Source organism: Ricinus communis, chromosome 2 (genome assembly GCF_019578655.1).
Source record: "Ricinus communis isolate WT05 ecotype wild-type chromosome 2, ASM1957865v1, whole genome shotgun sequence".
Taxonomy (NCBI): domain Eukaryota; kingdom Viridiplantae; phylum Streptophyta; class Magnoliopsida; order Malpighiales; family Euphorbiaceae; genus Ricinus; species Ricinus communis.
The window spans coordinates 8,622,758-8,683,705 of NC_063257.1; the positions used below are offsets into that span (position 1 = coordinate 8,622,758).

Consider the following 60,948-nt stretch of genomic DNA (forward strand, 5'->3'; position numbering starts at 1 on the left):
AACTTAAATAATTAATTAAGTAATTAATATGGGATTATAAAATTTTAAAGCAGCTTCCTTTTTATGCAATAGTTCGTGAAGTGGATTTAATCAAGTTTGAAGTCCGTGTGTGCATAAGCTCTCCTCTATTCTAGAGAGAGAAACCAACCCCCCCCCCCCAAAAAAAAAAAAAAGAAAAGAAAAAGAAAATAAACTAGAGAGAGAAACAAAGACAAGAGAAAAAGTCAGAAAGAAACCGTGTGGTAAAGCTAAGGATCTGACACAGAGAAAGATGGTCTTGTTCACGGTGAGCTATGCTTAAACGCCCTTCCCATCTTTGTTTCTAAGATCTATTTCTTTCGATTTGGTGGGTTTTCTGTTTGTTTCTCTAGAAAATTTCTCTTAAAAATTCTTTACTTTTTTGGTGGGTTGTGTTTAGCAGCACCTGTTAAAGTGTATTTTTTTTTTAAGTTAACCTTTTCTTTGTGTTGGATGTTTTGAACTGGGTTGTTTTTTTTAGGTGGCTTAGTGAACATTTGGGATTTTAGTGCATTTTTTTGGCTAAAGTTTGTGTCTTGATGCAGAATTTCTGGATAAAGAAGTGATCTTTGTTTTCATTTTCCTGATCAGTGGAAATCAGGATTGAAGAACAGTGTTCTCTACACTTTTTTTTTTGAATAAAGGTTAGTTTTTCTGGGTACTTATTTTTTAATTTTTTCAAAAAAAAAAACATTTTATCTTGTTCTAGTTCTGACATGTTCAAGGTATAAACTCTATAATTTGGTGCAGAAATGCTTGAGGGGGTTTGATTAACTCAACGTTCGACAAAAAATTAGGGGCCAAAATGTAAATTAGGGACAGAAAGGAAAAGTCAAGTATGGTTAGTTACTTTAGACGTGACAAACTTTGTTTGCCATCTTCATATTTTCTTGTCTGGGCTTAATGGAAAAAGAAAAAAAAAAAGAAAAGAAAAAGAAAAGTTGTAGTCCAAAATTTTATTTAGAGGAGGCTTTTATTTAAACCAAGTTTGACCCAGCTGAAGTTTGGGATTTTGTATGTGGGTTTAGATAAATATGTTATTTCTTATAGCTTTATTGCAAGATTCTTTATTTGAATACGTTTCTTACAATAGCTGAAGTTGGATGTCTCATCCATTTGGCTTGGGTTTTGTCCCCCTTCCTCCTCTAAAGTATAGTGTATAAGGTATTTGTAGTTGTTTCTTTTCCCTTTTGTTGAGATTCCTTATTTGAATAAGAGTGCACTAAGTAGGAAGATAGATTTGAATTAATAGCAAATTGGGTTAGATCAGGTTTAAGATCTGCCAAAAGATGTCTCTGATAAAAGTCTGGTATTTTAAGTGCTTTTGGTCCATGTGAGTCTTTTCTTTTATGAGAATCTTCTTTTCTTGCTTTCTGCTTTTCCCCATCTGTCTTCTTTATCTTTTTCTTCTTGCTTACTAAGCATTGCAACTAAAATTTTAAACATTTTTTTTCTGATTTGCAGTCGTGCACACTGGATATGATTTGTGGTTGTCCATCGACCCAAGTGTAAATATTTTTTATGCAACAATTGAAGGATTTATTCAAATAAGGATACAAGTGTTTTGGAGCAAATGTCATTCCGTAGTATAGTACGTGACATGAGAGATGGGTTTGGGAGTCTATCAAGGCGGAGTTTTGATCTGAGATTGCCAGGTCATCACAGAGGGAAATCACATAGCTCAGTTTGTGAGTTGAATGACCAACCCGTGGTCATCCAGAACAGTCGTTGGGCTGGCCTCCCCCCTGAGTTACTTCGGGATGTGATAAAGAGATTGGAGGCAAGTGAGAGTACTTGGCCTGCTCGGAAGCATGTTGTTGCATGTGCTGCTGTGTGCCGGTCATGGAGGGAAATGTGTAAAGAAATTGTCACAAGTCCTGAGTTCTCTGGGAAGATTACTTTTCCAGTTTCATTGAAGCAGGTAAGATTATTGTGCTCCCATAATATTATGAAATGAGGCAATCACTTTGTTTTGAACATGCAAGTTTGAAGGAATTAGATTGGGTTCTATGTCTTTAAGATTACCCATTTGAATATGAACACATGGGCGTGCTGATTCAATTTTAGAGAATAGGGTTTATACAATATTGATGGTTGAGACAGCTTTGTTTTGTTTGTTACTTACAGCCAGGGCCTAGGGATGGAACTATTCAGTGCTTTATTAAGAGGGACAAATCGAACTTAACTTACCACCTTTTCCTTTGCCTTAGCCCTGGTGAGTTTTCTCTCAACTCCACATTTGGGATGATCTCCATGACTTTCATATTGGCTTCCGTGACATTATTAGAATCTTATGTCAACTACTGGTTTACTTGCTTGGCACCAGCTTTTCCTTCTCTAATTATGTGATTCTGAATCATAGAAGTTATATAGACTTTATGATCCGAACTAATGAAGAGAGGAATGAAAGTTTTATTTTCATCCTGCACTAAGAGTTGCTCTTGTTCTTCATCTGACCTGCTATATATGTTTGATATTTGCTTACCAAGGTTGATTAATTTTCTATATCATGGAAAGATTAGCATGGCTGATCCAAGCAAACTATGGTAATCCAAATGTAATATTATCATGTCATGGAACATTGTCTTTGTCATCCACACGGGTGCACACGTAGAGAGTGCCTCTCTCTATAGTTGAAATATTAACACATTAAGCGCTACCTGTCTTTTGCATTACTAGAGGAAATTTTATTTTTAATTTCTTAATGCGTACTGTGGCTAAACTAACATTTTTTATAATAAGCTTCTTGTCTGACTTGTAATGTTCTATTATTGAAAATGAAAGCTTGGTCCCAGTGAAAGTGGCAATTGAGTGCTTTTAGGAAGTGGAAGTGTTTCACCTAAATAGATTTGACTGAAAAATGGTTCCTTTAGTATCTGCTTGGCACGCTTTTTCATTCTATTGAGCTATCTCAAATTGAACCCCTGCTTGTAAGCAGTTTGATCAGATGTTGAACCAGTCATCTCTGGCAACATTTCCAAATTTAAGTAAATAATTTGTTCTATTTGTCTCATTTCGAATTTAAGTGCATCACTTAAAGTGATTCTCTAATGAATAGGAGTTTTGGAAACTCTATGTCTAATTGTGCTGCTGAGATGTTCGTGCATAATTGGTCTTTCGCTTCTTTTTTGCTTTACTGCTGCACTGTGTGAAATAATCCATGCTTTTGCAGCTTTGCTTGTTGAAAATGGAAAGTTCCTGCTGTCTGCCAAACGGACCCGGAGAACTACTTGCACTGAATATGTAATCTCCATGGATGCGGACAACATATCAAGATCAAGTAATACTTATATTGGAAAACTGAGGTAGGAATATTTTACTTACTATACTCAGCTGCTCATTCAATGATCTTGATTCTTGTCCAAAGTATTGGCAATTTCTTATTAGCGATGTGGAAAGAGAAGTTATGCATAAGCAAACAGGTTATTGTGGTTTCGAAGTTGGCTTCTTTGATGCATAGCTGTTGCCTCTAGTGCTAATGTAATTTGTAGCATGGCCGTGCCAATATAACCTGTGAATACCCTCATTTTCCCTATTGGAGGATGAAAACAAGGGATCTAATAACACGTCTTCCTTCTTTTCCCTATTGCTTGGGTTTTTGTGGGGGTTGCATGAATTTTGCATTTCACATATTAATTTGTTGAACCCAACCATTGAATTCATTATTAAATTTTAAATGGTTGGATACATGGTTTTCTTCTCTAAAGAACACCTCTAATATCAAAATTGTTTTGATATACTTAATGTTATGCATGGGTTGTTTCAATTATACTTTATCAGTTGCCTTGACCTTTGATATGGACTTGCAAGAATGTGATATTTATGTTTACAGAGAAAGACAAGTGGATATGAAGGATTAAAAATGCACTTTTACAAAAAACTCAGAAGTGTCTATTTCTGGAATGGTGATTCATAAACATTGATACTGCATAGATGATCATTAACAATTTTATTTATATATCAAACTGAGTGTTGCTTGTCTAAGGATTTAAATAGGGTTTGTGCTAGCCTTTTTCCTTTTGTTGATAATAACTGTTAGAATTGATTGTTGATCAGTTTTGAGTTTAAGCATGTGAGGGTGTTTTCACTCCTTTTCTTTTTATGAATATATCGTTATAGTGAGGAAAACAATTAGTGCGAACATGGAATATTGATTTCTAGGTCTTGATTCTCACCAATAACTTCATTCATTTGAGCCTCTCAAAATGCAGAGACTTGTGTTAAGATGTATATTTGCCTTTTTCAGGTCAAATTTTCTAGGCACCAAGTTCATAATTTATGATACACAGCCACCTTATAACAATGCTCAACTTTCCCCACCTGGTCGAAGTCGAAGGTTCTACTCTAAAAAGGTTTCTCCAAAGGTCCCCACTGGAAGCTACAACATTGCTCAGGTTACATATGAGCTCAATGTCCTGGGCACCAGGGGTCCACGCAGGATGCACTGCACAATGCACTCAATACCTGCCTCATCCCTTGACCCAGGTGGTTTTGTCCCAGGCCAGCCTGAGCTCCTGCCTCGCTCTCTTGAGGATTCATTTAGGAGCATTTCCTTCTCAAAGTCAATCGATAATTCAACCGAGTTTAGCAGCGCTCGATTCTCAGACATTGTTGGACCCCGAGATGAAGAAGATGAGGGAAAAGAAAGGCCACTGGTTCTCAGGAATAAAGCACCAAGATGGCACGAGCAGTTGCAATGTTGGTGCCTCAATTTTCGTGGAAGAGTGACAGTTGCGTCGGTGAAGAATTTCCAACTGATTGCTGCTACACAGCCTGCGGCTGGTGCACCGACACCATCGCAGCCTGCCCAATCTGATCATGACAAAATAATTCTGCAGTTTGGCAAGGTTGGAAAGGATATGTTTACCATGGATTACCGATATCCTTTGTCTGCATTCCAGGCATTTGCTATCTGCTTGAGCAGCTTTGACACTAAATTGGCATGTGAATAGAAGGGGAAAAGAAACTATGGTAAGAGATAGAACATTTTAGTTGCTAAGCCATTTTCTTTTTCTAGGGTTTTATAGGATGGAATTGGTGTATGCAGTCACACTGTACAACTCATTGTCAACTGGAAAGTGCAGAACAGTTAATATGCACATTGGAGAGGACTCTTCCATTCTCACCCTTTCTTTCTTTGTTCTTCTTGTATTAGTTTGAAATGGTTCGTTGTGTTATCTACTGGTGTTTAACTTTGTTCCTCTTACAAGGAAAGAAAAGAGAGGAAAGGAAAAAAAAAAGATTAAGACTTGGAAAGTGTGTTTCACAGCATCTTTAAGCAAATTTGACTCTGAAGGCCAAGTCTCTTGGGGACGAGACCATGTACTTGTATCTTTGTTGCCTTTTATTTTAGGTTAGTTGTATACTTCAACTACGGATTGATTTAATTTTAACTATAATTTTTCTTCTTCTTCTTCTTCTTATTCTTCCTTGTCTTTCTCTCTAAAGCACTTTCATCTGTAATAACATTCAGAGGTTCTCTTCATTTTATTTCTTTTTCTAATTATTTCCTGTACCTAACCTTGAGTCTTGGCTGCTATTGTAGCAACATAAGAAGAAACCTTAGGGCGACAAGACACCCATTTTGAAGTTTGTATGCAATGAATAAGATTTGGCTATTTGCTTTATTCCAAACTAATATCAATTGCACAACTACCTGTCCACTTAACTGCCTCAAAAAAAAAGAAAAAGAAAGAAAGAAAGGACAGACAGTCCAATGGGAAATAATTCTGTGTATGCACTTTTATCCAAATAAGAAATGATAGTTATATTTTGGTGTATGTATTTTTTTGTAAATCAAATTGATAAATAAATAATTTATATTTATTAGTTTTAAATAAAAAAATATATGTTAATTATTAAATATAAAATATTCGTATATATAAATTTAATTAGTTGTAGTATATATATATACCAATTCTAAATAATTTTTTTTTCATATTTTTAAATAAATTGAAAAGAGAAAAACCTATTTTACACATAAGATTTAGTCCAATCTTTTTTAAAATACTAACATTTAGTTAAAGAAATTTTAAACTCGAGATATCATTAAATAATAAAATAATAATTTTTTAAGATTATTGACACTTGGTTAAAAAGTTTTGGATTGAAGATATCAATCCGGACAGTAAATGAGTAACTAGTTTTAAATTAAATTAGTGAACAACATTAATTAAATATCTCATAAATTGGCAAGTATGTGAGATCTTAACCATAATAATCGTACTAAAAGGAGAAAAAGGAAGTTGCCTACCTTTGCCTAACTCCTTTTAATTCGAGTTTGAAGTATCTCTTCTATTATTCGGAGGAAAGCCTTATCTCCAAATAATCCATTTTTGTTTCCATTTAATCTGAAAATGACACAAGGCTACTGTTCCTTGTCTAGATTATTTTCTACAAATAATCTTACCTTATCACACTCTTAATACTTGTCTTTTGATGTTAATACTCTAACAATGTGGTTCAGATTATTGTTTGATTGTTCAAAAAGGAAAAATATAATAAAATGTAAGGTTTTAAATCTTTTTATGATTTGACGTTTTTATACTTAAATGACATTTTTTTTTTGTATCGAATCAGTAATACATATTTAAAATTTTTATATTAAAAATACTAAAAAATATATAATTTTTGATCAAATAAATATTTTTAAGTAATTTAATATTCGACTAATAAATTATTAATATGTATATTTTTTATTTTTAATCAAATTTAAAAATTTATATAAAATTTTAATTTAGTTATAAGTTTTATAATGCATTATTAGTTAGTATATTACTTATAAAATCACGATTTAATGATGGTTCAAATTAAATATATATAAAATTATTTAATATAAAAAATAAAATATGTAATTCTCTTTGGTATAAAAAGGAACTTTGTCCTTCAAATGTAAAATCCCAAACCACATGGTAGTTTTTTAAATTTTATCCTATAAAAATTTAATTTCTTTAAATTTTTTTTATCATTTTATCTGATTTTCTCTAAAAGTAATTGACAGTTAAATTGTTATGAATGATATTGTCAGACGAAACTAATAAAAATGATTTAAATAATACATGTAAATATTCTATTTATTTATATGGTGGCTTTTACTGTTTATTTATTTAAAACAAAAACAAAAATCTACTGTTTTTTAAAGACTACTTATTTATAAAAGTTTAATTTCATCTATATTATAAAATTTATATAAAAAAAACGACCTGTAACTTGTTGAGCCCTTCCAGAAAAATTGAAAACAATCAATAACAGTGAAAAGAAAGAAAGTCCATTTGATGGGAAGTAGGAAAATGTATTGAAGTTGAAGACGAAGACAAAAAGGTGTTATCAGTAATGGAATGGATAAAGAAACAATCATTTATTATCTTCTCAATAATATTCACCAAAATGGATTCCATCAGAAACAGTTGCATTCAATTTGTTCAAACACTAATTTATTTTATGAGTTGCCTGAAAAGGAGGAATTAAAAGATTGATTAAATTGAGCTTCACATTAGGACAATTTTTAGCCAAAACTGGCAGTTAATTATATATATATAGAGAGCATTCTAGCAATTATTTTATTAAATTATAAGTTTATTATTTTTTAATTTATTTTATAATACGTATATGCTCTAACAACCCTTTTTATTGAGTTTTTTTTTATTACCAATAAAAATAAAAGTATATAAAAGGAAGGATGAATTAGAAAAAGAATTAATTTTAATTGTATTTGACTATTAAAAGTTTTAGGAGAGAAAAGAATATAAAAAGAATAGTTTTCTTTCATTTTTCTTATATATAGAATTTAAAATTGATTACACTATAGGGTAGAGTGTCAAAAATCTCAACTAATGAAAACAAATTAAAATTTAATTAGTTACTCTTTTATAATTGTAGTACAAAAATTCATACTTGAATTTAATTCATTTAAATGAATTTTAGTTTTTTTATTTATGTATTGAAATTTTTATGTTCTAATTTATAGTCTGAATAATTTCGATTTTACAAGAGAAATTCATTTCTTTCCATTCATTTTTCGTTTAAAATTTTTAAATATTCAAATATGATTAAAATCAATGTTTCTTCTATTCCTTCTCTTTTAGATTGCCTTCCATTGATTATAATTTTATATTTAAAATATTATGAGAAAAGATAATGATTTAGAAGATCTATTGGAATCCTAATTGGATATATTTCCTGTAATAAAAAAAATGATTTAAGAGTTTATTAAAAATACTCTTAATGATGTGTTTTCTTAAGAAAAGAAAAATAGATGAATTTACAAATGATAAAATATGAATTCAAATCTCTGGAACAAAATCCAAGAAAAGAGAAAGTATGTTATCTGAATTTTAATACCTCATTCGTCCTACGAAGATAGTCATTTTCTTTTTCTTTTTTAATTTATAGTTCATTTTTATTTTTAAATTATTAGTTTAGTATGTAATTATTAAATATATGCTTTGTTAGTTAACATATATATTATCATATTTAATAAATTTTGATATCTAAACTTTAAATTGTAGCTCCCATAAAAGGTTTAATAAGAGTATTTTAGAGAAATAATAATAAAAATTAATGATATCAATTAAAAAATACTTACATTTCTTAATTTATGTGTAAATTAAGTGAATTATTTTTTTCCAAACTGATAATGTAAAGTAAATATCGTTATAGTCATATATTTAAAATTAAATAAAATTTATTAATTATAAATTATAATTTAATAGAGATTTGAATACTAAATTTTTCTTTTAACTTAATAATTAATCTTCTCAGTGAGATCATAGCAATTAGAACTAAGATATATAAATATCTTGCTATATTATATAAATAAAATTGAAGAGAAAAAACAGTAATACAATAAAATAAAATATATTACGACACATATTTTTAAAAAATATATATACAAAAATGTCACTATATATAGAAGAGTAATTCAAAAAAAAATTAAAATATTTATAATTATATAAAAATTATTCCTATATAAATTATCACTTACCGCTCAAAACCTTACCAATTTGGTCTTCTAGTAATACGAAGAATGAATAAATTCTGATAGATAAGTTGGTTGGCGATTTCATTAATTTTACCCAAAAGAAACTATGTGATGCATTAAATTGCTTACCTAAATTAAATTTTCTCTTTCCTCATTCAATATTTGTAGGTCTTCGATTGAAGGGTCTTTCCGTTTTCCTTTTTTTTTTTTTTTTTTTAAATATATATATTTGAGGATGCCTCTTTTATTGATTTCTTATTTAGAAATAAAAAGATAATTTAAGTTTAAGATTTTATACAAATTAAAATATATATTTTCGAACTAGACCTTGTTTATTGATTTTTCTTGACTTCTGGAGTAAAAATTAAAGTGAACGATTTATAAATATAAGAAAATAAAAATTTGTGACATGAAAATGTCACACATTAAAGTGGATTCATTATATATATTATTGATTGATAAATAAATTAATATTTATGAAAAAAAAGTGAGTTAAAAAATGGAAGAAGTGAAAAATACTTATTTTGTTTGAGCCCAATGAACTTTTCTATAAAATGAAGCCTTTACCTCTCTAAACTTCACAATACCCAAATAGTTAGGATAATCGTTTAATTTGTATCTATGACTGCACAATAAAATTGCATCTTATCATTTAACATTGATTAAAAATTATGTAGTTTGTAATTTTTTATTAGAATTAGCGTTAGTTTTTTATTTTTTTTAATTTTAATATTAATTTTAATTAGTTAAATTTACTGAATTTCAGTAACAATAAAAAAAACAGGACTAATATTAGGGTTGTTAAAATATTTTATTATTAAAATATTATCATTTGAGCGAAAAATTAATTTTTTTCTCAATAAAAAGTTTTTATTAATTCTGTGTGTTTAAATGATAATATTTTAGTAATGAGAGTACCGACTTAATTTTTTTTATTTTTTGTTATAGCCGGTGTTAACACCATATCAATAAATTTCATTGATAATCTTGCTAAAAATTTAAAATTAAAAGACAAAATTGCCATAGAATGTTCCTTGGGATGCCAAGCTGTCTTAATGATAAGATTTGTAATAATAACAACTATATCTTTCGGGAGATTGAGTGAGAATCAAAGTTTAGAGCTTCTCTTTTTATTATAGAAAAGAGCATTTAGTTTTAGGACTTAGTTTTGGACCAAAACCTCATTAGGGAAGGTTTAAGATTACAATTGACATTAAATAAATATAAATTTAAAGAAAAAGTTATTAATTAATAAAAAGAAGATAACTACAAAAAGAAAAAAAAAAAATAGATTATACAAAGAAGTGGTCCTAACTCATCCTGTCCTACACAATTTGTACACAAATAGGCAGCTATCTCATTATTATTATATCAATTACCAAAAGAAAATGAATGAAGAAAATGACCAAAGAGAAGAATCTAATTAACAAAAAGTGAACAAGAAAATGGTTAAGATAATATTCATATAAACAAAACAAAAATGTTGAAAAAGAAGTAACTCTCTCTGTACATAAACAGGGTTTTTTTTTTTCTTTTTTATATAAAGTTTACAAGGCAGTACTTCCCAATCATTTTCACATTTTACAGAAGGAAATGTCTACTGTTAGAACAGTGCTGTGAGGTTATGAATTTTCCAACTCCGATAGAATCCTAATTACTAAACAAAGAAGAACATAAGAGATTCTAAACACTAGATAAAGAAGTACAGTACATGTATGTATATGAACATTTGCAGTTGAATCATGCAAGCTAGCTAGATCTCACCTGATTTTGATGTTTTTTCTTGAAAGCCAGCAGAAAGCATGCAAATTACCAAGAGTTGTAACCCAGAAGAACAAGCAAGTAAAAGACACCCAAAAAAGTGTGATTTCAGCCATGGAATTGGTGAGCTAAAACAGTACAAGTATCTGATAATCATTGACAGATTCTGAGAAGTGAGCACTTGTTTGTTGTAGTACTAGTTTGTTGCCATCCTCATCTAAGTGCCAGTCTGCACTATATGTAGCTGCTGCTTGAACTATATGGATAAAGGTCTTGAAGGAGGCACAAACGTACTAAATACAGAAAAACTTGACAGACTTAAGCCATCATCACTGGCTACTGCTGAGAGCTCAGACATAGGGATAAGGATATGGATCTCTTCCTCCTCCTTCTTCTTCTTCTTCTTCTTCTTCTTCTGTTTCTCTCTCTATAGCAGCAAAGACAAGGGCTGCAACAGAAGTTATAAATGCCCATGCCAGGCATATGCTGTATCTATGTAGTTATAAAAAGTACAAGACATTAATTATTTCAACCAAGACAAGTCAAATATGGACTTAAAGAAATAAGTTTCTGGTTAGGTTTTTCTCTTATATATATATTAATGTAAGCCTTGCATAATATAACTTACTAACTGGTGTGAATGAGAACTTATGATTGGCAGAGAAAGAAAACTATTTCATTCTTTATATAATTCACAAACTCAAGACTTGTTTTACCTTTCAGTGAACCAATATACAGAGTGGACGGGACAGGTAAAACAGGATGGTGGGTGGGATCATTTTCTAGCTACAGCATTCATGGGGGTGAGGGAGGATATGATCTTCAGAAGATACTCTGGCTGAATATGTTAACAGAGTTCTTGCAAGGCTTTTTGTTGGGAGCCTCTGCCAAATCTTTGAATTTTTTTAGTATTCATGCTTTGGACTATTTTATCAACTTGTATGATTTTGTAAAATCTTTTGCTGGACTAATACTGGAAAAATAAAACAATGGATTTCTTTACTCGTTTATTTTATTGAATAAAATTCAAAGTTTTATATTGAATTATCAACTATAGGGTATTTTTTATATGATTCTTATTATTATTATTTTATGTTGATCACTAATACTTGCAGAAAGTACTTATTGTGGGTTATTCATTCTAAACTAAATTTCAAAGATTGAAAAGACTGAATTTGAAAGGCAGGTATGTTTTCTCTGCCTTCTATCATCCACCTTTTGATTTCCACAGCTAACATTTCTAAATAATGCACATTCCTGAATACATCAAATCAATGTGGGCAAATGCATTTTAAAATTGTTAAAAGTATAAACTGTATCTGTATAACTCTTATTATTAGAAACTTTTTTTTTAAAAATAAATAATTGATTTCAAATAGAGAAAATCAATATTGTTGATAATCATGGTTTTGATTTCGAACCAGAAACCCTTTTTCGCAAAAAATGAATCAACTAATAATTTGATTCGGTTTAATTTGTGTTTAGGAAGTTATGATTATAAATGAATCAAGTAAAACATTCATAAATATTTAAAACATTTTTTAAATATAAAACAAATTTACTTAATTTTATTATATTTTTTACTTGTATATTTAAATATTCTTTTACACTACGCACAAATAAAAGTTAATCTAAAAAAAGATAATAAATCAGTTTTAATCGTGTTTAACAAATAAAATTGCTTAGAAACGAAAGACAATTGAAAAATGAATAATTTTTATTTATTTACTTTATAAAAATTAATATTAATAATGTTTATTTATATTATTATAATAATAAAGTTAGAATGAATTAATAATCCTCTCTTTCCTTTAAAATACTTTCCGTAGCCGTCTCCTAAAACACTGCCATAAATAAAAACAAAAGAGTTAGGAGGCACAAATGAATAAAGAAAGAAAAACATGAGGGGTTGGCATTCTAATATATAAATAGTGGTCTGGGGCGTGATCTTCAACTCAATTCTTATTTATTCCTTCATTTATTTATATAAAAAGTGAACCCATCTTTTGTTCCAAAAGCCATCTTCCGCTCTCCTCAAAAATGAAAAGCCATTTTCTGTTCACGAATTGATTTTTTCTTTTCTTTTCTTTCTTCATTCATTCATTTATTTTAAACTAAAAACAATATGTTTAAAATTATATGTCATAGGAATTGAATTTAGCTAATACAAGCAAAGGAATTTATATAATAAGGACATTAGCTATTTATTTGTACATTATAAAATTATTATTATTATTATTATAAAAATAATTAATAAAATGCTCACTATTTTATAATTATTTTTTATATTCTACAAATAATAATAATAATTTAAAATATAAATAGTGTCTTTCTTAATGAACTTTTAATATTTTAAGTTTTTGTTAATGCAATAAATATAAATATTTTAAAATATCTGTTAATTGATTTAATAATTATATATAAAATTAATGTTTTAAATATTATTAATATGATATTTTTTAAATTAGAAATTATTGTATAATTAGAAGTTAATTTATTGGTCAAAATAATAGTAAAAATATAATTAAAATATTATTTTTCAGAATTAGGATTATTGTGTAATTAGAAGAATAACCTATTAAGTAATATATTAATTGTGATAAACATAAAAATTATACATCCATATGATATTAATATATAAAAAATAAATAAACATATAAAAAACTTATGCATAATAAATAAATTTAAAAATATATTATATCTTAATTATTAATTATATATATGATATATATATGCTACTTATTAGAATTAAAAATTATTATATAATCAAAAGACTAATTTATTAATTAATATGATATTTAAAATACAATTAAAATGCTAGTATTAGAGCAATTGTTTAATTAAAAAAATAATTTATTAAATAATAAATCAAATAATATAAAAAAATTATAAAATTTCACATCAGGCTATATCATATATAAAAAAAGTTTTTGTATGTTAAAATAATAGTACATATAAAAAAATTATATCTCAGAATATATATATATATATATATAAGTTGTTAGAAGTAAATAATCTAAATTAAGATTCTTTCAACTTAATTAGCAATTATTTTCTAGCTCCTCTAAAGGATTTCATTCTCCAGAATTGTGGAAATCTGTTTGGAAAGCTAAAGCTCCTCCAAAGATGGAGGTTTTCATTTGGAGTGCAGAACATGTGCTTCTCTTTCGCCACTTTGCTAGACAGGCCCCTGGTTTGCTTCCCCTATGACTTATGTTCCTGAAATTGAAACGATCAGACCATCTTTTTGGATTGGTGGGAATTTATGTGCAGAACCTGGGAAGAAGCAAATTCCACTAAACTGAGAATCAAGTTCCATGGAAATCCATTAGAGTTGCTGTAACAAGCCTGCAGCTAGATGAGTTGGCTTCAGCACTCATGAATGGAAGTCTCCCCTTTGCTTGGGTTGCTTGGCCTCCCCTCCAACTTTCTACACCTCTATCAATTAATTTGTTTTTTACCCTCTTAGTGAGTTTATTCTGAACCAATAATAATAATAATTTATGTTACAAAAGATTAGCAACTAGTTTGTGTAGTAATCTAATGAGTATATGAGATAGAGTAAGGAATTTAGGATTAGGTGGAGCATTAGAGGTTCCAAGTTTGATTCAAAATCTTTAGTTTTCTTTTGACAAAAGGCAGTTAGTTGCCCATAGTATAAGGGAATGCAATTGGACTCTCATAGTGGTCACTAGTGCAACTTTTTGGAAGATGATATTGGCACTATGAATTGTTTTTAACCAAGTTGAAACCAATAACAATATTTATTTTAGTTGGAAGTGTCAAATTCACAACCTGTGCTTTCTTTTTTATTCTGCAAGTGTGAGGCATATGATAGCCACCACTTTGGCCAAAACTCAATGATAAGTTAGTTTATATTTTTTTTTTCTTTTTTTTTTTGTCATAAAAAAAGAAAATAGAGGTTGGAACTTGAAATCTCCATCCGAGCTTCACAGAGCTCTCCTACTGATCTAAAAATTTAGTGGTAAATTTATAATGTGTTCAATACTTATTTTTTTTTAAAATAAAAATATATTTAAAAATTCTAAATGATATATGAGTTGACAATTTTTTTGAGAAAGTGATTCTTTTTATAGGTATTTTTATTTAGTACTTCTCGATGATAGAAGCATATCTATTGATATGTCTAAGTTAGTATTTACAAGTGCATGAACCGTTCCTATAGTAAGAATAAGTTCACCACGGGGTTGATTTCTCAAGAAATTATAAGGCCAGTTATTATAAAGACTAATTATCAACACAAAACAATAAAAGTAAATCTAAGCACTCTAAATCAGTATTTTTGAGAGAATAATATTTATAAAATAAAGTAAATAAACAATAAATAAATATGCAATGCAAATGTAAATGCTTATAATTTAAAACTATATGCTAAAGACAGTATTTAGTCTAGCCATTTACTTCGTAATTTCCTTGTTTTAGCTTAAGCCTAGATCTAATGAATGAGATGATGACATGTCTTTTCCTTTAGTCACTCAAGCTAACGATGCAACTAAAGTTTCTTATACCTACATAGATTGAAGCAAAGTTGGTGTCTAATACATTCAACCTAAATATGTTCATAATAATTACTATTACTAAATTAGTATGATGGTTAACTAACAATAATAATTGAAACTAATAAAAGATATGGACGTAAAGAAATTATTCATTAAATAAATAAATAACAAGATCTATATAAAATTAAAAAGGCTAAACTAAATATTTATGAAAACTTGCCTAATATATCTGACCCAATAATTATAGTATTAAATAAAAAGACATAAAATAATAAAGTAAAAGTTCCATCTAGATCCATAATTTCTTCAAATAGGAAGATGATTGGTTATCACTCTTTACTTCTTAAAAAACTCCTTAGATCTTAAAAAGAGTAATAAAAACTAAACCAAAATGTTTATGGAAGAACTATAGAGAAATAATGGTGGACAGATGTAGAGGACAGATAGGAGAGAGCTCTCCTCTTTCCTCTAGAATTAAATAAATTATTCATTAAATAAATAAATAACAAGATCCATATACAATTTAAAAGGCTAAACTAAATATTTATGAAAACTAGTCTAATATATCTAATCCAATAATCATAGTATTAAATAAAAAGACATAAAACAATAAAGTAAAAGTTACATCTAGATCCATAATTTCTTCAAAATAGGAAGATGATTGGTCCTCACTCTATACTTCTTGAAAAGCTCCTTAGATCTTAAAAAGAGTAATAAAAACTAAACCAAAGTGTTTATGGAAGAACTATAGAGAAATAATGGTGGACAGATGTATAGGGTAGATAGGAGAGAACTCTCCTCTTTCTTCTAGAATTAGGTTTATAGATATATATATATATAGGGAGTAGTCGTCTTCTAAATAAGTCTCCTTAGAGATGTATACCTAATATAAGTCTATCTAATAGATAAGACTTTAAATATCTTTATCTCCACCAAATATTATCACATAAATAACTCTTAATATAAATCTTAATAATTGTACAAAATGACTATAATGTCCCTCGGGCCTTGTAATTCTTGTCCAGGCCTTGCAAATAGTAGTCTATGCGTCTTAATCTTGGAATTTGACACGAATATGTCCAATTAAGCTTCTTTTTGAATATTTAATTCTATATTTTTCCTCTTTTGGCTAATATTACTTGAAAATAGACAATTAAACTTAAGTGAGGTAAAAACACATATTTTAATCATATTATATATAGAAATATATAATTAAAACTCTAAAATATCCTTAAATATCTATATATAATTTGAACCTATCACTTATTAAGAGAGTTTTATTATTTAGGGTTCCGGTCCTAATAGAAATAGCCTAGATGAAAACTAGAAAAAAGAAGAAGTTAGGTTTAATATGCTTTAGGCCTCAGGGTTTTGTTTGTAAATGCTTCTTATAGATAAGGAAACGGGTCTCTATGCAATAACACTTCTTTGGTTGGGGAACACCTATCACAATTTGATTACTAATAATAGAATTAAGTGTATTCTTATTGTCGTTCAGAAGCTCTATTCGACTTTTAATTAGTTTAGATTTTGTAATTTTTTTATTTTATAATTTAATTTTTTAGTTTTTTTATTAATATTTATTAATTTATTTTAGTATTTAATTATTATAAACGAATTCGATAAATTAATATTCATTTAATTATCTAAATATTCATATAAATATATATTTAATAGGTAGGGTACTCATTATCTATTTAAATATTTATAAAATTTATCTAAAAAATAAATTTAATGAGTTTAGATAAATTTAAGTAATATATAAATATTTTAAATTTGAAATGAATTTAAATAATAAAAATAATTTTTAAATAAATCTTAAATGAATTTAAATATATATATTTTAATTAAATTTGAGCTTGGATAATTTTAAATGGACAAATACCGTTGCTGCCATGCCACGTGGAATATTAGCAAAATATGAAGGTTGTTAGCAAGAGGATTTTGAATGCGATGCTTGATTTTAAACCAGAAAATAACATTAATTAATTTATTTATTTTAAAACTCAAACATAATGTGAGATCGTTACCATACCCATAAAAAGAAGAAGATGGTTTGAACTTTCTCCTATTAAAAGTCTAAGTGAATGTATAATAATACTCCCCACTCGTTTCAGCTCAGCTCGGAAAAAAACCCAAAACAAAACAAAAAACAAAAGAGCTTCTGGGTTTTATTCGACTCGGACTGATTCGAGCTCAAACTTGAGTTTAATATGAATCATGCCATTCTATTATTAATACTATTATTATTATTATTATTATTATTATATAAGTTAAATTTTAGATTTTTTAATGTATTTTATATATATTTAATATAATTTTAACACGTATTTAGCTTAATTTATTGCTATATAACAACTATGATGGTGTGCCATAAAATTAACCTATGTTCAGATATAAGAAAACTCCTAAGTAATAACTTATTTATCATATTTTTAATGTTAGTCTATATAAATTGTAATTTAAACAATTATTTTAATATTATATATTATCATATTATTATATTTTTGAATTTATAAATGTAATTAATATAAACGAATATTCAAAATAAATATTAAAAATTCAGTACAAAATTATAACATATTTTATTTGATATTAATATTATTAACTACAACATTTATTAAATTATTATATACATTTATGTTTAATCTACTATTAATTAAATTTCTCATGCATAAGTTATTTTAAATTAATAATAATAATAAAAAATTATAATTCAAATTTTCTAGATAAAAAATATTATAATTAAAGTACTAGCGACATCTCAAGAAATTAGTAAAGAGATGATTAGTACTGAATTATTATATTTATAAAATATTATATCAAATATATACTAACCGAGCTCTTATTTCAACACATGAATTTTAGTCTGAGATTAATAAAGTTTATTCAAATATCTTCAAAAAATAAAAGTTTATCAAATATAATAATAGTAGTTCAGTCCAATTAAATTGAGTTCGAATATCTTGGACATATAATTAAATCAAATTCATCAGGAAAAAAAATGAAAGAAAGAAAGCAAGAACGAGAGGGAGCTCATCGATTCGAGATGTGGGTGAACCTGGTTTGAACTTTAAAGGCTCTCTAGCCGCTGAAAATGGTGGACATTCCATTTAATAATTACTAATAGTAAAACCCTTAATCCTCTTTTTTTTTTTTTCTTTTCCTTTTTCCCGCCACCAAGAAAGAAGATGTTGGAGGCAAGAAGCTTGAGAAAAGCAGTGATCCCATCAACTCTAATTGATAATCCTTCTCCTGGAAATATCCAGCCCACACGTCTTGCCATCCATGTATATCTCCATTTCATTTGGTGATTCTAAATTTAAAAGCTTCTTTCTTTCATTTGTCCAATTTCATTTATTGAATTCTTCTTTGTTCTTTCAGGTCAATGAGGATGTCTCCTCTTCTTGGGTTTACATGGCTTCTGGCTCCAATGTCTACAAGCTCCAGGTTTCACGTTAACCCAACGCCCTAAACTTGTATTCACGCTAATTGATTGTCACACTTCTGTTGCTTTTTCTTAGTTTAATAATTGATAAGAAGACAAGACTGAAGGGCTCAGCTGTCATTTTCAATTTTTTTTTTAGTTAAAGCCCAAGAAAGAATTTGAATTGCTAACTTGTGTTCATGCTAACCCATTGTGACCATTTTGTTATTTTTCTCTTTCTATTTTGTGTGTGTGTGATTACTAATCCAACTGCAAGATCGAGGTTTTCATTTTTTTATATGTTATTACTTTTAGTTAAAGCCCAAGAAAGAATTGGAACTGGTAACTTGTATGTTGCTAGTCTTTGTGTTAGATGCTTTTTGTGGCATGATAGCTACTGAGCTGACTTTTTGTAGTGGATACAAATGAGTTTGAAGCATAAACAGGTTAAATTATATGAATGCGGAGATGGTTTTTTATTTTTTATTGAGTAGTTAATTGAATTGAGTAAAAGAAAATGAAATGAAGCTGTTTGCAATCTGATAAAGTGAAGTTTGTACATTGCAAGTGCTATGGCTGTATCTTGAGGGTTTTTCTCATCACATCATAGAGCAGGTGTTTTTTGATTTGATTTGTGGAGACCTGCACCCAATGATGAAGTGACAAAGTTCAGTATGACTAATGAGAGTTAGATTTTTTAATGAAATACAAGAAAGTCAAAAAGAGCTTCTACAGGTAGAAATTATTGAAAATAGCTTGGAATGAATAAGAATGTTATATGTGGTGTGTGATTTGACATGATTAATACAGTAATGGACGAGGTTGGTGAATATTTGAACTTGATTTTAGGTTAGGAATTCTGCATATGATATGAATTGGTGAAAGAGTATGGAAATTACCCCAGGGGCATTTGCGGGATTCTTTAGCTTTTAATATTCGTTGGTGGATTGTCTCCCTAATCTCAGAGATTTTATGGTAAAAAGTTTGATAGTTCGTAATTACAATAAAGTTGCAATCCATGAAAGATGTTTATATTTTTCCCTCGTCTTTCTTTGTTATGTAACTTTTTTCATGCCAATGGTACTATGCTGCCAGAATTAGCAGGGCTTTTATTATTAATATTTGTTTTTGACCGTTCTTTTATATTTCCAACATTCTGTTACGAATCAATCTTTTAATATGTGACGATACAGCTGGTAAGCTCAGTTTGGTTTGTTCTCCTTTTCATAGATCCCAATGCAAGATTCTTCTCCTGTCAGTAAAGGAAAAGAAAGCCTCCTTATCCCTGTACAAACACAGGTATCCCTTTTATAGTTTTAAGTAGTTGACCATTGTCAATTTGCCAGGAGGAAATATAAACTGGCTTATTAGCCTATTGAGTCATTTTTTGACAGTGTGTTATTATCTTTTTACTGTCCAAAAGGTCCTGAACTCTTCAGTGGTTAACCGCTGTCCTCATCGTTCAGAAATTCAGAGTATAGTGCTCTGTGAAACTGAAAGTAAGTCATTTTGTGCTTAAATTGACATAGCAGCATATGATATATTGGCCCTACAAACCTTATTCTAAGATCTTAAGTGTTTTATTTCTAGAGGGTATACCCTCTTTAATGAAGATTATGGTTTGACCAAATTATTTGCAGGCCCTGGTTACTTAGTTTTGGGAAGTGTAGATTGTTATGGCCATCTTATCGTCTCTAAACTTGATAGCAGTGGTAAAGGTACTAATCTATTTTGGTTTTCCTGATGGTAGCATAACCTGTACTGAAGTTTTGAATCTTGATGGTGAACTTTGCAGCACTTCTGTATCTGTATTAGAATGTTTAGTCATCTATTCCTTCCATGTTAATTTTTCAAGGGGATAATCTAAGCAGGTCTTTACCTATCTTTTCCTTCATTTCTATTTACAAGTTGGACTCTAGCACAAAGGTGTTGCCTAATTTAAATTGACAGAAAGTTGTAGTTTTGTATCCTGGCAACTTAAGTTGATAGATTACTGGTGATGCATGCTGGCTGGTGGAACTATATTCTAGTGGCACTAAATACTTTCAAGACAAAAAGAAAAGACATCTAGAGCAACCATGAACTATTTAATTTATGAACTTTTGTTCTTGTGGAGTTGTGCCCAGTCTTCAATCTTATTTTCCATCTGAATAAACTATTAATTCTGTTGAGTTTATACCCTCCTCATCCCTTTTTCTCACTCCATCCTATGTCTCTATGCTTAGGGGGTGCAATCTAGCTGAGCTGAGCCGAGCTTTTGAATGTTCAGGCTTGGCTCGCTTGAACTGAACTCGAGCTTGATAAATTTTGTAATTTCAAGCTTGAGCTTAGTTTGTGTCAATTATTTTAAACTTGAGCTCGGTTTGTTACCAGCTCATAATTAGTTTGGTGGTAAGTTTGGATTTGAGCTCGAATTCAAACTTGAACTTAGCTTAAATTTAGGCTCAAACCCAGCTTGATTTCAAGCTCAAACTTATCAAATATATAGTTGTAAATTTTTATTTAATAATAAATTATTATGCAAAAGTAAAATATGTATTTAAATCTAATTGTAAAAGACTAACAATCGCATATGAGAACACAACAAATTCCATAGTTTGTGATATTTCATTCTTATGTGAGCAGTATATTAAGATTTAAATATCTATAACAAAAAAATTAAAAATTGTACCAATTTATTTATTATATATTTACTTGCACTATTTTGAAGCCCATCAGAATTATACCTTCTTTAGTTTTAAGGCCTCAGAAGATGTGATAAATTCTTTTCCATTTACTATCTCTATGTTGTAGATATTATTGCTGGTTCAAGGGATCATCTATGTTGTGTGCATTTTGAAGATATTTCCTGAGAGCTAAACCATTTCTGTGCTGCTCATTTTCTATTACTCTTCTCTGTTTAAGCCGTTTCAGTTGTTCTTTCCAATAATGGAAGTGTAATAACTTCTGTCTTATCAAATTTTCAGACATTGACAGGCTCACATATTCAGTATTGCCACGGGATTCAGGTGTTGGAGAAGGTAGTTGGGCAGGGCTCTGTTTCAGTCCAAGTCAATGGTCAATGGTACCTAGTTTTTCTATTGAATTTATTTGGATTTGTACATGTCTTTCAGATCTATATCAATAAATCAGAATGGCATGGTAACCATTGAAGAAAAATTACTGAACCATAAAATTTTAATTTGTATCATTTCCCAGATGATAGATGAACTTGATTATAAGATGTTTCAGCTATACGAATTTTCTTAATTGAACCTTGTGTAAATTTCTTCAGCTCTTGCTTTAAGCTTGTGGTCCATTGTTAATGTTGATGTCAATCAAAGCTAATATCACACTGTTAATGGCATAATTCTCCTCTTCTCTTCATCATGCCATTTTTGGTGTTTGATGCACTTATACCAAATGTTTGAGGATTTAAGTAGATTATGCGAGAATTGTAGAGATAGCTGTTGAAATTCCTCACAAATTATGACCGACTTAAATTTCATTTTAATAGTTTTTTCTTTTTACCATAAAAAGTCATAATATATGGCATATCAAATTCTCAAGATTGGGCTCCTTTGTACTTGAATTTAAATTTTTTCCTCTTTGTAACGTGTTTTTCTGGGTTAAACTTTCTCTTGTCCAGGCAGCTGTAGCACGTAGCTTTTGCAAAAGCATTGATGTTTATGACCAAGATATTCACCTGAGAACCTTACGGACGTAAGTATTGTGTATGCTTGTTGACTTTGTTTCTCTAGCCCCTGGTGACTTTGAGTACAAATCTGTAATCAGCATACAGTAATAACTGGCTGTGGACTGGTAGGCAGGTGGTGTTATTGTGGACAATGGTTTTGCATTTCTGTGCAAGGGCATCTCTATGTTGATTTTGCATTTCTCCATATAAGCACATATATGCATATGCAACTTTGTCTTTGTCTGCATTTTGGGGCGAGTATTTGGTATGCTTTAATGATTAAAGACGTGTTGCGTGGTCTCAAATCCAATCAAACTGCCTCAATTCAACTTTAGCAAAAATCTTAGTCCAGCCTCCATTATTTCCAATTAGAGCTAGTCACTGAAAATCTACCTAATAATCATTTTCTTGAATCTTTTGGCTACTGCATTTGCATCTTAATTGTTATGCCTTTCTCCCATTTTTCATGATTATTATGAGCCTATTGCTACAGAAAGATGTGCACAAAACTCTCCTCAAAGTGTTCCTTTGCAATTGCCAGTGTTATGATAAATACCGATGCGAAGATCTGTAATGCTGAAAGGACAAAGTTCATTAAGTTTGGATTAATCATTACTTATCTGTTATTTACACGGCTGTTTTGCAGACTCTGGTATCCATCCTCATTGAATTTTATGAAGAATTTAAGTAATAGAGATGACAGTTCAATTTTAGCCATTGCTGAGGGCTGCCAGGTACTATTTACTGTTTTCAAAAGAAAAGAAGCCTTTCTTATTTATTACATGAAAATGTATATTCCACTTCATTAATGAAATTGTTGCAGCTGACAATATGGGACTTGAGAATGAAAGAAAATGGGGGTTGTCTACATCGAATATGTGGTTCTCTTGGTGATATTTTCTATGCTGTCTGCAGTTCCTCAACTGGTAATATAGCAGTAGGTGGAGCTGATCGCAGTGTGACCATTTATGATCCTCGCAGGTTGGTCACTCTTGATTCATTGTAAATGATGTATGGCATATTGCAACTAACAATAGACTGGAAGTTATATTTTGGATTAGTGTTGCTCTTCTTGTCTCTCAAGTCAGGATGATTTAGGTTAAAATGTATAGAATATGCATGGCTAAACATATCTATTCTGCTAGCACTAACTTACGCTATTCCCCTATTCTTGCTCGAATTTCACTGAAAATGAATGTAAAGCACAGGGATGAAAATGCTCGCCTTCATGAATAGAATGAGACCTAATTAGTATTTTTATATTAACTGTAGGTGGTCACCACTTTCAAGATGGATAAATTGTTCAAAATATGAGGTCAGTTTTATTTTAATGATTTTCTGCTTCCTAAGTTCTTTTACTGTGGAGTCTTTTCTAATCAAAACTATTTTGAACATTCAAGAATAATTTTAATTGCTACTATATTAGTATTAGTATCAGAAGATGAAGTGTTACTTTTATTTGTTTATGTTTTTAACAGATGCCTCTTTAAGAAATTTCTGTAACTATCTTCACCACAGATACTTATAATATTTGTTTAAAGTACATGGCCAAAAGTTGTAATGCGTCCTAGGCTGTGTTCAGAACATTTTCATTTTAGATATCTTGTGAAAAGCAGTGGATTCTATGAAATTGCAATGTTATGATTCTTGCATTGCGGCAATGAAATACTAAATTTTCATCCTTTTTTATTTTTTAGATAAGGTCCTCTACAGCTGCTGCTATCCTTATGGCAGCCCCATCCAATGCATGATTGACACATGCCTATGAGTGACCCAATTATTTATGGTCAACACTCACCGGAGATCATGAGGCTCATTATGACCGCATGCTGTAGAAAATTATATGAACAAAGGAGGATAGCTTGATTCTAAACTGCATTTGCGCCTTTCCTTGACATCAGGAATTCATTGTAATACTGGGTTCTTTTGAATGATTGGTTTAGAATTTCTTATAACTAACATTTTGCATTTGCTAACATGCAACGTATTATATGATGATCGTGTTCCATATCTATATGGTCAAAGAGTATAGAGTCTATTGGTCAAACTTGATTTAGAGAGGAACTAGGAATAACTCTTTTCTTGGCAAAAGAGGAAGCTACGGAATTGCTTATCTATTGTAAGTTTGTTTCTTGTGATCCTCTTTCCTTGCTTCAAATCACTTCAACATATCTCTTAGGTTCTACATGGCTTATAATTTTTGTTGATATACAAGAGAACCTAATGGAAATGCTTAAGAATAAAGAGGAGGGTCTTTGGCTACATAATGTGCTTATGTTAATATACAATGAACAAAACTAACCATAAGAGTTTAAGATAGACCTTAAGTGCTTAGCAATTCAGTGCTCCTACCAAGGTTCTTGCATTTGTGTCTCTTCGGGTTTAGTATTGTAGCTTAATTAAATTACTCATCTGTTGCTGTTCTTGCAGATAACTGGACTTGCATTTTCCTCAGTGGACTCCGATTACATCTATATCCAAGGGGTTGACTATGAGGTGATTACTTTGAGGCTTTAATGCAAATCTGACTTTTATCATGAGTGGTAGTTTGCTAATAATTGAAGTCTCAGATTTTCTTACACTTGTTTGTTGTACGTATGAGTTAAACTTGTTGAACGAAAGTCTTCTTTCTTGATGGTGAAGTAAGGCCAAACTCATAATCTTATTATCCTAGGTCAGAACAAGTTGATAGGATCTTTTTTTTCGTCCCATGCCCCTCCCGCGTGGCAACATGAGGGCGAAAAAGGATAAGGGAGGATGGGGTTTCTCTTGCTTTTGGCATAGCAGGCCCCAGGTGGGAGGCCTATACAATGGGCTATTAGCTCAATGGTAGAGTACACTCCTGATAATTGCGTTGTTGTACTTGGGTTGTGAGGGCTCTCAGCCACAGATAGTTCAATATGCTCATCAGCGCCTGACCTTGAGATGTGGATCATCCAAGGCAGATTAGCCTAGCGTACTTAAAACTTCAGTCCTAGATTAGCTCATCCCAGCAAAACCAGGCTTGGTAAGGGTTAGTAGAGTTATCAATTAATGATTTCGAGGTTAGAATTGTTAGTTACTCTTTTCGACTTTCATCACCTAACTTAATTCTTTAATGGGAATGTACAAAGAATATACTCATAATACTTTATATGCTCATCTTTAATCATACAAGGAGATTATAATCAGAAGCTTTGAAAGATTTACCAAAAATAAGTTAAATGGCATGTAGATATGACATGCTAACATAAAGTGGTGTAGCAGAGATGGTGTATATTATGGTGTAATTTTGTGATATATTCCTAGTTGTCGAATCACGAAGAATACTTTTGCAGTTTCAAGTGTAAAGAAAATTAACTTTATCGGACATACTAACTCTTTTATTTGTTAGACGTTGCATAATGTGGAGGATCTTTTGGAGTTCTTTTGCCTTGTATAATCTCTGTGTGATAATGTTTTCTACTATGAATTAACGAATGCATAGTTGCAGGTCTTTTGTGGACAATGGAAAAGGAATGATAAGGTTTTTTCATTTAGAGGAGACTCAAACTGGCTTGGGTTTAGTAAGGTACGACTATATTTCTCTAGGAACACATGTGGACATGTGCATTAGTAGTGCTCACATATATAGTTGTCAGTTTGATTTTTTGATTAAGGCAAAATACATCTTAATACCCTTGAATTTTCATGTTTTATTAAATTGAGCGTTTGAATTTCAATTATGTTGCATTATGCCTATAGACTTTGGATGCGTTGGATCGAGCCTTTGTATTTTTGTTTTTTTGTTTAATAAGGACGTATTTCACTAGTCTAAGAAATCTGACTAACACTGTTAAGTAAAAAGTTGATAAACCCATTTCCAAACTCTTTGAAACCCTAAAATATTACTTATTTCACAAAAATATATCTTTTACTTTCCTAATCAGCATCATTTTCATATTAAAAAAGTACGTTAGCATAAAAAAAGATCCTGACTAGAAAAAAAACATAATTCTTTTGAACTAAGTAAAATTTATGGTTCACGAGAGCCTAAAGATGGTTTTATTGACCTTTCTTTTAATAGTGTTAGTCAAATGTTTTAGACTCATTAATAAATCCTTAGTACTGAATGCAAATGAAAGTATAAAGATTTGATGCAACAATTAGAAGTACAAGTCCTTAATAAAACGCAATTGAAGTTTGGGGCTTAATAAGGGCTTGAAATTGTATTTTGCCTTCTATTAATCCATGTTTGTCCTTATTCTCGGTGTCAAAGGTTGAATAAGTTTATTTGAGCAATCAAACCAAATAACTAGATGCTGTTTGCACAATGGAGAAATGATGTATTAAACATGATTCATCTTTTTATGTCCTTGGCATTGAAATTTGGTTTCTTTCACAAAAGAAGAGAAATTATACGGTAAGGAGAAATGGAAGTGTTTATACTAGAAGTCCATTACCTAATTATATTTCTGGTAAGGCAGTGTCCTGGAGAAAAAATTGTAACAGTCCTAAGCTTCTAAAATATTTCTTATATTAAATTATATAGAATTACAAGTTCTGCTGGTTTCATGGTTGGGTTCACATGGAATAAGTAACCCTATCAGTTGATATGATGTCAGATTGACGCTGTATTATTTTAGGAGAATGTGCCATCTGACAGGTTTGCATGTTAATCCATCGCTGCAGTGCTCAAACAGGGATGTACTGGGTGGGTGGTGTGATTCTGGTAGTGTCTTTGTGGCTGATGTTGTTGGAGCAAACGGGACCAAAATAAACAACCTGCAAGACTTTTCAAATGGTTCCCTTGGTGGAAGTTCAGCTGCCTTCTCATCTACTCTTTAAATGTCAAAAGAATTTTCCTGAAATCAGCAACCTTTCATCATCATATCTTCAAGCGGTTATTTCAAGTAGCCATTGCTTCCCAGTCAAGCCGTCACATTAATGATCCATAACCTGTTCTAACGGAAGAAGTCAAAGTGTATAATCCACTAAAATACTTGTTTCCTGGAAAACAACATCCACTTCAGTTTTGGGTTTGACCATCCGGGTATGCGCACTACGGGACAGGAACCTGATCTGTCATATACTATACGCAACTATTAGATCTTTGCAGTTAACTCCCTGAATCCTGACAGGACGGGTATGTTGGAGTTACAGCTGACTGATACCTGCTGATTTGTGAGCGACTCTAGTCCGAATGATCCTGTGCTGTTTATTCATGTGAGGTGTTAATTATCACTATAGAATTTCTTCTAATTTGTTGAGCGTCCTGGATTGATTTAGATGTTTTTTTCTTAGAAAAATCTATGGCCTTCATTTCAGAAAATGATTTAGTAAACTCGTGCACATATCATCTGATAGAGTCAATATTCTCATCCAGTGGCTATTGGTTATAAACTTTGTGAACACATGATTTTACTTATTTGACACTTTTTATTTGAAGCTTTTTACAACAACTGCAGATCCTCATAGCCATTCTTTTGAACCTTTCTTTTCTAGATCTTCTGTATGCCTTAGAAAACACAGGCTCATAATATAGAATTGCAAATTGATGCAACTATTTGGAGTTGAAAACTTGAAAGAGTGGTCACATGTATTCCAAGTTTTTTTAAAAAATTATTTTAAGCAATTGACCATGGATAAGGAAGTAAGATGGTGGTGACTGCTTCTTGGCTTGGCTTTGTGGACCTCTCTACTCCTTTTCACTGCTAAACATTTTGATGAATTTCTCAAAGTCAAGGTCAAGATCAAGATGCCTGGCATTGGGTTGATGGTGGGTATAGACTCTGCTATTTTGGTGGAGGCCTGATGATGGGTTTTTTGTTGGTTTTGTTAGGGAACCAGAAAAAAATAAAAAAATAAATATAAGGGTCCCATGTTTTATGATATCATCAGTTCAATAACAGCTCACCAACTGCTATTTTATATATATATATAATATGTGCACCTCTTATTTTATAACCTAACACTGCCCACCTCCCAATTTGAGTATATCATTGTGCAGGCTAAGGATATTTTAGGACATTCTACAGTTTTGGAAACTGAAAAGGTCATATTGACCATAAAGCCTAAAGTTGAATGATTCTATGAATCCAAATCCAACAGAAATTTATATGTTAAAGTGATTATATTTTCCTGAAAAAAATTGATATGGATTTTTCAAGTCATTTCTATGATTTCAGCAAGAAAAATTATGCCCTGAAAACATCTGTTTTCTTCTTTTTTTCTTTCCTCATTGTAATGAAAAAAAAGAAAAAAAAGAAAAGAAATGATACCTAATATTTAGGGCAATACTATCATAACATCAAGTTAAATTTTTTTAATAGTAGATATGGTTGGTATATTAGTGTGCTAGATTAGAAGGAACAAAAACCATATTTGAAAAAGAAATTCTCGAATTCAAAATTTTAATTTCAACAAATTTTCAAACTCGAAATCTCAATTCCGACACTAAATATTTGGCCACCAAATAAAGTATCATAGTTCACACCATTTAATTTTAGAGAGGTGCCCATAGGCCTCACAAATGATCTAATAATTCTGACTTGATTGATGCATACAAAGCCCCAACTCGCCCTTCAACCATTGCCTCAAATAATACCAAAAAACAAAGTTACTTTTGAAGAAGCTACCTCATTTTGTTCTAGTCTTTGAGGCAAGAAAATGACATCCAAGGAAGGTGAAAATCAATCTTCAGCCTCAAGACTCAACACACTAGAATAAAATAAATTGACAAACACATACAATAAATAAAATAAATAGTTTCCCTAATTAGCATGTGCTAGAAATTGATGTCAACATTTCTGCAACAGAAAATGCATATTTTAATAAAAGTGAATGATGGTTTCTTGCTTCTTAGGCTAAAGACATATCCCTAATCTTAATGTATATTAAAAAGAAAAAGGAGAAAAATAGAAAAAGTGTGACTTGTAAAAAGAGCCAAATCTGTACATTTCACATTGTGTCAGCCATGTATGGAGGTAGGTCCAAAATATAATTATACTTTTTTGGGATTAAAGGCTGCAACTTGAGCCAGAAGCAACATAAAATAATTAATATTTCAAAGATTAATAAAAAAAGAAAAGGAGGAGATGAGGCTACATTTAAATTTGTAGGTCCACAAGTGTGCATGAAATTATTCTTTATATAAGGTGATGATGTTGATAGTTTTATATTTTGGTACAATATTCTTTTCACAAGTTTCATATGTACACTTTTGGCCTTATCTTTATCCACTGTGAAATACCAACTAGGCATTTGAGCAACAAAATCTTTTCTTGTTTACCTCTTGGAAGTTGAGACCTTGGACCATGCATTTAGTGGCCTTGTAAATATTCTCTTCATGTCATGCAAAAGTTTCTCACTTTCTTGGACACATTTTTAATTTTATCTTTTAGCATTCTAAACACTTTTAATTGTCTTTTAAATATTTTTAATTTTTAATTTGGTTTAATGAATATATAAATTGTAATTTTTGATAATATTAAAACAATATATATGAATGTGTTCAATGAAATTATTTATAAAAAATATTTAAAAGTCACAAGAAAATATAAGTTTAACATATTAATTAAATTATATACAAAATTAAAATTCTAAAATAGCTAAATAGCAAATTTCTTGATAGAAAAGTGTTTCATTGTCAAAAGATTTTAATTTATAAGAATTTATTAATTAATATTATCATTTTATTTATATTTGATAATTTAAATTTAAAATTTAATAATTTTTAATTTATTATTTAATTATCAAATCATAATTTAATAAGTTATTAATTCAATAATTTAGTAATAATATATTAAAAATTGTTAAATAATATCTTATATATATAGTTCATCCTATCATCTGCAATAAATAGAAACCAATTTGATCCCTCAAGCATTTTTACATTATTATTTTTATAACCGAATAAGAATTGGTTATGGAATAGCTGCCTGTATTAATTTGTCTGCATATTTATTAATTGGGAGGGTGAAATATGAAAAACAAAGATGTTAGCATGCATGCACGACGGTGCCCATTTTATTGGTTTGTCTTTTTGTTTTCTTGTTTAATTACTATTTTTGTTGAATATGGGAGTTGAAGTGTCCCTCTCAAATCTCTAATAATATTATCAATTTCATTGCAAAAAGTAGTGGATTTAATATTTCTCTTTATCTACTTATATATATATTTTTATAAAATTTTGAAATGTACACATAATAATCTTAATAGGATTTACATTCTCCTCTAGTCAATGATTCCAGATCATTAACAAAATATTATTGATAATAGACTAAGGGTTTTTCTTGTTTGAATTATGTTCTTCTAGTTGTCCATTACTTTTTTGAATTAAACATGTTTTTTTGATAATTTTTATATATCAAATTTCAAATAGTTTTTAATATTTGTTTATTCTTAATTATAGCCTTTTAAATTTTAGCGGATTGGGAAAAAATTAGAAAAAAAAATAATATTAAAAGTTTTATTTCGAAATATTTAGAGGTTTAGGAGAATGAATATATTAAGAGAAAGCTTCTTTAAAAATAAAAGCGTTTGCTTTGGACAATAAGAAATTTCAGTTTTTAACTTCTTTCCTCTTTATTAGATAAAAGTTTACTTTTATTATAAATATAAAAACATTATTCATTTTTACTTTATTTCAAATAGAAAAAAACAATTATTTCTTATTATATAATTCTCAGTCAATTGATTTTTTTTAATATCCCTTCCTTAATATCAGAATTAAAATAAATAAATAAAACAACTCCTCCTAGGAGGAGTTGCGACCACAAATTGTTAGTGTTACAATTTTTAGCACAAATTAAAATGGGTTTATATTTTATTAACATCTTAAATTTAATACACATTTACATGCAAAAATAATAAAGAGTTGCCCAGCTTGTTTCAAGTTTTTGAAGACTAGTCCTTTATATTTTTTCTTGAATTTGTACTTCTTCTATTTACATTAAATAAAGAGATATAATAACTAAAATCATTAAATTCTCTAATTATACTCAAATAAACCACGCTTAAAAATAACTCAATCACATATGTGAAAAGAAATCCAAAGTCTCAAATCCAAAACTATTAAATTTATCAATAATATGTGGAAGAATCCCAAAACTTGAGAGTATAAAAACAATTAACAGATTAAACAGTGGGTATCAAAGCACCTTGATTTTTTAATTAACTATTTGCTTGATTTTACTTTCAGACTCTATATGATTTTGATGATATATGGAAAAAAAAAAAAAATTGTAATGTGAATTCATCTAGCGCGAGGAATCCTATTAGAAAAGATAAATAAAAATTTAGCACAAGAAATCCGTTAATATTTAGTTAGTGGTAGATTTAAAGATTGTTAGATTTAGATTAGGTTAAAATTAGAGCCGATTATAAAAGATAAATAAAAAAAATGATTACGGATACAAATTATAACCTCTGGCATTCCATAAATGGATAACCAGTGTATTTCATATTTTTATTCACTCTTTCATTATGTAATGGCGATTCTAACCATCATGCAATCCAAATTAAAATTTAAAAATAAATTAAAATTAAGTGATTAAACTAAAATTAAATGTATAGTTAAGTGACTATTAATATGATTATTTTATATTAATATTTATTTTTATTTTTATATCAAAATGTGCATGTTAATCATCGTTAATAGAATTTTCATTTTTTTTCTAAAAAAATATTTTAATCAAAATATGAAATACTTTAATATTATGTTTGGTTGAAATCTATTAAAAAAAATTATTTTAAACAATATATGAGAAATAAAATAAAATGAAAATGATAAAGTTGAAAGAGATATATTAGTGTTATGAAATATATTAACAAGCTAATTGAAATTTATTTAAATTTTTATCTATTTTATTATTATTTAGTTGAGCTATAATTAATTTCTATAAATTTAAATATATAAAATTTTAAATTAAATTTCATTTCATTCAAAGCGCATAAATTTTAAATTATAAATAAAAATTAATTTTTTTTTTAAATTTCAATCAGATACAATGCAACTATCTTTCAAGAAAATTTAAAGAAAAAAAAACGCATAAAAAGCAAATAAAAGATATTCAATCTTCAAATTAACAAAAGTGCATAGACACCTTTTCATATACAATTAAGTTGAAGAAAAGAAGTTGAAATAAAAGAAAAATCAATAGATTATAAATGTTACGAAATAATTTTTTAAATAAGGTGCATGAATCAACTTCGATTTTAATTTCAAATAGTAATTATGGGACTAATTATTATTTTTGAAATAATTTAATACATTAATTTATTTCTTGCATAAAAAGATTTGTTAATATTTATATGTGAAACGATGAACATAACAACAAAAGAAGGGATACTCAATACTCATTCTAGAGGAGTCTATATTTTAATAATAACCATAACAATAATAATAAATAGAAAAAAATTAATTAATTAGACTAAATAAATAAATCTAAAATCCGCTTTCATCATTCCATTTCATACAAACCATGTGTTGCTATTATTATTATTTTTTTATTCATATTGATTATCTATCTTCTTATTCACATTACTTTTTTTCTATATTTAAATATGTATTCCCATTTTCTTCTCAATTGCTAAGTTGGTCCAATCCCTTTCATTAATATATTTTTTTCTCTTTTTGTAACATCATGCTTTTTTATGATATTATTAATATTTCCAATTTATAATAAATAACAATGTCATATATATATATTTATTTATTAAACAGGCCAAATAAATTATAAATCACAATCTACACAACATATACAAATGCACTTTTGGTTTTTAACAAAATATTTCCTTTTGCTCTGTATATAATTTATACGTAAATCTAAATATGAATGATCTATAATATTTTATAGAAACTCATAATTAATAAGTTTTGTTTTTTGATATTTGGAATTGAAAATGTGATCAAATCAGATTAATTGATTATTTCAGTTAGCTGAATAGTTAGATTTATTGACTAGATTGATTTTTTCTAATTGTAAAAACATGAAAACCATTCCAAAAATTAATAATTTACTTGAGATTAACTGATATTAATCTAATCTATTTTTAATAACTTAACAAGTAAGCTTGAGCTAAATCATAATTGACTCAATAGTGATTAAGCTTAATTTTTTTATTATTTTACTAATTTTATCTCTTCATATACTAATCAAATTGAATTCCAACATTGTCATTGAATTTATATTGAGCTTAAATAATGAATTTATTTGAACTTTTATTATTTTTATTAACTGATTTTTATCTTTTAAATACTAACAAGTATATCATGAAATTGTATTGATATTAGAAAATAAAGTGCGATTGAAGTTGAGTTTTATTATTTTATAGAATACTTCAATTAAATGGAATAATATTAAATATATCATAAATTTAAGTAATATGAATATGAATCCATAATTTTTGGTTGAAAGAAAAGATATTCCTTCAAAATAAAAAGTAGTTAAATATAGAGAAATGATTCTAGTTCTAGAAGAAGACTACAAGTAGTAATACTAATAACCGTACTGAAAACCAGACCAAGTCCCCTCACTGTTGTTCTCTGTACGCGCCAACGAAGACCCAGCTGTACTCTCCACGTGTACTCCCTCCCAATGCTGACCCTGTCATCTCCACTCTCAATCCTCCACGTGTTTCCACATTCCCCCAGATATCCAAGCCGGGCAACGTTACTGATTTCCCTCCAAGCCCCACTTCTCACTGTCCATCGATAATGACAGTATATTCTCATCGAACGGTCACTATGAATCCCAATTACAGTGCTTATATTATTTTCTCTTCTAACAAGGTAAGACGTGTTCGCTGCGTGTGTCCGCGTGTTATAACATTAGAACAAAAAGAAATAAAAAAAAGAGAAAATTCTCTCATAAAAGCAAAATATACTAATTGAGGTAATTAATTATAAAATTAACAAATTGTATTTTATTTTTATTTATATTATTAATTTTCCCTTCCCGACCCACCATAAAACGCGGTCCAAATATCACACAATAAAACGCCCTTCTCATTTCTTTAGGGTTTCTCATCGTCGTCGTCCTCCTTTTTAGCCTCTTCCAAAAAAACAAAAGATAGGAAAAAGAACATATTTCCTCTCTCGTCGCTAAATGTAAGAATGCCCGCGACGGATTATCAAGGATCATCAGCAGCAGCGTCGTTCGGCCGTTCGATTTTGAGCCTCCGTCGGGAGCAGGTTCATTCGATGGATTCGCCTACACAGAATCATCATTTTGCATCCGCAAACGAGCGTGAGCTCGAACTGGAAGCGTTTCAAAAGCAAGTAGCTGACCGGTTCAGCGATTTGTCCTCGGCCGGGTCGGATGACTTGCTTTCTCTATCTTGGATCCGGAAATTGTTAAACTGTTTTCTTGATTGTCAGGAGGATTTTAGGGTCTTGTTGTTGAAGAACAGATCGCTTGTTATTAAATCTCCTTTAGATCGTTTAATTCAGGATTTCTTTGAGCGGAGTGTTAAAGCTTTAGATCTTTGTAATGCGATTAGAGATGGAATTGAGCAGATCAGGGAATGGAAGAAGTTGATCGAGATTGTTCTTTGCGCTTTAGGCGACAATAATCAGAGAATGATTGGTGAAGGGCAGTTTCGGAGAGCTAAAAAGGCGCTGGTTGATTTATCAATCTCAATGCTTGACGAGAGAGAATCAACCGCTGCCGCGATAGCTCACAGGAACAGGTCTTTTGGGCGACAAAACGCATCATCTAAAGACCAGCATCATAATCATCGGAGTCTGGGGCATTTTAGATCGTTATCTTGGAGTGTTTCGCGGTCTTGGTCTGCTGCTAGACAGCTTCAGGCTATTGGGAACAATTTGGTGGCTCCTAAAGGTAATGAAATTGTGGCTACTAATGGAATTGCAGTTGCTGTTTATACTATGAATTCGATTTTGCTGTTTGTAATGTGGACTATGGTGGCTGCTATTCCTTGTCAAGATAGGGGTTTGCAAGTGCATTTCTCTATTCCTAGACATTTTATGTGGGCCTCGGCAATACAGTCATTGCACGAGAGGGTTTTTGATGAGTCTAGGAAGAGGGATAGGAGAAATGCTTGTGGGTTGTTGAGAGAGATTTATCTGATGGATAAGTGTACTAAGTTTTTGGCTGAACTGGCTGATTCGGTTCAGTTTCCTTTGACGGAGGACAAGGAAGCGGAGGTGAGGCTAAGAGTGCGAGAATTGGGGCAGGTTTGTGACGTAATGAAGGAGGGATTGGACCCGTTGGAGAGACAAGTTAGAGAGGTGTTTCACAGGATTGTTCATAGCAGGACTGAAGGGCTTGACTCTTTGGGTAGAGTGAATCAGAATGATTGATATATTGGATTTATCAATAGCCTTTATGTGAATGCGGTGATTTTGGAATGGTAAAAGAAGAGGAATGCTTTGAAAATAAACGGGCAAGGAAGCGAAAAAAAAGGAAAAAAAGAAAAAGAATTCTTGTATTTATCAACCAATATATTGTGTAAAGGAAATGTAGGATATGGAAATTCTGTGGTTCATCGTGCTGATCTCCAGCTTGTTGTTGCGATTTGTATAATCAAAATTTCCCAGTAAAAATTGCATCTTGCTGTTGTAGCTGACTTCCTGTTGTTTATTTCGCCTCGTCCTTTTTGTTTTGTTGATGGTATACATATTGCAAGGGAGGATACTTGCAGTTTTTCATTTTCAATCTTCTGCAGTTTATTACGAGTCCATATGGAAAATGTGATGGTTGAAGGAATGCCAAAAAAAAAAAAAGACAAAAACAAAAGTTGTGTCAGTTATTAATGTGATAAAATTCTCTGTTTCCCCTGTTTACCGTCGACCCTGCAGGTGGTTCAAAATGTTCTCAGTTTCTTTTTCTTGTGCTATATATATTCCTCTTGCATTTTTCTGAGCAGGAATGTATTGCTGTTATCTCCCAACATCTCATTTATGAGTATCTAGCCGGTTATCTCTGAAGCTTTTTGTGTATTATTTAACTGGGAATGATGCATCCATTAACTGGCCTTGTAAGGCGTTGTCCAATTTCTCATTGTAGGCTCATATCTTATCTTACCTTTGTTGTCCCCATGGAAGAGGACAGAGTTAGATCTTGTTTATTCTCTATGTTCTTTATATATTCATTATTTAATTTTTTTTTTCTGCAACTGCCATATCTATTTTTTTTTTCTGCGAAGCAAAGGAGGGGTTTCATATTCAATTTGGACATCTCCTTTAAACTGCATAATTATATTATGATTCTTAAACAATTACTGCATGAATTGCAATTTCTGCTTGCACTATAGCAATGCTGTCTCTAACCTGTTATACTTAAAGTTCCAGCTTTCCCTTAATAGAGAGAGAAGTTCATTATACTTTGATTTGCTGGCATATCAAGGTCAGGCTCCTTATATTTTTCTTTTCTTTTTTTATGCAAATGCTATAAAAAAAAAATGGTCCAACTTAGAATAAATTATCTTTGAGCTATAGTTTATGGCATCTGTGTGTAGTTGACTTTGATTCAGTCTCATTTGATGTTCTGGAAGTTGCATTGGCATAGAACTTCTGCAGTTATTGTATCTATTCTAGAATTCCTATTTGTGGGTGGGAAATTTTAATTTTTTTTCCCGTTATCTTTACTCTCTTTTAGCTTGCTTTTGTTGACAAAGCCTTTATATACTTTCAATATTCTATAGATTTTTATTCGGTTAGGAAAAAATATTACATCAATTGATTCTGGGTTGGAATATATATTACAAGTGTGTCTCTGAAGCAACATTCTGCTGTTCACTTCAGCTTGTTTCTGCAAAGAGGACTGTTATTAACATCATTGATCTCCATCAGATAACAGTTCTCTTTTCAGCAAGAAGCATAGCCCGTATTGAATGGAGTTTGCACTTGGATTGCATTGAAATGGAGAAAGCATTATTGAATTTGGAAGGATTTTGGATTTGGATAGTTGGTGCACTAGTTAGAATCTAAATCTATTGTCTGTCTTTGACATGTCAACCAACGATATTCATTATTTCATGGACTGACTTTACATCAGGTTTTATGATGCTTTTCTTTAATGTGGGGTTTCTAAAGCTTCTATCGCACATTCTTCTATCCTAATTTCTCCACTCTATCTCCCCCCTTCTCTTTATGTCTAAATATGGTCTGTACTCTTTTCCATCTTTGTCTAATATGTTCTCCCATTTTCAAAAGCAAAATTGATGGATCTCTTTGTTGAATTTCTGTGGGTATAACTTTTCATTGGTATTTTATCTATCAGCTTGAAGTAATTTGTCGTTGAAGCAACCTATACAAGTGGCTAGTGCCCTGTGATGCTCTGGCTGATTAAGGACTTTTGTGAAGAATTTGTCCTGTTCAGTGTGCATGAGTTTTATTCTGGACAAAGCTAGTGCTGCAGTTTTCTCTTCTTCTTTTATTTTTCTTAAAATAAAATACTGTTGATGATGAGGGCAAATGATATCCTGAAGTGGTGAAAATAAATGTAGCATGCAACAAAATGTTACCAATTCATGTCCGAGTTTCTAGCCACAAATGGTTCTGCTTGCAATGGTTGTCGGCAGGATTATGTGGTGCACCTCATGTCTGTTCTTCTGGTTAGTGTCTGAAAGTGCAAACACTTGTTGAAGCTTCACCAGAAGAAGTTGTTGTAGAATAATATTAGACATTGCTCCTACTCTCAAGTTCTCAACTAGTTGGGGGGGGGGGGGGGGGGGCATTGCTGGCCTATGTCTAGTCAAATTTTGGTGGGCAAAGTTTCTCTACTATAAACAGTTGGTCCAAGAGAATAGACTAATGGAAATCCTGAATCCATCAATTCTCTTTAATATCAATATTAGCTATTTAGAGGAGAAAAGAAAATTTATATTAAAAATAAAAAGATTATCTCAAACCATCTAATCATTTTAATTGCAGCAGAAAGCTATGGTTGGTGAAATATAACAATCATGAATAGAAAGAGGTTGGTCACTTGCATACCTACCAAAGAAATTGGAGATTGGCTGCCAGATTTTAACATTGGCCTGTGTCCTTGCAACATCCTATTCTATTCCTATTTAGCTGTCTGTAACTCCTAAGCTTTAATTACGAAAAGCTGTTAAGAGTACAAGAAAACAGTTGTAAGAATGTATACAGTTGGAATGCTCAATTTCTTTCTTTTACTTGGGTGTGAATATGATGATGGGTACTAACATTAATAAGGCTATTCAATTCTGTTATGGGTTTTCTTTTTCTTCTGTTCTTTCAACCTTTCAACTATTTTCATTGAATTGAAACACCAAAATGGGTAAAGCATAGAGAAGGTCAAAACTACAGAGATCTGTGGTCCAAATCCTGGCTTTCATATGCTCCATACATCTGTCAATACAAATGGATATATATTTTTATATTATGAATTATTACTTATTAGCTTCTTTGATGTTAGCCCACCATTTTGTTTATTTCGAGTGCTTTATGAATTTAAATGCTGAAATGGGGCGGTTCTCTTTTCGGCTTCTACAGCTAACTCTGCGCTGTTGCTATGGTACATTATAATGCAAGTTACTTTGTTTTACAATTATTTGAACTACCCAGTTAAAAAAAAAAAAAAAATTATTTGAACTAGTGATATATATATAAGAAAATAATTGCTGGAATTAGTTAAATCAGAACTTTACTTCTTATTAAAAAAGATAATTATATGTATAAAAATTTATTAATAAAAAATCAAACACCTGTAATAAAAATTTAATAAATGGCATAGTTAGCTAAATGAGATTCAAATTTAGTATTTAGAATATTTTTAATAAATTTTTTAATATTTAAGTTTTTAAATATTATTAGTTAGTATATTAATTTTGTTTATAAATTAATAATAAAAATATAATTAATAGGTTACTTTTTAGAATTAGAATCATTATTAAAATAAGAAAATAACCTATTAGTTATATTTATATAAGCTAGTATTAAAAATAAAATAAAAATTATATTAATACAAAATTATATCAAAATTAAGCCTGTATACATATAAATTCATAAAAAAATAGAAGGAACTGAAGTAATAGCATGACTCACAAAAATTTATTTTATTTTATTAATCTGTTATATTATTATTCATTTAACAAGTGATAGATTTTTTTTTTTCTTTTCAAAAAGAAAAAAAGAATCTAGCATTACCCTAGAACTAGAGATTGGCCACTACTTCTGTTCTGTAATTTTTTGATTAGTAAGACAAGATTTTGATAACTAGTCGGAAATGGAAAACTCTATCGTATTCCCACTGTACAGGACCTGACTATGCATCAAAGAGAAGAGATAGCAGGGTCTCACAATGCTTTTCAATCATCAGGTGAATAATAGATGGAATTCCCTGTTGAAAATAGCTCTTGTTTACATTTCACAAATTACAATACTTTTTCCAATTCTCAAAAATGAATGACTAAAGAAAAGCACATACTTTCAGAAACTTGACAAGGCACATAAAATTTGTTTTATCAACAAGAAACTGGCTATAGTCCTGGGAGAGAGTGCGGTATGGACAATAAAGATAAGACTGGATTTTACAATAACAATACAATAATGAGAATATAGCAAATGTGATTCATCTTCTTTTATCTCTGATGAAATTAATGACAAGCACTATAAGAGATACAAGGATAGCTGACCCTGCCACAACAAGAGGAGAACTTAGCTTAGATCCTTTTGAAGCAGCATTTTTTGCTTTAGCTGCTTGTTCTACGTGTTCTTTCTGTTTCTCTATTTCCAGCAATTCATGCTCCTCCATTTGTTTTCCTTCTGGAAGTTTTGCCTTATCATTTGCCTCTTGTTCGATTTCATTTCCTGTACCATCAGGATTTTCTGCTTGTCCGTTGTCTTCATTTCTCTTCGGCTGTTGTTTTGAGTGCTCAATTTCAGCTTGGTTTTGTTTTTTATCAGCATCAGAATTTTTTGTTTCTTGAACCTTTCCCTCACTTTCCTGCTCTCTTGATTCTTTCACTGCTTCTGTTGCTTGTCCCTGTTCAAATTGAGTTGGTGGATTTCCGATTTCCTGTTTTTCAGCTTCTGTAAATTTAGTGCCCTCTCGTTCATGACCATGTTCTTCGATTTTTTCTTCTTCTACAATCTCAGCCTCTGGTTTATCCTGTTGCTTCTGCTGTTCTTTCAACTGCGGAAGCTTCTTGCTTGGGTTTAGTTTCTTTTCCTCTGGACGCTCTATCTTTTTCTCTTTTTTAACTTTCTCAGGTTCCGTAGCTGCAATTACTTGACTCGTAGCAGCCATATCAGGAGATTCTGCCTTTTCAGGAGTGGCTCCTTCCGATTCTTTTCCACCTTCAATTTCTGGTTTCTCTTGTAATTTCATATCCACAAATCTTTCAGGCGCCAATTCTGCTTCAGCCACATCTTTCATTTTTTGGAATTCTCCTTCATCGACGTTCTTCTCTACAACTCTTTTGATTTTTGACTCTTCAGGTTTTTCCCGTAGCATCATCTCTTTACTATTGTCAGGAAACACTTCAGCTATCTCTTTAGCATTCTCATCTGTAATAATTCGCGGCGTTTCAGGTTCCTTTCTTCCAATCTCTTTCTGCCCAACTTCTTCAGCTTCTTCATTTCTCTTTTTCTTAAGCTCCTTATGTTCTCCTTCAGGAAGCTTACAATCATGACCACTTTGAGTTGCATGGGGTTCTCCTATATCAAACTCCTTCACTTCTTGAATCTCAACGCCTTGCATTCCTTTCACCAATTTCGGCATAACAATTGTCAAACTTGATTCTTTGTCATTGAACTTCGCCTTGACTCGATCCAAAACGACCCCGTCAGGAATTTGGAAAACCTTCCGGAATGCTCTTAACTCTACATCTTTCTTGCATATAATCCAACCTGACAACACCATCTCCTGAACTGCCCTCTTCCCGTTAATCGTAATCCGATCACCATCTTTATTAATATCGATCTCAATGTTCTCTCTTTTAAACCCTGCATCATGAATTTTTTTTTAAAACTTCAGTTACAACATCCAATTAAAAAGAACAAGAACAATCAACAAGAATAGTAAATGCTGTTAAAAAAATTAATAAGAAAAAAAAAAACCTTTGAGATAAGCAATAAGGAGGAACATGGTATCAGTTTCTCTAGACAAGAAGAGAGGACCGGTGAAATCTTTAGTAATTCGAAGATTGGCATGAGAAGTGATATCATCTCTGTTGCGGGTGATCTTTAGTCCCAATTCTAGCTCCATACCTCTTTAGCCTTCTGGTTTTTTTTGTCCCAATTGTTTCAGGAAATTGAGAGACATGTGGGAGATTAAGCCAAGTTATTCGGACATAAGAAAAGGAAATAAAAAAAGGAAAATTGAGAAAAATGGTGGTTTTGGTGTATGCAAATGAGAAAAGCACATATTCATTGCTTCCTAATATTATATTGTCAGAAGGGTTTAAACAGTTTAAAAGTCGGTTGCTTCTTTTGCCTTGGCGGGAAGCTAACGGCTACATTTGATACTGCAGCAACCTTAAACAAAATGATTACGTTTTCTTTTTCCTAATTACCTGCCTTTTTCTTTTTCTCACTTCTTCAATGGACGGTATATTTTACTTTTATAAAATTGTCTCTTAATATTTTTAAATTTAATTTAATAAAAATAATAAATATCACAGAAAATAGATGCGAGATGTAACAAAAAATAGAAAAATATTCCAAATTATTTACGATATGAAAAGAAAAGTCTTATTGAATATTAAATATCAAGAATCAACATACCAAAATTTCATCCTTATAATAATCATATAGTCTTGAGTCATGACCAAAGCTACCTTGACAAAATGTGGTCACTTTGACTTTAGGTCAAATCATATTTGTTATCCAATGACTTTTTGGATTTCTTTTTTGGGCAATTTCCCAATCTCAAAAAATCAAATAAACACAAAAACTACTACAAAGTGGCAATAGCATAATGTTTTGAGGTTTTCTTTTAAGATTCTCAACTTAGAATTATTAGTCGTTTATCGTATATTGTACGACCATTATTATTATTTTGATTATAAAATTAAATTAATAGATATAATTTAATAAAATTTTTAAATTTAATATTGCTATGTAGAATTTTAAAAAATAATAACAAACTAACTATTTTTAAATATTTTTAATTTTTTTAAATTTTTATTAATGCAATAATATAAAATTTATTTATTAATTAATTTTAATATTATAAATTAACATATTAATATAATTAATATTACTATTTTTAGAATTAGAAATTTAATTTATTATTAAATATAATTTAAGATGTTATTTTCTATATTAGATAATAAATCTAATTAGAAAATTAATTTATTAGTTAATATAATATTAAAATATAATTAATATGCTATTTTTTAAGATAAATTTAATATCATTATCTAATTAGAAAATTATTTATTAGTTAATATAATATTAGTATGCTACTATTTTTTAGGATAGAATTAATATTATTATCTGATTAGAAAATTATTTATTAGTTAATATAACATTAAAATATAATTAATATCCTATATCTTAATATGAAAGGCTATGTTTAATTAGAAATATAATTTATTAATCATTAAATTAATAAAAAACTATAAAATTACACATAAATTTGAATCCCATGTGTCAAAAATAATACACATGTCAAAATAAAAATTCTATAATGTCAAAAATTAAACACATATTTGAAAAAATTATATATATATATATATATATATTACTTAAATTTCGTTGGCTTATTTGAGCGAGGCCTAATCATCACAGTAACCTAAATTTTTCCATCTTTTGGAATTTTAATCAAAGTTTTTATTTTATTTTTGTAATTCGATCCTAATTTGATAGTTATATTGCATTTTTCTTTTAAGTTGTGCAATTGACTTCTTTACCCACGTAGCAGTAATGCTGGATATTTTCAGAAATTTACCTTTTTATCTTTGTTAACATAAATACTTGGAGCCTCTTTAGTTGTAAAAAAAAAAAAAAAAATTATTTTCATCTTTTAATTTTTAAGGTAAAATACATTTTTTATTTTTATAAAAAAAAATTAAACATATTTATTAATATAAAAAAACTTTTTAATTTTTTATTTGGATAATATTTTAAATTTAAAGGATAAATTTGAATTAAATAAAGTAAAACACTTTCATTTGAAAACAATAGACTTTTTATAAAAAAAAAATGTAAAAACATGTTAAAATTATTTTTTAAAATCTACTTATAATTGTGAAAACATGAAAATTTATTTTTTATTTGCATTTTTAGAAAAATAGCACAATTAAATACAAAGTTAAATCTTTTTAAGAACTGATATAATTTTCTATAAATAAATAAATTCTTATATATATATATATATATAAATCTTTTGACTTTTTGCAATTATATCTAAAACTTTTCAATTCATTTGCAATTTTATTTATAAGGATAAAAAGGTAAATTTATAGGATAAAAAGTTGAGCATGGATGTCACATGGGAAAAAGCACATGCTAATTAATTAATTAATTTTATAAGTTATTATGAAATTATACCGTAATTATTAAATTAAAATACAGTTGAAAAAAATTTATTAAAAATCGAAAAAAAAAAAGGAAAAGAAAAAGAAAGACTGGATTGTTTTTATCTTTAGGCTTTGAGTGACAACATGTAATCCTATTAAGATTTCCAGTACAACAAAGATTGTGACCCTAATTTGTTTTCTGCTACAAGAACTAATTAAGACTTGAGTCTTAAAAATTGTCATATGGACTATCTAAGGTAAGTAGTATTCAATTAATCAAATATGTAAACACATACCACAATAATTTCAATTTGTTGTTGGTTGGAGTAAATTTGCAATATATATTTTGTAAGAGTGGAAAGAGTGAGTCATAAACTAGTAATTTAATTAACAATCATAACATTGAAGTGACATGGGTCCAAGAAAAAAAAGAGAAAATTACTTTACCTAAAAGCTAGTTGGTGTTTGGGACTTCAAATTCCATTCAAATATACAAAAATGAGGAAAGGAGGAGAGGGAAAAAGAAAGAAAAGGAAAAGACCACAACAGGAAAAGCAGCAATCAATCAATTGCATGGCCCCCTCAAAAAAAAAAAAAAAAAAAAAAAGAATCAAAAGTGCCAATGATTCCAAAATATAGGGTTCATATAGCATCATAATCATCATACTTAAAGCTACTTTGAACTCTTTTAAACCATACTTAATTAGTGCATACTTAGCATACTCAAGATCATTCTCTTTTCTTTGCTTTTTACACCAAGTTTGCAGCTCAGCCATTTTCTTTCTTTGTCTCCCATCTTCTTCTTCTTCTTCTTCTTCTTCTTCTTTTTCTTTCTTTTTTTCTTTTTACAGCAGTAGCAGCAAAGCCACACAAAACAGTGCCATGTGAGCTCCAAGTAACCCCAGTGAAACCTGCATTTCCCACCCAAAAGCCTTGTCCAATCAATATGCCCATCAAAACCACATCATCATCACATGTAAAAAATTTTGTTTAAAAGAATGGATTTCCTGTTTTCTTCTCTCAGTTAAAATCTTAATTTTGAGAAGAAATGTAAAAAGCCATTTCTGTTGTTAAATAAATACTTCTTTTTACCCATAATATGTGTTGAATTAATGTCAAATTTTTAGGTGAATGAATATTTTATTATTTGCATAATAATTGAGTGTTTAATTATTAGGACAAAGAAGAAAAAAGTAAAGCTTCACCTATCTAAATGTCATTATATATATATATTCTTGGCACATCTAATAATTTTACATATATTTTATTATGGCTCCCTAACTTATAAAATATTTAATCTTTCTTTATGTTTTCTGCAGATTTTTCATCTTTAATTTTTTTTAAAAAATTCGATAACTTTTTTCCATGATATTTGTATTTAATAAGGATGAAATTCTCTTTTTCATATAAATTTCTTGCTGGATCACTGTGTGAGAGTACTGATTTGTTTGACAATACGGAAAGATAATATATACATAATATTCTTCCACATTATACTTTTTACTTTTTATTTTAAGGAATATTTTTAACATAAAAGATGTTTTTGGTAATTAAAAGAAAAAGTTTGTATATATGTAGGGCAAATTTTTTGCCTAATATGAGTGCATCACTCCCGGCCAATCTAGAATGTAGGAGAGGTACCTGGTGATGATGGCCAGAGGAGGGCAATGGGCGGATAGTGGCGGAGTCAACTTCACCAGTAGGCAAAGGAACAGCAGGATTGCTGTTTATAAATGGCATGCTATTGCCATTGCCCTCACCTTTATCTCCAGGCACCAGTGTTGGCACTGTCACTGGCGAGCTTACACCACCACCACTACTAGGTTCTGGAGCTGGTGAAGAAGCTGTTTCTCGAGGACGGAATGGCCATGGATAACCTGGAGAAGACGGCACTGCACCACCTGAATTGGGTGCTGGAATTGGAGCTGCGAGTGGTGGTGCTGCTGGAGAGACCTTTATGGGCAGCTTTTGAGAGTTCTGAGTGCAAGATTTTAAAGAGCCATTGTTGAATGCGAAGTAGTAGAAACCAGGGCGTGATGGGTACCACTTTGATTTTTCATTTGAAACAAGAAATTGAGATTTTTGTTAGTCCTGATTATATTACAGCAAAGCTCAAAAATTCATAGGCGGATTAACCAATAAAAAATGAAATGGGATTAGCATAATTATTAGCGTTAGTTTTGGCATTGTAAATATAAATTGGTTAGGAACACAAGAACCAAGAAACTTGAGCCATTTTTTCCAAGAACCCAGATGATGTTTTGGAAAAGATTGAACATTTCTTGAAATATTGGAAACAAGTTAGAGAGAGATATACCATGTAGGAGGTGGAATTGGGTTTGGTGAGAAGAGAGGCTTGAGTGAAGTTGCAGAGATCGAAAGCTCTTTGGTTCTGGAAAATGTAGAGGTTGTAGTGATACTTGTGTTTGAAAACTGAAATAAAAGAAAGAGAAAATAAAAAGACAATATGAAGGAATATTAGTTGGTAACAAAACAAATCAAGAAAACTAAAATCATCACTAATAACATAAAACAAAAGTTGGTTTCTTAAAATATATATATATATATATATATATATATATATAAAATGAAGTACTAGTACTTACTGATTGAGTCTCCTACATGAACATTGGGATTGTTCCACTCTGTAACACCATCAACAAGTATTGTTTTGGAGTAAGAAGGTTGAGAAAGCCAGGACAGAAAAGCAAGAAGAAGAAGGAGAAGCATATTGTTCTTGCTCTAGCTCTTGTTCTTATTCTTGCTCTTGAGAGAGTTGGGAAGATTAGATAATGACAGGAATATAATTAGCAAGAAGACACTAAGCTTATATATATATATTATTAGACCTTCAGGAAGTTGCCTTTGATCTCTTGACCTATTTGGGCATTATAAGCAGCAAAAGAGAGTTTTGAAAAATGTGTATCAGTATTAGTGAGTGAGATAAAGAGAGGTGAATGGCATGAGAGAGTGGAGAAGGAGAGAAAGACTGTTAAAATGTCAGATGTGTTTGGCATTTGATGAGGTGCTTGAAATGGGTGACAGACAATGGGATATTGGAGATAGTGTTAAATTTATATTATTTTATACAGTAAAAGTTGGAATCATTTTGTTTGTGGAAAATCTTGCCAATCCAACCCTTATATCTGAACTTTATAGAAAAGGGGAAGGGTGAATAATTAAATAAAGTAAAGAAGGGAAAAACTTTGGGTTTTGGGTTTTGAGTTTTGAGTTTTGAGTTTTGGGTTTTGAGTTTTGAGCATTGGTGCTATTCTCATAAAAAAAATGATGGGGATTATTATTCTTAAATGATTAGTCCTGTGATTATAAGCTTGCAGGTCCTTTGGAAGCCTATGATCATTTCATGTTATTATTTTTCTTTTTTCTTGGGAGGTGAGGAATCTTATTTCACTTTCCTCCATGAAATCTCTTACTTTACTTTTTAATTAGTCCTTTTAATTCTTTAATTTGTACAATGCAATGATGCTAATAATACTTTGATGTGCAAGGGAACATATAAGATTTGTAAAGAGGACTACTTTTGTAAGTGGAGAAGAGTAACTCCTAGCCCAAATCTCTCCATTAATTAATACAAACAAAACCAAGACAAAAACTAAACACTATCACTGTCTTCCCAAGGTTAGAGTCTCATTTATCATTTTCATAATGTAATTGGATATTCATTTAGATGTTGAAGGTACTTTTATCTTCTTTTTTTTTTTGAAAAAAATAACACTAATTTGTAAGAGTTTTACTTTTACTTTTTAATAGAATAAATACACATGTTTACAATAAATTAACATATCAAAAAATCAGTTTAATATTACCTCTAAAATCTACTTTCATAAAAAGAAATTTCAAGTGTATCATAAAAAACAAGTTTTAGTGATGATTAATAATAAAGAATATACTTTTTCCAATAGTGGATAAAATACAATTACAACATCAAACAGACTAACAATCATGTTCCAATGTTATGTTGGATTCCATGAAAAAAAAAAATTGATTGCAAGCAAAAGAGGGAAATGAATATAAATCAAATTAGGTACACTCTCTTTATTCAATTTGATTTTGGAGTTAGCTAGGATTCTAACTGATGGTGGTCCACTTCATTCTTTTCTAGTCTCTAGATACATGGGGTTAAACATAGAGACAATAGAGTCCATTGTCTGTAGTGAAGAATTTGCATGCTTGGTTCCTAAGATCAAGGCACTTTAACTATATTGCTATACTTTATAATAATAATAATAATAATAATAATAATTTGGATTTATCATTGAAACTCTGAATGATATTTAAGAGATTGTTAAGTTTGACTCAGTGAATTATTATTTTTTGGGCAATTTGCAAATGATTATAATACAATTTTTTACTGAAAAGAAGAAAGAAAAAACTCTGTAGAACAATTCAGCATGGAGAGCTTGTGAGATAACACCTATTTAAAGATGTAATCACCTGATATAATAATTTAGTAAAAAACTGAATACTTGTACTAAGGTTTTGATATCAAGTTTATGACCAAAAGGTTTTGATATCAAGTTTATGACCAATAATTTTAATATAATTAGCAAAAGGAAATAAATATGCACCAATAAAAATTAATTGTCTTTAAGATTGATTTAGTTCTGTAATTATAAAATTATGTTATTTGAGCTCTCTTGATTCACTTGGCACACAGAAAAATCTGACTGTTTAATTGCAAAAGGGCACACTTATTTTTGAATATGGGGCAAATTCTACAACGAGAAAAGAGCTGAGACAGAGATTTAAAAGACAAAGATAGAACAGTAACAGAAGTACTTCCAAAAGCTTATAAAAGAGACCTCGAAGATGATAATTTACTTGTTAAAAGTGCATACGGAAAGCAATTGGACCTGAGAAAATATCTATATATATATATATATATATACACACACATTCAGGTACGACTTGACATTATTTTTTGCTTAAAAGAATTAGCACTGCATTATTAGAAAAATGGATTAAGGCTTCAATAATGTTGCACTAAATTCAAAATTCATGGAGATGTAAATCTGATGACAATATATTTCCCTTTCAATATTAGCCCGACTCCCTCCACCTTTGTTGCTCAGATACAATGGTGCTTCCCTGTCATATGAAAAAATAAAAAATAATTACATTAAACAGAATTATTAATCACCAAGATTTATTTCATGGTCAGTGCCATTGGCTCCCTCAATGAATTTTTTCACAAGCAATGTCTGAAAGTTGTTATGATGAAAATCTAAATGCCCCTCTTTCTCTCTCACAAGTGTTTTCTTTTAATCAATTATCATAAATAGAAACAACCAAAACATCTGAGAAGGCATTCATCTGTCAGAATGGTCACGTTTTTATGTACCATTGTCATGTATATTTGCGTGGCCTTTTGAATATGCAGCCACCATAAGAAGTGTCAATTAACAAGGCATGGAACAGAAGGTAAAAAGAATACCTAAAAAAAAAAAATACTATTCCAAAGTTGCCCTACATCAGGCCGCATTGAGTTGAGACAGCTTTGTCCGACATCAAATGTACAAGACGAGCACATTTTCCCTGGAACCAGAACAAACTTTACGTAACATTGCCGTCCATTCCCCTGATCAATGTTTTGTAAATAAGCCGAGTCACTCAAACTTTTGTTTCATTGTTCCTATTTGATTTACCCACTAAACGAGCCTTAAATTTGACAATCAGCCAAAACCAAAACAATATATTTATTTTAAATTTCCAAAAAAAAACCCACTCAAACGGGTGTCGTTGCAAGAGGGAAAATTTTAAAGTATGAAGGGCAGAAAGATAACTATACCGACGATGGAGTTTACCGCTATGCCCTCAAGATGCGACGTCGTTCTCGAGCAGGATAGAAAAGACCTAATTACCCCTATAATTGAATTGCATTGTAATTGTTCATGGTTGGATAAGAGCTTTCCCAATTAATCTAAGATTATTATAGAAAAAAATTACATATCCTATTGAACATACATAAAATACACAACTCAAATATAAAAAAGCAAAAAGAAAATGGTCATAATTCTCACAATACTCGAGTTTCAGATAGAAAAATAGTTATTAATTGAGTTTTTATTAAATAATCTCACTTCATTAGTATTAGACTTTATTAACTTACATATGCCATCAATTGAGCCTAAACAAGCTGGTTGCGAGCCTAACCGAATTGATCGAATCATTCCTTTTTATAATGAGCTTAAACGCTCGTATATATACACTCGACCCAGAAGATCGAAGCTCTTTGTAAATGGCTTGATTCATTTGCAGCCCTAATCATAAGTAGACAAAACATAAATACAGTGTTCCAGTCCAGAAACCCTCTTCTCACCCATATAAATAGCATAGCAATCAGGAGAAACAAAGGTTTTTGTATTGCATTACCTGCTAGCTACATAAATAAACTAAAAGACTTTCTGCCATCCATCTTACCATATATGATGGAGCTCTCCTACTCAAGTCAAGAAGGAATTTTCCTTCAATTCAATCCCTCTGTTTCTTTTTTTTTTTTTTTTTTCTCTTGCCCCCTTTTATCATAAACCACGATTGCTCTCAGATAACAATCGGGTTCAAACACCTAATAGAAATGAAAAATAAATTTTTAATTAACAAAACAACTATTAATTCCTCTCCATGTTAAGGGTATGTGTCTTCCATCCCACACCTTGAGCACATAAATCTACCACTGCGTGCTGTTTACTCTCCGAAGCATACGACGCGGTCTTTTCTTCTCCACAACAGGCACCACTTTCTCCATAAGCTGCAGGGAAAAAAAATGTATAAACAAATACTTTATGCTTTATCATCCCTAATTCTTCTCCAACAGTTTCATGATTATCTTGTTTTTAGATATGGTGAAATCCATTAAACCATGACAAAGAATAAATAATAATAACAATTTATTTAAGAAACACGTCATGAAATTTGAGTAATTATTTTGTGCATCAAAGCTTGCCATGGAACTACTACATATGAAGAAATCATCCAGAAAAAATGGAACAAATAAATGGCATTCTACCTTTATATTTAAGTCCCACCATAATTCCACTGATCTCCAAAATTTTGTTCTTCTAATTTTACAAAGAGAAAAATAATATGCTACTCTTTGAAAAACATATATAGTTGAACTAAGACGGTTTCAGAAGATCTTATGCACAAAGAAACCAGAAGAACTTCATGCGACAACGTATCTTGATTTTGCCCACAATTCTAGCTTATTTTTTATATTTATTTATTGGTTCTTTCAAGGGTTTTTATATGTTTTCGAGCTCTAATTCATACAGCATCATACAATTACTTGCAGATGTTTGCCAATCTCAATTGGTCAACTTCATATATGACCCTAAAGGATAATGTTTGGAGTTCGAACCAAGCAATAATTACCTAGCATATTCCACTTGTAACCCGTTCAAAATCATTTCTATTATTCAAACTCACTAAGAACTAAACCAAATTCCTTATTGCATTTGTAAGAATAATTCAGAGTTGATACTTCAATTAACAAAATTCCCTTTTGTACCTACAAAGATAAAACAACTTATTCCATAAGGAAGGGGCTCGTACATTGATAATATTTCAGTATTGAAGTTTCCAAGCTAATTTATCTTCTTGCGTTATTTTATGATTCATGAATCTGGTTCTAGCCTTCTATATCTAAGTTATTTCCACAATATTCCGGTAAAGGGTGTACAATTTTCGTTTTGCCTTTGCTAAAAGTTCTTGGGCGGTGATTGTTTTCCAATTTCTTCGGCTACAAAAGCTCTAAAAGGTTTAAGCTTCAGAACATTATGAGCTCTATACATCCTTTCATGTGACAAACAAAACCAATAGGACTTGCCTCTGGCTCTGATGGTCATCTACAGAACCTCATCCAAACCTACCCATTATGATGGAAGATTCAGAGACACTGGAATAAACTGTCTAGTACCAATATTTCAATAAGGCATGTTGTGCCAAACAAATCTAGCCCTTCCCATCATTCTTTAAGTTCATCTGTCAAAAATCAGATGCAAAATGTAATCCCACCATTCCATTTTGCTCTTTAGATATATCCGAGGATAAAAAGTTTGTCTCGGGATTCCATTATAACATGGGAAAGATCTCAAGCTCTAAAAACAAGGAGTCTATATAGTTCTCAGTACTTCAAGAATAAGCTATGATATTTGCATTTATCTTATGAAACGTGTGAAAACACACCACACATACGCATCCTTGTGGAACTCAGTCAGCCCCAGGTCCACAGTGTTGCAGAAAAACAACCACCCAGAATAACTTTAATCAGGCATCAATTAGAAACACAGGCATCTATTGCACCTCTTGTGATAGACAAACAAAATCTACAGTCGCAAACGGTATCCTCCAAAAGTCAAAGTATGTGGGCTTCTTTCTCCCTTTTCTCCCTTGATTCTCAATTTGTTTTAATGGTCAATGCCTAATAATCCAATACTTTAGCCAGTCCTCCATCACAGTTAAATAAAAACTTGAATAGTCTCAAACCAGGGCTTTTCCTGTCTTCAATTATCTATTCTAGCTTTGAACACATCTACCCTATTAATGCAGTCATTCATGCATTGCCAAAAGAAAAATATCATCAGAATTCATGATAAAACAAGTACCTGTTTAAACCTTTCTCTTGTCCTCTCTTCCTGCACAACAATTTCTTTGTTAAAACAAGAAAATGCATGCATAATTTGCTGATAAAATGTAGAAGTAAATCACCATTATGCCCAAAACGTCAATAGAGCAGAGCAATAACATAGAGATTACAAAACTAGTACTAGACAAATTATCGGATAATCTTTTCATACTTGTTGAAAACTAACATATATGCAAGGCAAGAGGAGAAATGAAAGGCACATAGCAATTGTATTTGCTTGATGGAACAAATTTCATAATATAAAGAAATTGCCTGTCAAATACCAACTATAAACTACTTCAGATATGTTGAATGCAAACTGTCATCATTTGAATGACACCAATTCAAGACATTAAGTAATAAAATAAAGCAAGCAAAGCTAATTTGCTCTATGCTCCATTATGCAATGGCTTCCATAGATGGGAAGTAAGTTATTCAACAGAAAAGCATAAACCTAAGCTATTTTTATAACTGAGCCTTGGCATATGCTTTTTGAACATTTTCTTTCAGAGAAGTGATATAAGATATGTAATTGCCAAGAAGGGCATCTCTATGAAAACTTTACCAGTCTGACTTGAAATGTAGAGTTGGTCAATGAGCAAATTAAAGAGAAAAGTGGGGAAGAGAATAGTGGTGGGAATCAAAGAAGCAGTTAAAAAGAAATAAGGTACAGCAACCATAGTATAAGTGTTATACCACCAACTACAAAAGAAAATCTATGAATCAACATGGCACCATTCGTGCCATTTTCAATAGTTCAGATAGCTACAAGCAGCATCTAGAAGAGAAAAAGCAACACAATTAAGCAGTATGAAACAGACAAGTGCATGCAGCTAAAACAGGGACAATTGATCTGATTTGTAGAACAAAGATTTTAAATATTCTCATTATTGAGTCCAACAATTTAAGAAATTCACAATATTCCATTACTTCATATATAGAGCCAAAAGTACTTTAACATAATAAAGAAAGACCAAAAGGAGAAAAAAAACAAAGGAAAATGAAGAACATGCTAAAGAACTACTTTGATATATAAGATCTCTATTGAATGACATGAGAACAAGATAAGATGGATCAGTTTAGGCAGCCAGCACAAAGCAGTTACAATAAGGAACTGTCTGATTGTGGGCAATAGTTGTTGATTTCTTGATGTAATTGTGCCATTAATGGTTAAATTTAAATATACAACCAGATTGAGTAATCTGAAAATTCATATCCACCAGAAGTGTTCCAGTGTCTTGCCACTGACGACTTTTACAATGTAGCCCACTAAAAATACAGATTACAGTGAAATGACATCAAACTGATGAGTTTAGAAAGCTTAGGAAAAAGCTAATAATACAAAAAATGGTATACTAATTACTTGAATTGCTATCACACTGTCCTTCAAAGTGGTGGGAACTACAAATATTGTTTTCCCTGTACCTTGACTGTAAGTAGTTGATCAGTAATGACGAATCACTAGTTTTAAAGCCATTTCCTTTAATCAGTAAGAGGTTGGGAACTCATGTTAAATATGCCCTAAGAGACCATTTTAATAGGAAATAACCTAACCAAAAGCCCATATCGTAGACAACAGAAAGTTGAAACACTGACATAACATACAAAGTTAATCTAACTGCAAAAACGAAAAGACTGTTTATAACATAACCATCTCCATGACTCACAAAGCTAGAAGTGTAACCAACTCGTAGCAAAACAATTTAAAATCCAATATTTTTCTTCTATTTTGTTTCCTTAATCTCTAAAGCAATTAAAACTATTTAAGTTTACCTTCTCTTTCAACATCTGCTCATTCTCCTCCTCTAACCTTACAGCCAAAGACTCCAATTCCACTTGATAAGCCTATAAAACAACAAAAGGTAAAAAAAAGAATTGGACTTTAAGAAAAAAAAACTAACTTCAATCAAAAGCCACAAAGTTTAACTATTAATAACCACACTCACTTGCTTTCTCTCTCTAGACCTAGCAGCAGACTCTCTATTCTTAATCATCCTCCTTTGTCTCTGTTGCGCGGCCTTATCTAAGGGTTCCATTACCACACTCCTCCCTCTTTTCCCTCTTCCACCACCACCAGTATTACCCCCATTTCCAAAGGCAACAATCGAACCCTCAACTTTATCCAAAATCTGAAATGCATTACTAGCCTGGGGAACAGAAACCGGACTATCAAAGGCATACATTCCACCACTACTCAACGGCGACGGCAAAGGCAACGGCATCTTAACCTCATCATCTAAATCCTCATCCTCAACAACATCAACAGCACCGGCTTTAGCGAGAAAATCTTCCAGCGTCATCATTTCATCAGGCTGTTCTTCCTTCATCTCTTTTCTTCCGGATACAATTTCTCTCCAAACATCGTCCACCGTTTTATTACTCTGACTAATAGCGGCGGTACTAGTTTCCATTTGAGGTGGTGGAGGAGGGGTAGGGTTGTCAATTAGGGTAATTTGCGCGTCGAGGAGAGTTGAATCAGCTGTTGTTGGTATTGGAGCTGGAGTTGAATATATGTTGCTGTTGTTGTTGTTGCTGCTGCGTATGATTCCGTCCACTGTCATCGTTGATGACGATGGTGTCACTAATGATGCAGCTGTTGTTGTTGAATTGAAGTTGTAACTGAGGTTTTTAACTTGATCAGAAGAAGAAGAAGAAGAAGGGCGTCGAGATCGAGTGGTAGGTGCCGTCAGATCCGAAGATTTTGGTTTAGACGACGCCATTACTTTGGACGACGCCATTTCAGGACTTTACAGTTAGCTCGTAAAATTTCTTCAATTTTCAAATTCCTTTTTCTTTTTCCTTTTTTTTTCTTAAGAAATAAAAAATAAAAAATAAAAATTTGGAACTGAATTATTGTTATGTATGAATGACTGTGAGGGTTTGGGGATTATAATTTTCGGTTGGGGGATTTTGGGTTTTGGGTTTGTTACTTTTGTTACTACTCCTCTGTTGGGATCAAGGAGACTAGGCGCGATGGCGCGTGGGCGCGTTGTTTGACTCGTTCTTGTTTCTCGGGGTTGGGGGAAAAGATAGAGCGACTGGCGGCATTTTGGTGAGTTTTCATATGATTGGAGGGAGGGTGAGAGAGATGAGATCAGATGTGATGCGATGCGATGCGATTTAAAGTGCAGCAAAGGCCGTATGATTGCTGGAACTTTTTAAGTGATTGATGATTGATTTGGTGAAGGGATTGGAATCACTGTTGTCCCTTCTGCTGTATGCGGTTGGTAGACATTTTTACTGGGCTTAGATTGAATATGGCCTTGTCTATATCTTTTATGGGCTCCCTCAGCGTCTAGCCTGTCATACAAAATATAGGCTTTATCAAGCCCATTTAATCTTCTTTTGGAGCCCCTATATTTTCAACAAAAAAATATATATATTATAAAATTCATTTGATTTCCTCCAAAACCATATAAATAAAATGGTAGTAATTTTTTATAGTTTAATTTAGTGTTTGAATTTAAATTTTAAATATAAAATTATGCTAAAATTCTTAAAATAATATTTTATTATTCGTAAAAATCTCATTCTATATGAAGTCTAGATAAATATATATATAAAAATAAAATTGATTTTAGTTTGAGCAAAAATGGGACCCAATAATACGATGACGTATCTGCTTTGCGTTCCCCATATGCTTACTAGAACAATGTGATCTTATGTATCTCCATAAGACAGGCAAATTGTACCCTAACAAATCTTTAGAGTAGCGGGAGTCGAAAGATTCTTAGACGTTACAAACTATATGTACATTGTTCTTTCAAAAATAAACAAATATACATTTACATATAATAATAATAAAAAAGAGGAAAAATAAATATTAAATAATGAAACTATATAGCTAGCTGTTATAGCCACCTGTATATATTTATATAACAACTTAACTAAGTAGCTCGTCTTTTTATTTAAAAAGATATAATATATAGTTTTGGGTTTCTTTGTACATAAGTTATATATTGATAAGCTTAATTAAGTTAGCTAGCTAGTGAAGGTTGTATATAATCTTTGCATCCATGCTTTACTCACGTTATTGTTCACTTCTTTATGTAATTAGAAGTTTTGTTTGTATTGATTTCTTCTCATTTCTTTATATTCATTCTTTTCTTCCCTTTTTATCTTATACATTTGGGTATAATATTGCCTTGCTGGATGTGGATTTAGTTAGCACATATTTAGTATTAATTAAAAGCTTTAAAGAAGAATAAGAAGAAGAAAGAAAGAAAGAAGATAAAAACAATAAAAATAAAAAATATCTTTTATACATACTAATGAAAATATTTCTTATACTCGCTCGCTCGGATTCATATAAAAAAAAAAAAAGGAGAAAAAACTATCTAAATCTTAACTCAAGAACCCTAAATCAAGAAGGAAAAATGGCTTTCTATATGTGTTTGAGAGAGAGGGAAACATAATCCATCCTCAACTGCTCACCCATAGACACAAAAATAAAAAGAGACAAGATACACTCTTTTATCCCTAATGGGTTGAGTATCTTGTAGGGCTTGATTTGGATAATTTTAAGCTTATATTATTGCTTTCTTAAGTATCATACTAATTAATCAATTACATATATATTCGCACCAATCTAAATTATGCATACGTAATTATATCCATGCACCATTTCTTTCATTTAACTTCTACTTCTAAGTCAAGTTGAAGTGAGATAATTAGAGATAAGCTTTCTATAATTTTACTGAGAAATTGTGTGATTTTGTTTTTTGAATATAATTTTAGATGTGTTTTTTTTTTTAAGATTGAAAATTATATGATTATAAATTCTAGAAAAAGTAAAATTTTGATTCATAAAGATTTAGCTATTTTCACTTTCATCCGTCATTATTATTTTTATATTATTCGTGTTTTATACTGTGTGTTTAGAAATTAACAACTCTTAAGTTCAATCTTTTATTGTCAAATTATTCGCAAGAAATTATTGATCCGGTAATGATGTATATATAGGTATAACTATATGCATTATAAATTTAAAACTGTGTGCTAAATTATAAACTATGGAACAATATAAAGACAAGCATACAGTTCTATATTATAACAACATAAAAACAAAAGATGTAAAGGAAGAAAAGAAAAGAAAAATGAAGGAAAGCAGCCCTACCATATGCAATAAAGATCCTGAAGAGAAGGAGACCTCTTCAGCAAATTTGGCCTTAAATATGGCTCGCAAACAATTTGGAACAAATATAAAAGTTCTCTCTCTTCAATCCTCTTTTTTCCTTTTGCTTTCTTTCTTGCTCTCTTTTGTTAGATAAGGACTATCAAGAAAAGGAAAACGTAAAATACAATGCTTTAAAGATGCCTTTTAGAGGCTTATTTATAAGGGCAAAGTTGCATCAATTAATGGACAACCAAATCCTAGGATTTGCCCATTAAAGCCCTTCACTCTTCATCAACCTTAGAGCTTGTGTTTATTAAGGAAACCTAAGTTGGAGACGTGTGATCATGAGACATACTGTTTATATTTTCTCTCTTCCATTGAAAAGTGATTGACAGCTATTCATATATATCTCAATTGTAGCTAGTCTTATCATCAATCTTTGCTCTTCTTCTTCTTCTTCTTCTTCTTCTTCTTCTTATTATTATTATTATTATTATTATTATTATTATTTAAGAAGTTATTAAGATCGAATCCATGTGGACCAAATTTAGATCTTCAAGTATCAGAAAAGGTATGTTTTCTTGCTCATCATGTTAAAAGAACTTAGTTGTATATTTATCTGAATCTCTATTAATATATATAGCTTGGAAAGGTTCACAAGCAAAAATGTCTTTTAATTAGTACTTGGAGTGATCAAAGGTTGTCATGAGTGATTCTTAAGGACTCTGCAAATATATATATGATTAACATAGAAACTTTTGTATCTTGTTTTAGATGGGAAGGAACTGATCAGAGATGGTCGTGAAAGCTTGAATGTAAATGAGGAATATGTTAGTGCATTAAGAACACAATCTTATGTTGATTTCTTCACCAAAGCTCAAACCCTAGTAAACGAATCACCATTTCCATCTCTCTGCCATCACAAATTCTCTGAAGTTCTCCTTGAACCAGGTCAAGAAGCTATACCTGCAATTCTTGAATCAGCTACTTTCTCAAAAATACCTGAGCTCAAAGCCCTAATGCTTAAGTACTTTGAGTTAAGCGCTGAGGCTTCAAAAATTTGCAGTCACCTCCTCAAAAACATAAACCAAATCCAATCAAACTACGAATTTATTCGAGGAGCAATCGACAGTACTATCGATGATTACTCCCCGGAGAAAGTGAAGTTGATTGTCTCGAAGCTGAACTCATTCATCATCCAAAGGAATCCATTTTCTACTCCTGACAAGAATGACTTCAAGCTGATTAATGACAAGTATTCATCCGTACTGCACCACCTAAAATCGAAAAGGAAAAAGGTGGGAAGAAAGATAAGGTTGATAACATGTATCAACAAGGCAAGTGGAGTATGCATAACAGCAGCCTGCGGACTGATTGCAATATCAGCAATTGTTATAGCAGCACATACTCTTACTGCTCTAGTAATGGGGCCAGCAATTTTCAGCTTTCCTGTTAAAGGGTTCAAGAAAAAGCTGATGAGTTTGAGGTTTATGAGAAGTGGGATTCTCAGGCAAATTGGGCAGCAACTTGATGTGGCAGCAAAAGGAACTTACATATTGAATAGGGATTTTGATACAATGAGTAGACTTGTTGCGAGGCTTCATGATGAGGTTGAACACAACAAGGCAATGATTCAGTTCTGTTTAGAAAGGAGAGAAGATGATAAGTTCTCTCTGCAAGTAATGAAGGAACTAAAGAAAAGTGATACTGGGTTTAGGAAACAAGTAGAAGAGCTTGAAGAACATGTTTATCTTTGCCTTTTAACTATCAACAGAGCAAGAGCTTTAGTTGTTAAGGAAATGACAGATTCAAAAAGTGTTAGTTAGTTAGAGATAGCAGTTACATATTATAAAACTGCATCCAACTAAGCTTTCTGTACAGCACTTTATTATATATTTTCATTAATATATTCTTTTTGTACATTAATATATATACAAGTAACATTCTTTAATTTCTCTTCTAATAGAGATTGATATTTTATAAAAATCTTAAATTTAAATTTAGAAAGTTAGATCATTACTCATATGATACTTAAAGAGATTTATGTATTGATGATGGTGCTTACCGTCGGTGACAGAGAATGCAACATGGAAGGTGGAGCAAAGTAGCGCTAATAGCACGGTAGCTCTGTACATTGTGGCTGTATCCATGGAGAGACAGAGAGAGAAGAAGAAGAAGAAGAAGAGATGTGGTGTCCTTTGGGCATGGGATGAGTGAAAGTGAGCATGGGGTTTTATTTGTATTAGCCCATGAGAAAGACATTGGGTTTGGAATCATTTTACTTGAATGCCACTGGAACTATCCTTATATTGCTTTGCTTTACATCTCTTCCAATTTCCTTGCAATGATTATCACTAAATTATTTGTTTATTCAAGACAAAATAACATTATTTTATTCCCCTCTTTTTAGTTTATTTCTTGTTTATTACTCTCTTAGTCTTAAGCTGATAATATCTATTTTATCCATCTTAAAATTAGTCCTTTTTTTTTTAGAGGTCAAAGTTATTAAATTTAAATTCAAGCTCTGAAATAAAAAAAATTATCAAATTTGAGTTGATCTCGAACTCAATCAATTTTATGCAAGCTGAGTTTAGAAATTAAAAACTCAGCTTGACTCGACTTATTTACATTCTTATTTATAATTCTTCTAATTTAATCAAAATTATTAAACTGATGAACTAGTTTAAAATTTTTATTTGTGTTTGAATTAAAAAAAGGTATAAAATTTTAAAAAAAAATTATCCACCACTATTAATATTAATAATAATAATAATAATTTATCTTTTATAAAATAATAAAAAAATAGAATATCATATGATCCATGATTCATAATAAAAAATCATTCATGACCTTTTATCTATAAATCCTCAATTAATTATTTGAACGGAATTTTACTGTCAATTAACTGAAAATATGGGCAGTTAAATGTTGAGATTAAAGTAGAAACACATTCGTAAAAATCCTATGAGAAATTTGTAATCTTCGATTAGAAAGGACGTTGAGACTAAACTAACACTATATTACTGCATACGCACCTTATTGATTTAACAATCATGAAAAGATCAATACTTGATCACCTTAGGCATACTTTAAGAATTGGTTTTTATAAATTAGTTCAAGACATTCTTCTTCACAATAAACCAATATTTAAATGTCTCAAGATCATTTCTTTTACAATGAAATGATAAATTAGGATGTCTAAAGTTCATCAAATTAGTTATAGAGCCTAAAACGTCACATATTTTTTTGTTTTAAAAAGCAAAAATGTCTCATATAAAGTTTGATATTATAAACTTGTTGTTTTATATTTAAATTTAAACAAAGACTAAGAATAATAGTATGAAATAATCGCTTTGTCGATCAATAGATTTTTTTCTATATCAAATTTC

At 30.5% G+C, this 60,948-nt stretch overlaps 7 protein-coding genes and 1 long non-coding RNA gene across 12 annotated transcripts; 4 read left to right on the top strand and 4 right to left on the bottom strand.

Moving 5' to 3' along the window:
- Positions 1–122: 122 nt before the first annotated feature.
- LOC8283226 (tubby-like F-box protein 8) lies at positions 123–5,437 on the top strand. Of its 5 annotated transcripts, none has more exons than XM_015722476.3 (7): positions 129–286; positions 564–662; positions 769–859; positions 1,483–1,939; positions 2,146–2,233; positions 3,191–3,323; positions 4,265–5,437. In XM_015722476.3, exons 4-7 carry the CDS (start codon positions 1,592–1,594, stop codon positions 4,968–4,970), a joined length of 1,275 nt encoding a protein of 424 aa, XP_015577962.1. In that variant the 5' UTR covers positions 129–286; positions 564–662; positions 769–859; positions 1,483–1,591; the 3' UTR covers positions 4,971–5,437. The 5 variants fall into 5 exon arrangements, with proteins under 5 accessions (XP_002524285.1, XP_015577962.1, XP_048226866.1 ...); XM_048370907.1 differs by lacking the exon at positions 129–286 and adding an exon at positions 328–346; XM_002524239.4 differs by lacking the exon at positions 769–859 and having other exon boundaries at positions 123–286.
- A 5,068-nt stretch (positions 5,438–10,505) lies between these two features.
- LOC125369126 lies at positions 10,506–11,885 on the bottom strand. Its single transcript, XR_007214627.1, has 2 exons — positions 11,476–11,885; positions 10,506–11,251 (listed from the first exon to the last, which is right to left on the bottom strand). It is a non-coding gene; the product is annotated as an uncharacterized LOC125369126 (long non-coding RNA).
- A 6,366-nt stretch (positions 11,886–18,251) lies between these two features.
- Positions 18,252–27,807, top strand: LOC8283228. Its single transcript, XM_015722461.3, has 13 exons — positions 18,252–18,569; positions 18,664–18,729; positions 19,937–20,005; positions 20,130–20,205; positions 20,347–20,424; positions 21,673–21,770; positions 22,335–22,408; positions 23,029–23,116; positions 23,206–23,363; positions 23,655–23,697; positions 24,813–24,878; positions 25,855–25,932; positions 27,033–27,807. The coding sequence occupies exons 1-13, from the start codon at positions 18,471–18,473 to the stop codon at positions 27,186–27,188; spliced, it is 1,149 nt and encodes a 382-aa protein (XP_015577947.2). The 5' UTR covers positions 18,252–18,470; the 3' UTR covers positions 27,189–27,807.
- A 6,526-nt stretch (positions 27,808–34,333) lies between these two features.
- Positions 34,334–35,933, top strand: LOC8287539 (protein ROH1). Its single transcript, XM_002524241.4, has one exon. It carries the CDS (start codon positions 34,459–34,461, stop codon positions 35,665–35,667), a length of 1,209 nt encoding a protein of 402 aa, XP_002524287.1. The 5' UTR covers positions 34,334–34,458; the 3' UTR covers positions 35,668–35,933.
- Positions 35,934–39,889: 3,956 nt separating this feature from the next.
- On the bottom strand, positions 39,890–41,615 carry LOC8287537 (neurofilament heavy polypeptide). Its single transcript, XM_002524242.3, has 2 exons — positions 41,395–41,615; positions 39,890–41,280 (listed from the first exon to the last, which is right to left on the bottom strand). Exons 1-2 carry the CDS (start codon positions 41,540–41,542, stop codon positions 39,905–39,907), a joined length of 1,524 nt encoding a protein of 507 aa, XP_002524288.1. The 5' UTR covers positions 41,543–41,615; the 3' UTR covers positions 39,890–39,904.
- Positions 41,616–44,163: 2,548 nt separating this feature from the next.
- LOC8287538 lies at positions 44,164–46,875 on the bottom strand. Its single transcript, XM_015722470.3, has 4 exons — positions 46,406–46,875; positions 46,117–46,232; positions 45,441–45,845; positions 44,164–44,710 (listed from the first exon to the last, which is right to left on the bottom strand). The coding sequence occupies exons 1-4, from the start codon at positions 46,527–46,529 to the stop codon at positions 44,645–44,647; spliced, it is 711 nt and encodes a 236-aa protein (XP_015577956.1). The 5' UTR covers positions 46,530–46,875; the 3' UTR covers positions 44,164–44,644.
- Positions 46,876–50,042: 3,167 nt separating this feature from the next.
- LOC8283158 (G-box-binding factor 4) lies at positions 50,043–55,805 on the bottom strand. The gene is made up of 4 exons (XM_002524245.4): positions 54,390–55,805; positions 54,217–54,288; positions 52,424–52,453; positions 50,043–50,568 (listed from the first exon to the last, which is right to left on the bottom strand). Exons 1-4 carry the CDS (start codon positions 55,179–55,181, stop codon positions 50,488–50,490), a joined length of 975 nt encoding a protein of 324 aa, XP_002524291.2. The 5' UTR covers positions 55,182–55,805; the 3' UTR covers positions 50,043–50,487.
- Positions 55,806–57,120: 1,315 nt separating this feature from the next.
- On the top strand, positions 57,121–59,744 carry LOC8283159 (UPF0496 protein At1g20180). Its single transcript, XM_015722471.2, has 2 exons — positions 57,121–58,130; positions 58,334–59,744. The coding sequence occupies exons 1-2, from the start codon at positions 58,094–58,096 to the stop codon at positions 59,383–59,385; spliced, it is 1,089 nt and encodes a 362-aa protein (XP_015577957.1). The 5' UTR covers positions 57,121–58,093; the 3' UTR covers positions 59,386–59,744.
- Positions 59,745–60,948: the final 1,204 nt, after the last annotated feature.

Excerpts from the sequence above, each read along its gene's own strand:
- LOC8283226 (XM_002524239.4), top strand. The coding sequence starts at position 1,592 with ATGTCATTCCGTAGTATAGTACGTGACATGAGAGATGGGTTTGGGAGT. Across the intron at positions 2,234-3,190 it reads TTTCCTTTGCCTTAGCCCTG|CTTTGCTTGTTGAAAATGGA; the intron begins GTGAGTTTTCTC and ends ATGCTTTTGCAG. Across the intron at positions 3,324-4,264 it reads ACTTATATTGGAAAACTGAG|GTCAAATTTTCTAGGCACCA; the intron begins GTAGGAATATTT and ends TGCCTTTTTCAG.
- LOC8283158 (XM_002524245.4), bottom strand. The coding sequence starts at position 55,181 with ATGGCGTCGTCCAAAGTAATGGCGTCGTCTAAACCAAAATCTTCGGAT. Across the intron at positions 52,454-54,216 it reads AGCAGATGTTGAAAGAGAAG|GAAGAGAGGACAAGAGAAAG; the intron begins GTAAACTTAAAT and ends ATTGTTGTGCAG. Across the intron at positions 50,569-52,423 it reads CAAGAGAAAGGTTTAAACAG|CTTATGGAGAAAGTGGTGCC; the intron begins GTACTTGTTTTA and ends TTTTCCCTGCAG.
- LOC8283159 (XM_015722471.2), top strand. The coding sequence starts at position 58,094 with ATGTGGACCAAATTTAGATCTTCAAGTATCAGAAAAG. Across the intron at positions 58,131-58,333 it reads ATCTTCAAGTATCAGAAAAG|ATGGGAAGGAACTGATCAGA; the intron begins GTATGTTTTCTT and ends ATCTTGTTTTAG.
- LOC8283228 (XM_015722461.3), top strand. The coding sequence starts at position 18,471 with ATGTTGGAGGCAAGAAGCTTGAGAAAAGCAGTGATCCCATCAACTCTA. Across the intron at positions 18,570-18,663 it reads CCACACGTCTTGCCATCCAT|GTCAATGAGGATGTCTCCTC; the intron begins GTATATCTCCAT and ends TTGTTCTTTCAG. Across the intron at positions 23,117-23,205 it reads CCATTGCTGAGGGCTGCCAG|CTGACAATATGGGACTTGAG; the intron begins GTACTATTTACT and ends AAATTGTTGCAG.
- LOC8287539 (XM_002524241.4), top strand. The coding sequence starts at position 34,459 with ATGCCCGCGACGGATTATCAAGGATCATCAGCAGCAGCGTCGTTCGGC.
- LOC8287538 (XM_015722470.3), bottom strand. The coding sequence starts at position 46,529 with ATGCTTCTCCTTCTTCTTCTTGCTTTTCTGTCCTGGCTTTCTCAACCT. Across the intron at positions 46,233-46,405 it reads TCATGTAGGAGACTCAATCA|TTTTCAAACACAAGTATCAC; the intron begins GTAAGTACTAGT and ends CTTTTATTTCAG. Across the intron at positions 44,711-45,440 it reads CCTCTGGCCATCATCACCAG|GTTTCACTGGGGTTACTTGG; the intron begins GTACCTCTCCTA and ends TGGGAAATGCAG.
- LOC8287537 (XM_002524242.3), bottom strand. The coding sequence starts at position 41,542 with ATGGAGCTAGAATTGGGACTAAAGATCACCCGCAACAGAGATGATATC. Across the intron at positions 41,281-41,394 it reads CCTTATTGCTTATCTCAAAG|GGTTTAAAAGAGAGAACATT; the intron begins GTTTTTTTTTTT and ends TTCATGATGCAG.